Source organism: Nicotiana sylvestris, chromosome 11 (genome assembly GCF_000393655.2).
Source record: "Nicotiana sylvestris chromosome 11, ASM39365v2, whole genome shotgun sequence".
Lineage (NCBI taxonomy): Eukaryota > Viridiplantae > Streptophyta > Magnoliopsida > Solanales > Solanaceae > Nicotiana > Nicotiana sylvestris.
The window spans coordinates 35,992,602-36,064,690 of record NC_091067.1 but is presented as its reverse complement, the minus strand read 5'-3'; the positions used below and the strand labels follow the sequence as shown (position 1 = coordinate 36,064,690).

At 38.0% G+C, this 72,089-nt stretch overlaps 3 protein-coding genes across 13 annotated transcripts; 2 read left to right on the top strand and 1 right to left on the bottom strand.

Annotated features, from left to right (window-relative positions):
- Window positions 1-20,509: 20,509 nt before the first annotated feature.
- Window positions 20,510-21,355, bottom strand: LOC138880927 (uncharacterized). Its single transcript, XM_070161111.1, has one exon. The coding sequence runs from the start codon at window positions 21,353-21,355 to the stop codon at window positions 20,510-20,512; it is 846 nt and encodes a 281-aa protein (XP_070017212.1).
- A 23,258-nt stretch (window positions 21,356-44,613) lies between these two features.
- On the top strand, window positions 44,614-59,532 carry LOC104211602 (uncharacterized). 11 transcript variants are annotated; one of them, XR_011403987.1, is made up of 8 exons: window positions 44,614-44,831; window positions 51,650-54,000; window positions 54,093-54,404; window positions 54,496-54,592; window positions 54,675-55,369; window positions 55,636-56,082; window positions 57,328-57,417; window positions 58,151-58,170. XR_011403987.1 is itself a non-coding variant. In XM_070163141.1 (7 exons), the coding sequence occupies exons 2-7, from the start codon at window positions 56,055-56,057 to the stop codon at window positions 59,196-59,198; spliced, it is 1,035 nt and encodes a 344-aa protein (XP_070019242.1). In that variant the 5' UTR covers window positions 44,626-44,831; window positions 55,636-56,054; the 3' UTR covers window positions 59,199-59,532. The 11 variants fall into 11 exon arrangements, 3 of the variants coding, with proteins under 3 accessions (XP_070019242.1, XP_070019240.1, XP_070019241.1); XR_011403985.1 differs by lacking the exon at window positions 58,151-58,170 and having other exon boundaries at window positions 54,487-54,592; window positions 57,328-57,421; XR_011403986.1 differs by lacking the exon at window positions 58,151-58,170 and having other exon boundaries at window positions 51,904-54,000; window positions 54,487-54,592.
- Window positions 51,704-53,158, top strand: LOC138880926 (uncharacterized). Its single transcript, XM_070161110.1, has 3 exons — window positions 51,704-52,456; window positions 52,567-52,989; window positions 53,075-53,158. The coding sequence occupies exons 1-3, from the start codon at window positions 51,704-51,706 to the stop codon at window positions 53,156-53,158; spliced, it is 1,260 nt and encodes a 419-aa protein (XP_070017211.1).
- Window positions 59,533-72,089: the final 12,557 nt, after the last annotated feature.

The following is a 72,089-nucleotide window of genomic DNA, read 5'->3' as shown; positions in this document are numbered from 1 at the left end:
TTCCCACTGCTGTTGATATCTCCCCACAACCTTTTCACACTCCACCCCTCAAAAGCACATCATATCCCGCCCCTTTGACCACTCATGATCTTGTAGTTCCTCCCTCAGATACTTTTCCTCGATCCTCTAACGAGGTTGTGTTCAAAGTCCCTGATGCCCAACACTATGCACCAGAACCAACTTTCAAAGTCTCAGATTCATACCCTTTCGCTCCTCATTTTGAGCCTCTCGGTGAAACTGAAAAGCTTGCTAAGACAGTGGAACAAGATGAGATATCCAGGAAGGTGAAAATCTTAGAGCAGTCTTTAAGAAAAATGCAAGGGATAGGGAGCCAGATGAGCGTGGCTTACAAAGACTTGTGCTTGTTTCCTGACGTCCAACTACCTGATGGGTTTAAGATACCAAAGTTCGATTTATATGACGGGTATGGAGATCCCATGTCCCATTTGAGAGGCTACTGCAGTAAGATGAGAGGCGTCGGTGGGAAAGACAAATTATTGATGGCGTACTTCAATCAAAGTCTGGGTGGGGCAGCTCTGGAGTGGTACACCCGCCAAGATGCTGGCAGGTGGTACACGTGGGATGATATGGCTCAGGCCTTTGCCAGGCACTTTCAGTACAATATAGAAATTGTCCCAGATCGCATGTCCCTCGCCAAGATACAAAAGAAGCCTAATGAAAGCTTTAGGGAATACGGGCTCAAATGGAGAGAGCAAGCTGCCAGAGTCCATCCTCCTATGGAAGAAAAAAAGATCGTCGAGTACTTTCTTCAAGCTCAAAAACCAACTTACTTTGGGCATCTGATCACGGCTGTGGGTAGGTCTTTTAATGATGTGGTAAAAATGGGAGAAATGATAGAAGATGGGCTGAAGTCTAGCAAGATCATGAGTTATTCTGCTTTAAAAGCCACAACACAAGCAATTCAGAACGACACGGGAAGCTTGCTAGGTCAGAAGGAATACGATGATGTTGCCATGGTCGTTTCAGAGTCACGACATGGACCAAAGTGTACACCTCACCAATATACCCAGCCTCAACTCCAACCCCAAACCTATCCCCGAGCTCCACATAATCCACCTCAATATTATCCTCCGAACAATGTCTGGTCATCTGCCCAACCACCAGGTCACTCCCTATGGCGAGCGCCAGCACCGCATAATGCATTCTTGCCTTCACAACATTTTCGAGCACCCAACAACCCAAGAAAACAGGGGCAGGGAAGGGAACAAAGGCAAATAAATAGTTTCACGCCAATTGGGGAGTCCTACACAAGCTTATTTGAAAAGTTAAAGCATTCGGGCATGATTGAGCCGCTCCTCGGCTATACTCCAGACCCATATGCAAAAGGCTTTGATCCTACTGTACGATGCATGTACCACTCTAATTTCCAAGGGCATAGCATTAAAGATTGTCGTTCCTTGAAAAGGGAAATAGAAAGAATGATTCAAGAAGGGGTAATTGTGATCAATGACAGTGACAGGGAGCACGCGAACCCTCTTGGGAACTTGTTGACTGAAGTTGATGATATTGAAGCTGGTAATGGTCTTGGCAATATTGATGAGGAACTCAGTGGTTAAGATGTCGTGCTTGGTAATTGGAAAGACGCTCCATTTCTTGGTCAGCCGGAGAGGAGTTTTGGTGGTTTATTTTGTTGTCATTTCTGTTGTCCGGGTTATTTTCAGGGTTGTAATCCGGATATTATCTTGTGACTCAAACCCTTTTATCCTTTTATTTTGCCTAGTTTGTTTAGTCGTAGTAGCTCGTTTAGTGTTGTCTAGGTTTGTTCCAAGGTTGTAACCCTAGTTTAGTCTGTTTGTTCTATTGTTCAAACCCTTTCACCATCTGTCTAATGCAATTTTCTGTTTTCTGTTATTTCTAGTCATTTTTTAGTTCTCTTTGCCTTTTATAGTTCTTTTCCTGTTAACTCTAGTGACATGACATGCACGCGTAATTCTCAGCCTGGTCTTAAAAAGTTAATTTAGTCATGAAGCAATAAAACAATTTTGAAGATGATAGGGACATTTGAGGGAAATAAGTAAAGGCATTTTGAGATCATTTCAAGCCCGAATTGCGATACTGGGGCAGATAGAACATAAAGAAATACTGTTGAAACGCATCCTGCCGCATCAGGTTGAAGCTAAGGCAAGTTTTCCCCAAATTGACAGGGGTCGTTCATGGTAATGAGAGTGAGGGTATTGTCCAATGGTGCTTTGTAGTTAACAGATGTAGAAAGAGAATGCGTGGATATGGTTATCAAGTCTGGTACAATCAAAAGATGTAACAAATGTTTTCCTTGGTTTGTTTAATTGTGTAGTTTGCACTTGGCATGTTTTGGAGATTGGAATGAAGAAGGCATTTTGTTCTGCTATTTAAACACTTTATCCTTCGTTACCCTTTTGAGCCTTACTTATTTTTATTTTATACCCCTCTTTTGGAATCAGTAGCAAAGTTCAGAAACAAGCGCGAAAGATAAGTAAGGAAAAAAGAGAAAAGAAAAAGAATAAAAAGAGAGAGAGGAAAGAAGAATGAGAAAAGAAAAAAAGAAGAAAAAGAGAAGAAAAAGAAAAGAAAAAACAACAAAACAACAAAAAGAGAAAAGGAAGAAAGAAAAGAAAAGAAGAGAAAGAAGAAGAAAAGAAAAGAAAATTGCAACAACAAGGCAATTCATATGTCATGAACTCCGTTCGACCTAATTCCTTTTAAGGATACGTAGGCAGCCTCACGGTTCGGTATCATCAAAAGAAAATCCAAAAGTCCTCAAGCAAGAAACTAGGGCAGAAGTTGTGGTAGTTGTAAGAAATCTGATTTCGAAAGTTGTAATTTTGAACCCAATTGAGTTGTTTTGAGCCTTTTGATACCATTTCTTCCTAACTCCATCCAAAAGCCCATATTACGTTCCAAAGAAAGACCTTCCGATCAGTCTTCGAGACACGCCAAGTCGAGCAAGCAGAGGTGATTCATATGAAGGGCAACACTAGCAAAAAAAAAGGAGAGAATCTTATTGATGAAAACCCCCACGGGTACCACAAGGCGATGAAAGCTGAGAGAAATAAAAAGTGAGAGAGTATTATTGGTGAAAACCTTCACGGGCACCTTGAGGGGATTGTAAGATGAGAGAAAAGAACAAAACGAGAGAGGCTTGATGGTGAAAACCCTCCGGGCACTACAAGCCGAATAAGGATTGTAAATCAGATTGGATAATCTGAGCATTGAAGCCCAGTTTCACGGCTTAGAGGGTACAACAAAATTGTTGAACATCAGACTTGCTTGACAGAATAGGCCACATGTGCATGTTATGGCCGTTAGAGTTGGTATCCAATCTAATAGGTTTCTCCTTTATAGTTTTCTTGTTAGGAATCATCTCGTTCCCGTGTCCTTTACTATGTTTCTTTTGTCGTGTTTACTTCCCTTTTCTGAGTCTATTTGGTCAAAACAAGTGAGAAATGACTTCAAAAATTGCCACCAGCTTTCCAAGTGCACAAAATAGATCTGGCTGCATATCAAAGCATCATAAGTCAGGAAAAAACAACAAGCGCACTGAGCTAGTAACGATCAACATGCTTTAGGATCCTTGTGAAATACAAAGCTTTGATACATATCAATCCCTGGACAATGCAACAAATGGAGGGTGTTAGGTGAACGAATCAAAGGTATCTTCTGTGGTAAGATTCACAAAAGTGGTTAACTAGTGGCAAGTGAGGTCTTCCAAGCAGAAATCAAAGTTATCATGGCAAGCAAGGGAGCAATAGACCTCAAGGCCAAGGCCAGTGGTTTAATTCAAGAAAGAACAGCATACGCACTGAGTGGGTGGAAATTTTCGTACTTTGAGATTCATGTGAAAACACAATGGTTTGGTAAATGTCGGTTTATGAGCAATGCAACAGATAGAGGGTATTGGTTCTAAACGGAGAAGAGGTATTTTCTGTGATATGGGTGACAGAGAAATTGGTTAGTCAATAAGCAAGCAACGTCTTTCAAGGTGAAATCAAAGTTATAATGGCAAGTGAAGGAGCAATCGTCGCAAAGTCAAGGCCACAGACCAACCACCATATTTAAACTCACAAGTTTTCTTTGTCTGAAACAGGGACAGAAGCTGTGTTCATATCAAAGCTGGGAAGCTTGAAATTTTCAGGTGTAATGCCCCAATTCTGCTTACGCAAAGGCTATTGAGAAGATCACACATAACCCGTAGGAGATGCACTTCCTAGTCTGGGTTTTCAAGTTATATTTTGTTGTAGGAGACGCACTTCCTAAACTGACATTTTACCCTATAGGAGACGCACTTCCTAGTTTGGATCATATGAGTTGAGTCACTGATGGTTTTACCCCTAGGAGACGCACTTCCTAGTCTAAGTCTTCCAAATTACATTTTGTTTTAGGAGATGCACTTCCTAAATTGATAGTTCATCCGTAGGAGACACACTTTCTAGTTTGAGTCATTGATGTTTCACCCATAGGAGATGCACTTCCTAGTCTGGGTAGTTCAGGTTATATTTTTGTTTTAGGAGACGCACTTCCTAAATTGAGATTTCACCCCTAGGAGACGCACTTCCTAGTTTGGGTAGTTCAGGTTATATTTTTGTTTTAGGAGACGCACTTCCTAAATTGAGATTTCACCCTTAGGAGACGCACTTTCTAGTCTGGGTAGTTCAAGTTATATTTTTATTTTAGGAGACACACTTCCTAAATTGAGATTTCACCCCTAGGAGACGCACTTCCTAGTCTGGGTAGTTCAGGTTGTATTGTTGTTTTAGGAGACACACTTCCTAAATTGTGATTTTCTCCTAGGAGACGCACTTCCTAGTCTGGTTCATTTAAGTTCATTTGTAGGAGACACACTTCCTAGTTTGAGTCATTGAAGTTTCACCCCTAGGAGACGCACTTCCTAGTCTGGGTTTTTCAGGTTATGTTTTTGTTTTAGGAGACGCACTTCCTACATTGAGCTTTCTCCTAGGAGACGCAATTCCTGGTTCCACGCACTAAAGTTATACCCTTATGAGACGCACTTCCTAGTCTGGTTTTTTTTAGGATACACTTTTAGGAGACACACTTCCTAGTTTGGATCGTATGAGTTTTAGTCAGTGAAGTTCTCACCCCTAGGAGACGCACTTCCTAGTCTCGGTCATTTAAATTTATTCCTAGGAGACACACTTCCTAGTTTAAGTCATTAATGTTCCACCCCTAGGAGACGCACTTCCTAGTCTTGGTATTTCAAGTTATATTTTGATTTACAATATTGCTAACAACTCACAAATCTACCTAGTGCAAACTGGGGGAAGAAAATTTTCTTTGTTTTGTCTATTTTGTTGTAATCAGGCACCCACCTGGAGAACAAGGGGAGACAACTCAAGTTTCTAGGGAAAGCAATTTTGAAGGAAGGCAGTTCAAGTTTCAGAGGAAATGGTTCAAGGTATAAGGGAAAATAGTGTCAAGTAATAAGAGAAGACGGTTCGAGTTCAACAGTCAAGCGTCCACCTGAAGAAAAGGAAAAGCATCTCAAGAATACCATTCAAGTCATCCACAAAGGAACTTATGAGAAAGATACAAGTCAACAAGGCAACATCAGTCACAAGATCAAGTTTGGAAATAAACCTTTGTAAAGCATAGATTATAGCTTAGTCTAGCTTCTTCATTTTTGTCATGGTGTGACAAGGAGGTCAGTAGGCAGTATCAGCAGCAGCAACAGCAGTAACAGTAAAACCGCAGCTTCATGGTAATCCCAACTACCAAACTTCCCGAACTACATTGACCTGATTCCTTTATAGCCAAGGATATGTAGGAAACCTTTGAAGCAGAGGTTCGGTCAAATCTTTCAAAAAATGCTTCCCACGGAGTGTTCAAACAAGCAAAAATCGCTCGTATCCGCTCACTTTATCTTTGCACGAAAACTCTTCGTGTTTCCGGACAAAGAGGGGCAGCTGTGAGCACGTGAGCCTCATACGAATTACTCCAAAATAATTCCCAAAATTAGGTTTTGGCCTTGATTATTTGTTATTTTTAGAAATTATTGCGTGATTTTTCTGATTGTTTGCATATATTTGTGGGCGTGTTTAATTTTATTAATGCATTAAAAATACAAATATATGGCATTGACATTTAAGATTTGATTTTACATTTTTTTGGAATTAATTAATAATTAGGATATCAGAAAACTTTGAAATGGTATCTCGTTAATCACTTAGGTAGAATAACTGGGATTAGTTCAATAATTTGGTTGAATGTATATAATAATCCACTGATTAGTATAATTTTATGCAAGTGGTTACTAATTGAGAAGCTCTTAATAGTGGTAGGGTAGTATTTGCATTATCAAATTAACTAAAAGCACTAATTCAGTGGACAATTAAGTGGATGATTAAAGAAATGAAAAGTTAAATTGGTAGTGGAAAATGCACTAATTGAATGCCCATTTAAGGGAGCTGAAAATCAGATTCAAGGGGGCAGAGAGAGCGGTATACACTCGATATACACTCTGGATACACTGGATATACAGGGGCAGAATTCATTTTGGAGAGAGTAAAAAAGATAGAACCAAATTTCTGAAATATTGAGAGCGTAAGAACACCAGAGAGAGTTCAAATCTAGAAAGAGAAAACAAAGAGAGATTTCCGGACTATTTTTCTTCTCCATTTTTACTGGTTTTCTCCGTGTTGCTGGGCTTTCTGCTGCTGTATTTGCTGTTTGCTGCTGCTGATTGCTTACCCCATTTTTCTGTTCTACATACCAGGTACATGTCCTGAAACTCGATGTATGAAAATATCCAGTTGAAAATGAATGAAGTGGAGGCCTATTGTTGTTGAAGTGGAGGCCTATTGTTGATTTACTGCTTTCATTATACTGTAATAACCGTACTGATGGACTGTTAATTATAAGTTTGTGCATTTGAACCGTTAAGTGTGTGTTAGATATTTAGAAATGCATATGAGTTTAGTTGAGTATTCGTTGTAATAATTCCATGCTGGACTAACAGAATAGTTTCTATTAGTTTAGTTAATTTCCGGTTTTCCTAGATCTGTAAAAATGGTATTTTCAAGCTGTGATTAATTAGGCTGTAGACTGTTAAAGTAGTGTGATACTTCTTCTGATCATGGGAGCTTTATATTTAGTAGTGATGATGTGAGTTAATCTATAATTCTGAGTTTGAGTGGTTGTGTGTGGGTTCGAAATCAGAAAGTTAAAAGTAGATATGAGATATGTAATTCGTAAGGTTAATTTAGGCAATCCATTTTCGTCCAGCATCCTTAATTCTCGAGTTTCAATTCTCATATGTGGTCACGTTAGTGTTTAATCAAAGTTCATGAGTCAGCATTTTAATAAAAATGAGTCATAGTAGGGAATTTGAAATTTGAACTAGTATGCACCATGTTTGAAATTGTGATCATAGGCAGTTTACGTGGGTCATGAAATCTGAAATCAGTTGCTTTCCAACTCATGTTTAATGTTGCATTGAATTTATTTTACTGGCTAGTTAATTTTAGTAGTAGATTCATCAGAGTTGTTCTCCTAATTAAATTGAAATTACATTTAGTGTAAAAGATAGGGCTTAACAGGCTAGTCCCTAAACGTTTGGGCCTCAAGATAGTTGATGCACGGCCCAGGCCAGTTTTGGCCCCTTTCTCATTTAGGCCTGGGCCAAGGTCTGTTTTGGCCGATTTTATGGTGTATATCTGGTTTTAAATTCCCTCTACTGGGCTCACATCGGAGCCCAATGGTCGGATGTTGGTGCAAAAATATTACTTAGTTTGCATCAGTCCGGTAACAAATTAATTAGGGTCTTTCTTTTATTTTAGAGACAAATTAAGTAGAAAACTATAGATTGCTCTAGGTTTGCACTTTAAAATAATAAAACGGGATGAGCCTCGCTAAACAAAACACATAAATTGCGGGGCCCTCGATAATTGTATATATTAAAATACTTAGATTTCGGGACGGGCCGTTTAGCGAATTTCACGGCCTTCCCCAAAATAACAACGCGTTAGTCTCTTTAGGCGCGTATTTTAATAACATTACCCCCCTAAACTCGGGTGCGCATTTATGTGACCTAAATCCAAATTCCAACGATGTTAAAGTATGTCCAAAAACCACGGGTGCATTTATGTGACGTGGTTCAAGACTTGTTTTAATGACGTTGCAATTTTCTTTAAAAATGAATAAAAGCGGTTAAGGTTAAAATTTGCACATAGGTTCATAATTGTTAAAATCAGATAATTTAAGCCAAATATAACAGTTGAGCGACCGTGCTAGAACCACGGAACTCGGGAATGCCTAACACCTTCTCCCGGGTTAACAGAATTCCTTACTCAGATTTCTGGTTTGCGGACTGTAATACAGAGTCAATCTTTTCCTCGATTCGGGATTCAACCGGTGACTTGGGACACCATAAATATCCCAAGTTGCGACTCTAAATCTTTAATAATAAATCCCGTTTCGATTGTCCTTTAATTGGAAAAACTCCCTTATATACCTTCGGGTGTAGGGAAAAAGGAGATGTGACAGCAGCTATCCGCCCTTTCATCCTTTGCACGAATTAACGTTATCTATGACGGTGATGTCTTCGATAGCCTTGATTTTGTCAGGGTTGATCTCGATTCCCCGATTCGACACCGTAAAGCCAAGGAACTTACCCGAACCAACTCTGAAAGCACATTTCTTGGGGTTGAGCTTCATGTTGTATTTTCTCAGTATCTCGAATATTTCCTGCAAATGTGTCAAATGGTCCTCTACATGCAGGGATTTAACTATCATGTCATCAATATATACTTTCATTGACCTACCTATCTGTTCTATGAACATTTTATTTACTAGGCGTTGGTAGGAAGCTCCTGCATTTTTTAGCCCGAAGGGCATTACTTTATAACAATGTGTTCCATACTTGGTGATAAATGAAGTCTTTTCTTGGTCTTTCGGGAGCATTTGAATTTGATTGTACCCTGAATAGGCATCGAGAAACTAAGGATCTCGTGGCCGGCCGTGGCGTCGATCATCCGATCGATGTTAGTTAGTGGAAATTAATCTTTGGGACATACCTTGTTTAAATCCTTATAATCTATACACATCCTAAGTTTGTTTCCCTTTTTAGGAACTATGACTAAATTAGCTAACCATTCGGGATACTTCACTTCCCGAATGGACCATATTTTGAGAAGTTTATTTACCTCATCCTTCATGAATGCATGTTTTACCTCGGACTTGGGACTTCTCTTTAGTTTTACCGGTCAGAACTTTGGGTCCAGGCTTAGTCGATGTGTTGTGATCTCCGGTGGGATCCCTATCATGTCTAAGGGGAACCAAGCAAAACAGTCTATGTTATCAATAAGAAATTGAATAAACGTTTTTTTGAGTTCGGGGTTTAACCCCGTTCCTAGGTATACCTTTCGCTCGGGCAGGTACTCGATCTATATAACCTTTTTCAGCTCTTCGACCGTTGATTTGGTGGCATTGGAAGTTTCGGAAACAACAAAAGTTTGAGGGTTCAATATATCTTCCTTTTCCTCTTCCATTTCCTGCTTCTCCAATTTGGTCGAGGCTGGTGGCAATGATTGCTATTTGGCTTCATGTTTACCCTTGATGCTCGATCCTTCCGATATTGATAACGCCGAAATCGGTATTACTTTATCGGCCGCGAACATTTTGCAGCATGCTACTCCCCATACACTATTTTTACCCCGTCCGACATTAGGAATTTCATCATTTGGTGGAGAGTCGAAGGGGCTACCCTCATGTTGTGTATCCAAGGCCTCCCGAGCAAGCGTTGTACCTCATGTCTCCCTCAATTATGTGAAACTTGGTATCTTGGATAGTTCCAGCCACGTTCATCGGTAGTATAATCTCTCCTTTAGTTGTTTCACTAACCATATTGAAACCGTTCAAGACCCAAGTTGCGGGCATGATTTGATCTTGTAGGCCGAGTTGTTCTACGACCCTTGATCGGATGATATTTGCTGAGCTACTTGGATCCACTAAAACACGCTTAACTTGAACTTTATTTAATAAGATAGAGATTACCAGAGCGTCATTGTGGGGCTGAGAGATTCCTTATGCTTCCTCGTCATTAAATGATACGGTGCCTTCTGGCACCTAGGTCCGTTTATCCGCTAGTAATTGATACCTTAGTGCATTTGAATACGGGCCCTTATGGAATATCGACCCCTCCAATGATCATATGAATTACACGTTGCGGCTACTCCTGTTCATTTTTCCTGTTGGCGTCCCTTTCCTTGAAATGATTCTTGGCTCGATCATTTAGGAATTCTCGAAGGTAGCCCTTATTGAATAAACGGGCTACCTCCTCTCTCAATTGCCTGCAATCCTCGGTCTTGTGACCATGTGTGCCATGATATTTACACATCAGATTGGGGTTCCTTTGGGAATTATCGGTCTGTATGGGCCTGGACCATCTAGTATCTTTGATTATTCTAATTGTCGATACAATGCCTGAGGCATCGACACTAAAATTATATTCCGACAATCGAGGTGCCTCTGTGGGATTGGCGTACTTATCAAAATCATTTTTGTGCATGAGTCCCCGAGAATTCTGTACTTGATCGCTTCTTCGACCGTTTCAGGCTGAATTGCATTCTAGACCACTGTTCATGCGATCTAAAGTGTACGGTTGATATCGATATTTGTTCGATCTTGGCTCTCTGTCGATGTCCCTCTGATTTTTAGTTGCTGACATGTTTGAGTGCACTGAACCAAAAAGAGCTCTTAATTGTTCATCATCGACCTTGTCTTCGATTGGTACTGATAGTGTGCATCTGCCCCAGTTACAGCCATATACTCGATCAAATTTTTCTTCAACTGACGTAATGTTATCGAACTTCATTCATTCAATCCCTGAGTGAAAGCTTGAACGGCCCAATCATCTGTACTGATGGCAACTCCATGCATTCCATTTGAAATCAGGATACAAACTCCCTCAACATTTTATTATCCCTTTGTCTTACTTTGAAAAGGTCTGATTTCCTTATCGCAACCTTTATGGCTCTGACATGTTCCTTTACGAAAGAGTCCACTAACATGGCAAGCGAGTCAATGGAATTCGGCGGTAGATTGCGGTACCAAATCATTGCTCCCTTCAATAGGGTTTCCCCGAATTTCTTCAATAAAAGAGATTCGATCTCATCATCATCCAAATTGTTATCCTTGATGGTGCATGTGTAGAAGGTGACATGCTCGTTGGGATCAATGGTCCCATTGTATTTAGGTATGTCCGGCATATGAAACTTCTTTGGAATGGGTTTCGGAGCCGCACACGAAGGGAACGACTTTTGTACAAATTTATTTGTATCCATCCCTTTCAAGATTGGCGGTGCCCCTGGTATATGATCAACATGGGACTTGTATGTTTCCACTTTTTTATCATTAGCTTCGATTTTCGTCTATCCTGACTTGATTCTTTTGGTGAGCTCCTCGAGCATTTTCATTATTGCGGGATCGATCCCCAATTCATTTCCGTTCGACCTCTCTGGCACTGGCTCGGTATGGCGAGTGATTTCTAGCTCAACCCCACTTGGAGTTCTATGTTGATTTTGTAGCTGAGCTATAGTGGCTTGTTGAGCCTGTAGTATCTCGAACATAACTTGGAGACTAACTCCTCCGTCTCCTCTGCCCTCTGTACCTTGGCCACTAGATCGGCATTCTCAACGTACACTTTCTTCAGGGTCTGCGCCTAGGTCTACATTTAAAGTAACGTGCGAACTAACATCGACTGGATTGGAAATCGTTGCCCCCCTCCCCCGAGATTAGCCGGCGACACCTCAGCTCTTGGAGCAATTACATTATCATTTTCCCCGAGAAACCCAAGACCATTGTCACCATGCGTGGGTATGTTTTTGTGAGTTTGACATGTTTTAACCTGAGAGCAAAAATACTTGACAAGAACAAGAGTGAAATAATGTGTGTTATCAGAATCAGCACCGAACAATCACTATTATCCTTAGCCCTACGGTGGGCACCAAACTGTCTACCCTCAAATTCGAATAACAGTTAAACTTATATTGTGGTTTAAGGATATGTGATTTAGTTCAATACCAATTGATAAGCAAGAAAATAAATGAATAAATTAGAGAATAAAACAAATCAATCCAGTACGCTGGCCAGGTCTCGACCTCGACTTAGTGTAGTCTCGAGGTGGGATAGTAAGAGTAGTAAATGATAAAACAACTCTAATGAACAGTAAGTGAAATAGCAGGAAAGTAATGAGTGTATATATTCTTATCAGTAAGTAATGACCATTACAAATGATCTCTCTTTATATAATAAAAGAGTCCTAAATTATTAAGGTACACTTCTAATTATGGTAGGAAACCATATTAACATCTGATTAACCACCGTAGATTGATCCGTTCCGAGATTCACGCCACGATCCTCGACCAATCGCGGATATCTCGCCTTTTTCGTTATCAAGCTATACTGATGTCACTCTAAGTCTTTCTCCTTCTAGCCGCAATTGATGTCGACCTCGTTCCGGACTCAACGTCCTAGCTCTTTGACGCGACATTCCTATATCTCGACCAAAGAATAAAATTGGGTAGCTCCAATTTGTACAGTATATACTACAAAAGCTAAGGGCCCAATCAGTGTAGCCAATTTCTTTGTGGGTTAAAGTTCGTAAATTTACACTTTCTTTTGCAAGGTCTGGTCATACTATGCCCCGCATATATTAATCAAAAACCATTTGTATAACGGCATAATCATAAAAAGTCTATCACAATGTGTAATTCGTAAAGTTTTAGCTTTTGTGCGCAGATAACATAACCTTTTATAGACAATCTGGTTAAGATGACTATAGCAAGGGTTAACTTAAAACTATATACTAGTATCACCTAGTATATATGTTTAACCAAAAAGTGGAATTTCAGTCAAAGCTTTAATTTAGAAGAACACTGGTTACTGATAATCAAAACTAAATAAAGGAGAGTGATTTTGCTAACAATAAGATAGATAGAAGAAAACAAAGTAAACCAGTATATTCAGATGATCTTTCGTATCCTTACAAATGATCCATTCTCTCCTTTTTATAGCTATCTTAAAGATATACGTTTTGCCTTTGTTATAATCAGGCCATTATAGACAATTAAAGACATTAAATGCTACGTTACATAATCATTGTAATTTAATACATATTCTATAACGTTTTTAGTATTTACTGCTTATTAAATATTGTATTTGTACTCTTTTATGCTGTCAGATTCATTCTCCTTGATTTTTGAGTATAAATAGGTACGAGCATTGAGTCTTTTGAATAGATTCTCGTGCCACTACTTGTACCTTCTGCTCGTATCTATTACAACTCGTGCCCTTTTACCAATCATCACTCTTTGACCAGCCTTCGTGTCATGACATGTCATCTTCCAATCACTTCAATATGTAAACTCGATTTTCCCAATACAGATAGTCCCCCCACTTACTATTTATTCATCAATTGAATATTTGGGAAGTGAATTTTATTAAAGCGGGAATGTTGCCGCTATTAATGATACGGTAAAATCGACGCTTCATTTGTCACTTCCATTTAATGCTTATCACACGTGGCACCCTTTTATTAGCTCTGCAACTTTGCAACACTTTTTAGGGCTTTTTTACGGGTTCACTAATCACGAAGCGACAGTTCTCATTATGACCTTTCCATCAATTTACCTTTTCCTTTGACGGTTGCTTCTAAGTATAAACATAGTTTTTGTCTTTATCCTTATCACATAAAGTTCTCTGAATATTCAATTCTTGAATTTTTATTTGCTTCTTCCTCGTACTATCATGTCTTCACAAAACTCTACCCCTAGAAGAATCCTCATAGTTGATAACTTCCCTCTTGCCCCTAGCAGGAGTAGAAAAGGAGGTAGATTTCGTAATTTAGGGTCCTCTTCTGTACGTGGTTCTTATCTTCCTTCATCTAGTTCCAGTCCTTCCTTTAGAACCAGAGGTTCTTTCTCACAAAGATCTTCTTCCAGGGATAAGGAACCCGCTGAACCTATTCGTGAACCTACAGTAGAAGAAATAGTTCCTGCGGAACTATCTTTCTACAATGATAGGGAGTCCCTTAGGAATCAAGTATCCTCTTTAGATCGTGCTGATATTTATCCAACTCAGATCACAGAGGGTCTGATTTCTTTAGTTCGTAAAGACTGTCATTGGAGTCATAACTTCCCTATCATAATTCCCAACGCGAATCAAAGAATAACCTCTTATTTAATTGGATTTTCCTTTGTTTATACATACCCTTTCACATTAGGATTCAAACCTGCTATTGATCTTATTATTCTCGAATTCTATCGTTTTTTTTATGTTTGCTTAAGTCAAATTGGCCCTATAGTGTGGAGGGTTGTTCCCTATTTGAGGCATTTGACAAACATGGTCGGTGTGCCTTTCACTTTTGCTCATTTAATTTACCTTTACTCTCCTAGACTTTTCCACCAAGGCGTTTTTTCTTTAGTAGCTAGGAGCAAAAGGGTTCTGGTTAGTCCAGAGAATGACAGAGACCGTGGCTGGTACGCCAGGTTAGTTGCTGCCCCTACCGTTGGTTTAGTGGGTGATGAAAATGTCCCCTTCCCCGAGAAATGAAATTTTGCACGTGAGTTTTCTTTTTTAATAACTTTCTATTGTTTTTCCCAGAACTTATTTTAATCCTTCTTTTTATCAGGATTTGTTGTTCGAGGGATTAGTGTCGAGGCGGTCGTGGCTTCTCGTATTTCTTTGGAAAGAGCCCAAGAGATAATCTTGGGTTCTTCATCGAAAAGGAAAGCTGTTAGTGACCAAGATTCTGAAGAAGAGGAAGATGGGGGTTCCTTGGTAAAAAGGCCGCGAGCTCGTAGGCGCATTATTTTTGATGATAAAGCATCCCCCTCTCGTTCTGTTCCTCTTACCGAGTTTATTGAAGCCCCGGTGATAATTCCTGATGATGAAGTCCTCGTTGCTGCTCATGATTAAGTTAAGCAACTTTTTAACCGCGGGTTTGATGGTGAAAATTTAGGTCCGATGTCTGATGAAGCACCTCTTGCTTCTTTTTCTACTCCCGTTCCCGTGATTCCTCCTTTGCCAGTCGTGGCTATTCCATTCCTCCCCAGGCTATTATGACTGCTTCCACAGTTCCTCCCTCGACTACTCCTCCTTCAACTACTCCTTACACAAAGGTTGGTTCTTCTAGTAGGAGTGATGTTATGAGGCGAGTTACCATTGAAGTCCCCACTGAGGGTAACCTTTTAAGGAAATCAGGTCAAGCTGACGTGTGGCTAAAGTCTTTGATTGGTCCAGTTGAGAGAGCTAAGCTTGATAGCCATAGTTCTGTGACCTTGATGAATGATTTAGTGCATGCTTCTTTAAAGGTATTCCTTTTTCAAGCTTTACTTTGTCATTTTTCTATCTTCGGGATTCTCATTTTTTTTCCCCTCTCTTTTTCCTAGGTCAATCTAATTGGCACGGAGATGATAAAAAGGGTTACCCTCTCAAAGCAATTAGTGTGTGACTACCAAGTGGAGGCGGATAATTAGAAGGAACGGTGTGAAAGTCTTCAGATCCACATGGAAACTTTAGAAGAAAGTAAAAGTACCTTAGAGAAGCAGGTACGGGCTTTGACTTCAGAGTTGGCAGTTGAAAAAGCTTCTTCAAATCAAGCAAGGAAAAGGTTCGTTTGGAAACATCTTTTTCCGAGCAATTGTCCAAGGCAAGTGAAGAAATTAGAGAGTTGAGGGCTCTCTTGAGTGAAAAAGAAGCATATGCTGGTGAACTCGTGTAGAATTTGACTCAAACTCAAGAAGATCTTCGGGTATCTTCTGATAAGGTTTGCTCTTTAGAAAGTTCCTACACTTCTCTTCAAAGTTCTTATGAATCTGCCTTGGCTGAAAATGAAAAGTTAAGAAATAAAATTGCTGACTGGAAAAGATATTACAAGATCCTTGAAGATAAAACTGTCATTGAAGTGAGTTGGGCGTTTTTAAATTCTCACCATGATACCCTCGTTGAAGTTAGTCAAGAGAATTTTAACTTGGAATCTGAGTTAGCCAAGATCAAAGAGACTATTGAGAAGACTCAGCAGAACCAAGATTTTTCTTCTCCTGTGGCTGAAGTTTCTGAAAATGTTGAAGATAATACGGGTATCCCCACTCCTTCAAGTCAAGTTGTGCCTGATGCTGCTGATGACCCTACTTCAATCCCTTCATATTCTCAGTGAAAAGTTTATGTTATTTGAATTCTTTTGTTTTTTTTTCTTTTTGGTGGTATGTGCCATGATACCCTCGTTGAAGTTAGCTAGGAGAATTTTAACTTGGAATCTGAGTTAGCCAAGATCAAAGAGACTATTGAGAAGACTCAGCAGAACCAAGATTTTTCTTCTCCCGTGGCTGAAGTTTCTAAAACTGTTGAAGATAATACGGGTATCCCCACTCCTTCAAGTCAAGTTGAGCCCGCTACTGCTGATGACCCTGCTTCAGTCCCTTCATCTTCTCAGTGAAAAGTTTATGTTGTTTGAATTCTTTTGTTTTTATTTCTTTTTGGTGGTATGTGATTATGACTCTTGATCTTTTTAAGGCTTTGTTGAAAACGTTAAGTCCCCAGTCCTTTTATGGGTCACTTTGTATAAACAACTTTTGGTTTATGACTAAGTTTATACTTAGTCTAAACTCTTTAATATTAAGAAGTTCCCGCTGTTGTTTGAACTTCTGTTTTGTTTATTCTTGCCTTTATTTTTAAGGACTTACTGAATAACTTGCATTTTTATTCTTCAAAAATGCTTTTGTTAACTTCATGAATACTTGAATTAATCATGAATTTTATAAAAGAGGGTCATTTTATATTCGACACTTAATGAAGAAGACGTCTCAACTTTATAATGGTGTTAATATACGATAAAAGAAATAGGAATACACATGTTTTTTGGAATAACTTCGACAAGTTTTTATTTGAACTTTGTCAAGTTTTAAATAACACTTTACATGTATTTGAATTACTTCTATAACTTTCTCGCAACTGTTTTCCTTATAACAGATTTCAAAAAAGAAAATGAATACAAGATTTTTACTTATAACCCATTTCAGTACATTGCCTTTACCCTAACTATGATAAGGTTCTTCTTTGGCTTTAGCTCATGACTCTGCTCTCACTCAATGAGTAAACTTCTCATGCTTGAACTTTGATTATTTCCCAATCTTCTTTGCTTCTTTATACACATATATTATATAGTCCCCCAAGTGTTTGAGCGTTGAAGTATGAAGTCTCGAGCACTTGATTGTTCCTCTCATTTGGTCCTTTTCCTGAAAAGGAAAAACATACGGGACTCGGAGGTGCGATTATAGATGAAGACTGTTTAACCCATCTGAATTTCTATCAGAATAGTTGTAACACTAGATCGGGAATTTTAATTTATTCCACGTGCCTTGCAGGTCGTGATTCATCATTTAGTATGGGCTAGCTTTTTTGCCTATAATCTAAAATCGTTAGTAAAATTTTAACAATTCAAAAATAAAATTTTAAAATATGGATACCTCACCATGGGTATTCCTTAGAAATAGTATCTCTTCAGGTGAACGGCATTCCAGTGCGAAGGTAGTATCTTGCCATCTATCGTTTCCAGCTCGTATGCTCCTTTTCCTGCAACACCATGAATCCTGTAGGGTCCTTCCTAAGGTGGACTCAATTTTCCCGTATTGGCTGCCTTCGTAGATTGAAAAACCTTTTTGAGCACAAAGTCCCCAATCTTGAAGAATCTTAGGCATGCTTTTCGATTGTAGTAGCATTCTATGACTTGCTTTTGTGTTGTCATTCTTATTAATGCAACTTCTCTTTTTCCTTCAAGTAGATCAAGATATATGCGCATTTCTTCGCCATTAGACTCTTCTGACGCTTGTGTAAACCTTGTGCTTGGCTCTCCTATCTCAACTGGAATTAAAGCTTCAGCTCCATAAACCAATGAAAGTAGTGTTTCTCCCGTACTTATTTTTGTTGTTGTGCAGTATGCCCATAAAACACCAGGTAACAATTCTTGCCAATTACCTTTGGATTCCTCCAAATGCTTATTTAAATTGTTGATAATGACTTTGTTTGTTGACTCAGCTTATCCATTACCCACCGGATGATAAGGGGTGGATGTAATCCTTTTGATCTACCAACTTTGAAAAAACTCTGTAATTTGTGTGCCTATAAATTGAGGGCCATTATCACACATGATTTCCTTTGGCACACCGAATCGACATATGATATTTTGCCAAATGAAATCTCTAACTTCTTTTTCTCGCACTTATTTGAATGCTCCTGCTTCCATCCATTTAGTAAAATAGTCAGTAAGTACAAGCAAGAATTTTACATGTCCTTATGCTTGTGGTAGTGGACCCACGATATCCATCTCCCATTTCATAAATGGCCACGGTGCAATGAACAGATGTAACAACTCTGTAGGTCTATGCATGTTATTACCGTATCTTTGGAACTTATCACATTTAGCCACAAAATTTTCCGCTTCTTCTTCCATTTTAAGCCAGTAATAACATGCCCTAATCATGGTTCTTACTAGTGATCTTCCTCCGGTGAGATTTCCACAATGCCCCTCGTGTATTTCTCTCATTACATATTCCATCTGTGAAGGCCCGAGGAACCTTGCTAAGGACCACCGAACATTTTTTAATAAAGATTTCCTTGCTTTAAACAATATCGAGCAGCCTTTTTCCGAAGCGCGTGAGCTTTTTTCTTGTTTTTAGGGACGATTCCATACTGCAAAAAAGCAACAATATCGTTCCTCCAATCCCATGTTAAGTTATTGAAATTTACCTCATTTTTGTCTGGATCGAGCACTAAATGAAACAGATGAATTACGGAAGCATTTTCATTGCTTGCCAATCTGCTGCAGATGCGAGATTTGCTAGGGCGTCTGCCTTGACATTTTCATCTCTTGATATTTGCATAACTTTCCAGGTTTGGGATTGTCTGATCAGATGTCGTACCTTCTCTAAGTACTATTGCATCCGTGCTTCCCTGGCCGTATAAGTCCCCAACATTTGATTAACTACGAGCTGCGAGTCGTTTTTGATCACAATTTGATTAATGCCAAGTTCTCGTGCTAGTTCTGAACCTGCAATCACAGCTTCATACTCTGCCTCATTGTTAGTTATAGAATGACATTTAATGTTTTGTTGAATGGTTTCACCCGTAGGTGGTACCAAAACAATTCCCAAGCCTGCACCCTTCACATTAGATGAACTATCAGTAAATAAGGTCCAAATTCCCAGATTAGATCCGTTGAACACTTGTAATTATTTTTCTTCTTCCAATTGAATTCCTTGGCTAAAATTAGCCACAAAATCTGCTAACACTTGAGATTTTATCGCGGTTCTAGGCTGGTATGCGATGTCATATTTACTTAATTCTATAGCCCATTTGGCTAACCTACCTGACAACTCATGCTTATATAATATATTGCGTAATGGATAAGCAGTTACTACAGCGATAGGGTGACATTGAAAATAAGGCCTTAATTTTCTGGATGCCATGATTAATGCAAGTGCTAGCTTTTCTAACTGAGGATACAGTGTCTTCGTATCTAATAAAGATTTGCTGACATAATGGATTGGAGATTGTTTACCTTGGTCTTCATGGACTAAAACAGTACTCACCGCTGCTTCTGAGATAGCAAAGTAGATGAACAATCTTTCCCCAGCCTTTGGTTTTGCGAGTAATGGCGGATTTGACAGGTATGTCTTCAAATTTTTGAGTGCCTGCTGACATTCCTTAGTCCATTCGAACTGATCTTGCTTTTTAAGAGCTAAAAAGAACTTAAAGCACTTTTCTGATGATTTAGAAATGAATCTCCCCTAGGCTGCAATTCTTCCTGTCAACCTCTACACTTCTTTTTGTTGAATTCTCGCAAGATCAGAAACGTATCAGACAAATGCGATATATGATTCCCTGAATGTTGAGCTTTAACGAGCATGTCATCTATGTAGACCTCCATTGTTCTTCCCAAATGTTCTTGGAACATTTTGGTCACTAGTCTTTGATATGTTGCTCCAACATTTTTGAGTCCAAAAGGCATTACTTTATAACAGTAAGTCCCCCTGTCTGTGATAAATGAAGTTTTTTCTTCATCTATTGGATCCATTTTGATCTGATTATATCCGGAATACGCATCTAAAAAGCTTAACAATTCATGTCCTGATTTTTGAAAGTTCCTTGCTTCTCTTCTTTTGTTTGACAGGGGGATATGATGGGTCTTCATTTAATTGTGAGTCATTACCTCCAGTGGTATTCCTATCATATCAGAGTGGGACCAAGCAAAATAATCCACGTTAGTTTTTAAAAATTCAATCAACTTACCTTTCATGTCTTGGCTTGGATTGGCCTCTACGTAGACTTTCCTTTTAGGCCATTGTGCAAATAATATTACAGCTTCCAGTTCTTTAATTATTGTTTTGATATTTTCATTTTCCTCTGGTTCTTGAATGGCATCTGGCCTTGAGTCCACGTCTGTCCGTCCTTGTTCAGTTGAGGTTTGTGTTGTGGTACCCTCAACTGGATTCTGTAATTGCTATTTTTCTTCGTTTCCCATACTTGAATCTGCTATAGAGTTGATGCTCCTGGATGTATGTTGATCCCCACGGATTTGACATATTTCCCATGGTGATGGAAATTTAATAACTTGGTGCAAGATTGACAGAACGTCATCCATCTCGTGGATCCATGGTCTCCCAAGGATTATATTGTAAGCCATCTCCATGTCTACCACATGAAACTTTGTATCCTTGACAACTCCTTCCGTGAATGTTGTAAGTATTACCTCCCCTTTCGTCACTACGCTGGAATTGTCAAATACAGACAAAGTATACTCCTTTGGTATTAATTTATCTTCGGCTTGCATCTCACGTAGTACTCTTAGCAAAATAATATTCACGGAACTACCTGGATCAATCAAAACTCGTTTCACATTAGTATCATGTACAAGTAGAGATATTATCAGTGTATCGTTATGTGGGGATAATATGCCATCTGCATCTGCATCATCAAACGTAATGTTTTCTTCCTCTAAGACATGTCGCACCCACTTCCCGTGGGTAATTGTGACTTTGGAAACTTTATTGGTTGTTGTGTACGTCACACCATTGATGTCTTCACCTCCACTTATCACATTAACGGTCCTTTTGGGAGAAGGTGGTTTTGGGGGCTCCCGCCTATTCTTCATATATGCTTGCTTACCTCTCTCACTGAATAATTCAGTAAGGTACCCTTGCTTTAATAGATGATCAACTTCACTTTGCAGCAACCTACAGTCTGCCGTTTTATGCCCGCGATCGTTGTGAAATTCGCACCAGTGATCAGGGTTGCGCCTGTTTGGATTCGATCTCATTTCTTTTGGCCACCGTACCTTATCACCCATGCTTCTTAAAACAACTACGAGATCGGAAGTGCTTACATTAAAATTATAACCGCCAAACCTTGCTTTCAAATTTCTATCATCATCCCGTGACTCTCGCGCGTTTCGATCTTTCCCAAATTTTGATGACGATCCCCGCTCTCTATTCCTCGACCTATGATCGTACCTTGAATTTTCCTCTTTTGATCGTGAATCTTTTCCTACGGGACCCATATATGGTTCGTACCTATTTTTACCGGACCTTTTTTCGGTTTCTGCCCGTCTCGAACTCACCTTTTCTTCTTTTTGAGATCGTGAGATAATATCCTCTTCTATCCTTAGCTTCGTATTGTACCTATTGTAAACATCATTCCACGTTGTTGCTGGGAATTCACGAAGACTTTCCTTGAGTCACCTCGTGGCTTCAGAGATTTTTTCATCCAAATTACTAGTGAAGGCTGTAGCTGTCCAATTGTCAAGTACGCGCGGTAACGTCGTTCTTTCACGCTGGAACCTATCCACAAACTCTCTAAGCAATTCTGAGTCCCCTTGCTTGATTTTGAAAATATCTTCCATTCTTTTTTCGACTTTTTGAGCTTCCGAGTGTGCTTTGATAAATGAATCTGCAAGCTCAGCAAAAGAATTTATGGAATTTTCAGGTAAAGAGAATACCATGTTAATGCTCCCTTAGTGAGTGTTTCACCGAACCTTTTGACCAATACTGATTCAGTTTCTTGTTTGGTCATGTCGTTGCCTTTTATGCCTGTTGTGAATGCAGTCACGTGGTCTCGTGGATCAGTTGTTCCATCGTATTTTGGAATATCGGGCATTTTGAATTTCTTTAGAATTGGGAGGGGAGCAGCACTTGGCTTCTAAGGTTGTTGTAAAAATTTATCCATATTTATCCCTTTGATTACGGGCGGTACTCCAGGTATTTGCTCTATGCGGTCACTTTGCTCCTTGAGTTGTTTCTGCAATGTTAGTACTAAATTTTGTAAATCAGAATTGACTAAGTGACCTTGTCCTCCTTCTCGTGACTCGCTGGGGATTCCACCACTACCTGAATTAGCAAGCCCAGAACGAGGGTTCTCCAAAGTGTTATTATTTGGAGTGGGTGTTGGTGGTGCAACGGGTAATTGGCTGACAAAGATTTCAAGAGCTTTATTGACCTGTTGAGCGATTAGCTTTTGTAAAGCTTCAATGATAGCTTCATCATTTTCGAATTGAGCATTTCCATTTGTATGAGATCCATCAGGAGTGCCTTCGCGAGATCGTCGAGGGGAGCTTTGTGGAGAAGGGATTGGGATGTGATCATCCTGTGGATTCTCCTGGAGTTGTTGGTTTCCTTGGTTTCCTTGGGTGTTGTCATTGATGTTCGACATAGTTGATGCAACAAAAAAGGTTAGGCTAAGAAAGAGTAGATTATCAGATTCCCGGCAGCGGAACCAATTTGTTTAACCAAAAAGTGAAATTTCAGTCAAAGCTTTAATTTAAAAGAATACGGGTTACTGATAATCAAAACTGAATAAAGGAAAGTGATTTTGCTAACAATAAGATAGATAGAAGAAAACAAAGTAAACCAGTATATTCAGATGATCTTTCGTGTCCTTACAAATGATCCATTCTCTCCTTTTTATAGCTATCTTAAATATATACGTTTTGCCTTTGTTATAATCAGGCCATTATAGACAATTAAAGACATTAAATGCTATGTTACATAATCATTGTAATTTATTACAGATTCTATAACATTTTTAGTATTTACTGCTTATTAAATATTGTATCTGTACTCTCTTATGTTGTCAGATTCATTCTCCTTGATTTTTGGGTATAAATAGGTACGAGCGTTGAGTCTTTTGAATAGCTGCTCATGCCTCTACTTGTACCTTTTGCTCGTATCTATTGCAACTCGTGTCTCTTTATCAATCATCACTCTTTGACCAGCCTTCGTGTCATGACACATCATCTTCCAATCACTTCAATATGTAAACTCGATTTTTCCAATACAATATATAAGTTAAATTCATTTGTAAATAATTCAAAAAAATATCTTTATTATTTCTTTCCTTATTATAGTTGTCAATTTGTGTTCTAAAGAGTAAATATTGCTGCCAGTTGACTTGTTCTCCATATATATATATATATATATATATATATATATATATATATATATATATATATATATATTCATATTCGGTTGCATGGAGCTTTTTTGTTTTTATCCATTTTCCAGAAAAAACTTCTATGCGTCGCTTTTGAACTTTTGTCTTCTCTGCGTCGCTTTTGAACTTAATTTTCATTTCCATTTTAGAAAATCTTGCTAGAATTTTCCCTTTATTCTCGCTCTCTCCTTTTTTTTTTTCCTTCTATTCTATGCAAACAAAACTATGTGACATAAACAATTCAGACAGTCAAACTCTACTGCATGTAGCATTTTCCTAGTCTTTCATCAGCTATATTATTAGATTTCACAAGGACTTGGTTTTCCCTGCGGAAATAATAAACAATTGTAGCAGTCAAAAGAAAATTGCCATGCTTTGCTTGCCACGCATAAAGTTAACACACATGACCCAACCAAATTAAAGTAAACACCTTATAATTAACTTATCTTTTTTTTTCCTACCAATCTATTGCTCAGATGTACACAAGATTTTAAACAATCAGGCCCGTTTGGTAGGGTGTATAAGAATAGCGCTAAATATGATGTTTAGTAATGTTGAAATTAGTTATGTTAAGATTGTTTTTTATCGACTGTTTTGGTGTATTAAAAATAATATGCATTGCATAATTTTTTTTAAAAATTATTTCTTTATAAAAATACCTTCACATTCTTTTAAAAAGATTTGGAAAAGATTTTAAAAGGACAGTTTTATCTTTATACATGCTTATCCATGTATTACAAATCATAATGTTGCTAATGCCATGGTTTGCTATGTATAAGAATAATAAGGAGTAATGAATAAGGTGTATTAACCAATACAAGTATTAGTTATACATAAATTAAAAAATACTAGTACCATATAAGGGATTAATAATACCAAAACTAATACATATATTATTTTTCCCGAGATATTCTAGCAAACGAACTCTCAGTCCAACCTATTATCGCAATTCGACTTGTATGAGAATATGAATCTAGGGATTCTAAAGCTTACTACATGTCCTATAATTATCTGTATTTTGCATGGTTTTTGGCAGATATTTTATTTGTTGTCAAGACGGGTTTAAGATTTAACTTCGGTGAAGTTCTTAATATTGAACTCATTATATTTTTAAAGTTATGAGTTCATATTTACTTTTATAAGTAATATATTTAGAGCATTGCTATTTTAAACCAAGAAAGAAAAAATAAATCTTCTTTTGCTTGTGATCTTTCTTTCATTAACTAAACCTTAGGATTAGGGCGGAACCAAAGGAGCCGAAGAGGTTCATCTGAACCCCTTCGTAAAATCACACTATATATTGTACTGGGAAAAAACTGAGTCTAAATATTGAAGATGACGTGTCATGACACGTGGACTGGTCAAAAGGTCAAAACGCAATGAATAGCCAAGAGGCACGGGCGACAACAGATAGGGGGAAAAGAAAGCAACATAGATGTGGACCGTCACTAAAATAGGTACGAGTCTCGTACCTATTCAAGTCGTTTAAAGATTAAAGATCAGAAGAAGTTGAAGATACGAATCTGATGACACAAAAGAATCCAAATACAACATTAAATGTCAAATACGTTAGAGAATCTAAATTAAATAGAAATGATTGTGTAACGTTTCTTTTAAATATCTTTTATTGCTCATAATTGCCTCATTAAGACAAAGGCATTATATCTTCTCCTAGGATCAACTATAAAAGGGGAAAGACTCAACATCTGTAAGGACACGAAATACGATTGAGATCTTACTGAAATACAAAACTATTTACTACTTTACCATCATTCTCAAAAATATTTTATTTTCGTCTCCTGATTATCAGTAACCCGAATTTATTTCTAGCTTTGACCAAAGACTTAGATTTTTGGTTAAACAAATTGGTTCTGTTACCGGGAATCTGATAATCTTTTCTTTTAAGCTACATCTTGTCCATTGTTATCACCATGTCAAACAACAACACCAACAATAATAATGAAAACATTTTGGGAAACCCTGAAAATCAAATCTATCAAAATCAAGGAGATTTACATAACATTGAAGTGGTTCCCTCCCCTCAAAATTCACCACGTCAATCTCGTGAAGGCACTCCTGAATCTCGTGCTGACCAACAATAACAATCTGAACACTTTGGAGGTGGTACAAATGAAGTTTTACAAAAACTAATTGATGCACAGGTCGGCAAAGCTCTTCAGGCTCTAGTTAGTCGACTGCTTGCTACACCACCCACACCAACTCCTAATAATAATAATACATTGGAGAATCCCCGTTCTGGTCTTGTTAATTCTGGAAATGGAGGAACCACCAGTGAACCACAGGAAGTGGAACCAGGTAATTCAAATAATTCCTATTTGCAAAATTTAGTACTAACCTTGCAGAAACAGATTAAGGAACAAAATGAACGTATTGAGCAAATCCCTGGAGTTCCGCCTGTAATAAAAGGAATTGACAAGGACAAATACTCACAACAACCTTGGAAGCCAAGTGTTGCTCCCCTTCCAATTCCGAAAAAGTTCAAAATGCCTGACATCCCGAAATATGATTGTACTACAGACCCACGTGACCACGTGACTACATTTACAACAGGCGTAAAAGGCAATGACTTGACCAAACAAGAAATTAAATTAGTACTGGTCAAGAAATTTGGAGAAACACTCACCAAAGGTGCATTAACCTGGTATTCTCTTTTATCTGAAAATTCTATAAATTCTTTTGCTGAGCTTGCAGATTCTTTTATTAAAGCACACTCGGGAGCACAAAAGGTTGAGAAAAGAATGGAAGATATTTTCAAAATCAAACAAGGAGATTCAGAGTTGCTCAGAGACTTTGTTGATAGATTCTAGCGTGAAAGAATGACTCTACCCCGTGTACCTGACAACTGGGCTGCAATAGCTTTTGCAAGTAATTTAAATGACAAAAGTTCTGAAGCCACGAGAAGACTCAAAGAAAGCCTTCGAGAATTCCCTGCAACCACGTGGAATGATGTTTACAACAGGTATAGTACAAAGCTGCAAATTGAAGAAGATACCGTACCTAAGTTTCATCATGAAGAAAGGGGTGGTTCCAGAAGATCAGAAACCGAAAAAAGATCAAGTAAAAACAGGTACGATCCATATATGGGACCTGTAGGAAAAGACCCACGGTCAAAACAAGATAGCCAGCAATATGCTCAAAAATTGAGGAATAGGGACTCTGGTTCTTCATTGAAATTCAGAAATGATCGGAACAGACAAGAGTCACGAGATGAGGACAGAAGTTTAAAGGCACGGTTCGGCGGATATAACTTTAATGTCACTACCTCCGAGCTCGTGGCTGTTTTGAGAAGTATGGGAGATAAGGTGCGGTGGCCAAGAGAGATGCGGTCAAATCCAAATAGACGCAATCCAGATCATTGGTGCGAATTCCACAATAATCACGGGCACAAAACTTCAGAATGTAGATTCTTGCAGAGTGAAGTGGACCATCTATTGAAGCAAGGGTACCTCACTGAGTTATTTAGTGAAAAAGGTAAACATGCCTATATGAAAAATAGGCAAGAGCCACCAAAGCCTCCTTCACCCAAGAGAACAGTGAATGTGATAAGTGGGGGGGGGAAGATATTCATGGCATAACATACACAGCCTCTAACAAAGTTTCCAAAATAACAATTACACACGGGAAACAGGTACGACAGGTTTTAGAAAATGAAAGTATGTCATTCGATGATGCAGATACCGAAAGAGTGATAACTCCACATAATGACGCACTGGTAATATCTTTACTTGTACATGATACTAATGTAAAACGAGTTTTGATTGATCCAGGGAGTTCAGTAAATATTATACTACTAAGGGTATTACGTGAAATGCAAGCTGAAGACAAAATGATACCCAAGGCGCATACCTTGTCAGGCTTCAATAATTCAAGTGTGGTAACAAAAGGAGAGGTAATTCTAACAACTTTTGTTGCAGGTGTTGTTAAAGAAACTAAATTTCAAGTAGTTGATATGGAAATGGCCTACAATATGATCATGGGGAGGCCTTGGATCCATGATATGGATGTTGTTCCATCAACTCTACATCAAGTTATTAAATTTCCATTACCGTGGGGGATTTGTCAAATTCGAGGGGATCAGCAAACAGCCAGGAGTATCAACGCTGTAACAGATATGAGCACCGTAAACAAAGAAAAATAGCAATTACAGGAAACAGTTGAAGGTGCCAGCAATCAAACCTCAACTGAGCAAGAGAAAACAGATTTAGACTCGAGACCTAATACAATTCAAGAACCTGAGGAGAATGAAAATATCAAAACAACCATCGAAGAACTTGAGGCTGTGATATTATTTGAGCATTGGCCTGAACGGAAAGTTTATGTTGGAGCTAATTTAAACTCAAACATGCGAGGTATGTTAATTGAATTTCTAAAATCTAACGTGGACTGTTTTGCTTGGTCCCATGCTGACATGACAGGGATACCATCGGATGTGTTGACTCACAAATTAAACGAAGACCCATCCTTTACACCAATAAAGCAAAAGAAAAAAAAAGTAAGGGGCTTTCAAAAACCAGGTGATTCAAGATGAGGTCCAAAAGCTATTAAAAATTGGGTCAATCTGCGAGGTAAAGTACCCTAATTGGTTAGCCAACACAGTTGTTATACCTAAGAAAAATGGTAAGTAGCGAGTCTGTGTAGATTATACAGATCTTAATAAAGCTTGTCCAAAATATTCTTTTCCTTTACCACATATAGATCAATTAATTGATGCAACTGCAGGACATGAACTTTTAAGTTTTTTAGATGCATATTCAGGGTACAACCAAATTAAAATGGACCCTAGTGATGAAGAAAAAACTTCTTTCATCACAGACAGGGGGACTTACTGTTATAAAGTAATGCCCTTTGGTCTCAAAAATGTTGGGGCAACCTATCAAAGGTTGGTCACCAAAATGTTCCAAGAACATTTAGGGAAGACAATGGAGGTATATATAGACGATATGCTCGTCAAAACCCAGCAGTCTCATGATCATATTTCTCATCTATCTGTTACATTTGAAATTTTGCGAAAATTTAATATGAAACTCAACCCAGAAAAATGTGCATTTGGAGTTGCATCAGGTAAGTTTTTGGGTTTTCTTGTTTCTAACCGTGGTATTGAGGTAAATCCTTCTCAGATCAAAGCAATAGAAGAAATCCCTGATATCCTTACTAATAAAAAGGAAGTTCAAAGATTAACGGGAAGAATTGCAGCTTTGGGGAGATTTATTTCCAAATCCTCAGAAAAGTGTTTTAAGTTTTTCTCTGCACTCAAAAAGCAAGATCATTTTGAATGGAATGAAGATTGTCAACAAGCCCTTAGAAATTTGAAAGCTTATTTGTCAAAACCACCGTTATTGGCAAAACCAAAGGTGTGAGAAAAGCTTCTCATCTATCTGGTTGTATCTGAAGTTGCGGTAAGTGTTGTTTTAGTCCGTGAGGACCAAGGTAAACAATCTCCTATTTATTATGTAAGTAAGTCCTTATTAGATGTCGAGACACGATACCCACAACTAGAAAAGTTAGCATTAGCTTTGATCATGGCATCTAGAAAATTAAGACCTTATTTTCAATGTCATCCCATTATTGTAGTTACTGCTTTTCCGCTTCGAAATATTTTGCATAAACATGAACTGTCAGGAAGATTAGCAAAATGGGCTATAGAACTAAGTGAATACGAAATCATTTATCAACCCAGGACCGCTATAAAATCTCAAGTACTAGCTGACTTCGTGGCTGATTTTAGTCGGGGGATGCATTTAGAAGCAGAAAAAGAATTACAAGTTTTTAATGGTGCAAACCCGGGGACTTGGGTTTTATTCACTGATGGTTCATCTAATATAAAAGGAGCAGGTCTGGGTATAGTTCTCATACCACCTACGGGTGAAATTATTAGGCAAGCTATAAAATGTCATTTTATAACTAACAATGAAGCAGAGTACGAAGCTGTAATTGCAGGTTTGGAATTGGCAAGAGAACTCGGCATAACACAAATTATAATCAAGAGTGATTTTCAACTCGTGGTCAATCAAATGCTAGGGACTTATACAGCCAGGGAAACTCGAATGCAAGAATATCTCGAAAAGGTACGGGAACTAATTAAGCAATTCCAAACTTGGAAGGTAATGCAGATCCCAAGAGATGAGAATGTGGAGGCAGATGCTTTAGCTAATCTCGCATCTGCAGCTGACGTAGCAAACGACGCAAATGCTTCAGTCATACATTTATTTCATTCCGTTCTCAAACCTGATAAGAATGAGGTAAACTTTAATCATCTAACATGAGATTGGAGAAATGAAATTATTGCTTTTTTACAGCACGGAACCGTGCCTATTGACAAAGGGAAGGCTCACGCGCTTCACAAAAAAGCCGCTCGATATTGTTTTTATCATGGAAATCTTTATCGAAAGATGTTCGGTGGACCACTAGCACGGTGTCTCGGACCCTCTCAAACAGAATATGTGATGAGAGAAGTGCACGAAGGACATTGTGGAAATCACGCAGGGGGAAGGTCGCTGGTAAGAACATTGATTAGAGCAGGATATTATTGGCCTAAGATGGAAGAAGAGGCAAACAGTTTCGTGTCCAAATGTGATAAATGTCAAAGATACGGCAATAATATGCACAGACCAGCCGAGTTACTACACCCTGTTATAGCCCCGTGGCCCTTTATGAAATGGGGAGTGGATATCGTAGGTCCACTTCCACAAGCAAAAGGTCAGGTAAAGTTTCTACTTGTACTCACAGATTATTTCACTAAATTGGTAGAAGCAGGAGCATTTAAACAGGTACGAGAGAAGGAAGTTAAAGACTTCATATGGCGAAATATAATATGCCGTTTTGGAGCACCAAAGGAGATCGTGTATGACAATGGACCAAAATTCATAGGAGCTCAAATCATAGAATTTCTTCAAAGTTGGCAGATTAAAAGGATAACGTCTACGCCATACCATCCAGTGGGTAATGGACAAGCGGAATCCACTAACAAAGTCATTATCAACAACTTGAAGAAGAGGTTACATGATTCAAAAGGTAATTAGCCTGAGGTATTACCTAGAGTGTTATGGGCTTATCGTACAACGACAAAAACAAGCACTGGAGAAACACCATTTTCAATGGTTTATGGTGTGGAAGCCTTAATTCCAGTTGAAATAGGTGAACCAAGCACACGGTACGTTCGGGCAACGGAGGAATCTAATAATGAAGAGATGCGGGTCAACCTAGATTTGCTTGAAGAAAAAAGAGAAACTGCATTGATAAGAATGGTAGCACAAAAGCAAGTAATTGAACGATATTACAATAGGAAAGCATGCCTCAAATTTTTCAAAATTGGGGACTTCGTGCTTAAAAAGGTTTTCCAATCTGCAAAGGCTGCTAATTTAGGAAAGCTAAGTCCAACGTGGGAAGGACCATACAAAGTTCGTGACATTGCGGGAAAAGGAGCATACGAGTTGGAGACAATGGGCGGCAAAGTTTTACCCTCACATTGGAATGCCGTCCATTTAAAGAGGTATTACTTCTGAGAAAGTACCCACGGTCAGGTATCGTCATATTAAAAAAAATTGAATTATTAATGTTTTACTAACGATTTTAGATGCTAGGCAAAAACCCTAACTCGTGCCAAATGATGAGTCACGACCTACAAGGAAAAATGGAGTATTCTAAAATTCCCAGCCCAGGGTTACGATTAATCTGATGGAAATACACACGAGTTAGGCAGTCTTCATCTACAATCGTACCTCCGAGTCCCGTATATTTTTCTGTTTCAGGAAAAGGACCAAATTGAAAGAAATAAACAAGTGCTCGAGGTTTCCTACTTCACCGCTCAAACACTTGGGGGGCTACATATTATACACAGATATGTGTAGAAAAACAGATACGAATATCGAACAAAAGTCGGCCACAAAGAGACAAGTGTTGAGAAAAAGTTATGAAGTCTTCAGCATTCATGAGAACAAGACATTATTCATCATCGTGTTCAACAAACACAAGACATGCATCATAATGTTTTTCCCATGAAAACAACAGAGTCATCTCTCAAACTCATAAACGAAGTCACCTTTCAAACCCTTCCTAATATATAAAGATGGGGTCATGACTATGTACTGAAGCAGGTTATGAAGAAAAACCTTGTTTATTTTATGTTATGAAAAAATCTGTTACAAGAAAAACAGTTACGAGAAAGTTATAGATGTATTTTAATACATGTAATAGTCAAAAAACTTGTTAAAGTTCATGAATAAAAACTTGTCAAAGTTGTTTCATACAAAACATGTGTATTCCTATTTCTTTCATCGTATTATAACACCATTATGAAGTTGAGACGTCTTCTTCATTAAGTGTCGATAAAATAAAAGGGCCCTCTTTTATAAGCCTCATGTTAATAAGTCATGAGAAGAATCATAAAGCATTATCAAAGGATAAAAATGCTAAACTATTCTATAAGTCCTAAATAAGTAAGGAAAAGGCAAGAATAGAACACATTGAAGTACTAACAAAACTTCTTAATATAATTAAAAAGACTAAGCAGAAACTTAGTCAATAAAAGCTTATACAAGTGCTCCATTATGATAACTGGGGACTTTCACCAAAAAATCCCTTAAAAACTAAGGGATAAAACCATCATCCAATTGAAGGGGTTAGCACATCAGAAGTTGCAATATTAATTTCACTTTCAGCCACATGCACGGTGGCAACTTCTGAAGAAGCAACAACAGGAACGGTTTAAATTGGGCCTGGAATGTTAAAATCACCGAGGGAAGCAAGAGTCACGGGAGCTTCAGCTTCCATGGACTGTGTCATAGAATTTTTACCCTCGGGAGCCGGAATTGCAACTCCAATTGCCGCAGTAGCCACTTCTTCATTTAAAAGCTCTTTTGCCCAAGGAGTTCCAAGTGCAGGAGAAGGAGTATCAACTGGTTGTTGGCTTTTTTCAATAGTGTCTAAGACTTTGGCTAATTCAGATTGCAAATCAAAGTTTTCTTGAGTAGCTTCCATCAAAGCATCACGGCGAGATTTTAGAAAAGCCCAACTTACCTCTATGTTGAAGTTCTCCTCAAGAAGTCCATACTCCCTTTCCCACATAGCAAGATCGTTCTTCAATATCTGGTATTCAGCTAAGTGGGAGTCAAGGGAAGCTTCAAGGGAGGCATGAGAACTCTTCAAAGCACATATCTCGTCAGAGGAGATCCTTAAGTCAGCCTGAGCTTGAGTCAAGCTTTGCACTAACTCCCCCGCATATTCTTCTTTCTTCTCCACAAGTGCTTTAAGCTCTCTGATTTCTTCACTGGCCTTTGATAATTTTTTCGAAAATGAGCACTCCAAAAGCTCCTTATCTTTTTCAAATTGGCTTGAAGAAGCCTTGGCAATTGCTAGCTCAGAAGTCAAACCACGCTTTTGCTGCTCCAGGTGATTTCTACTTTCTTGCAACTCCTCTATGGTCCCCTGAGCATTCTCAAACTGCTCCTTCCAGTTTGCTGCCTCAAGCTGGGTTTCATTGGCTATTCTTCTAGCCTCAGAGATAGCCTTCGCAGACTCTCGATCCTTCTTCTCTAGAGTGGAGATTCTTCCCATTAACTCAGTACCAATAAGATTAGCCTACAAGGGAAAGGCATCAAATGTGAGAATATAGAGAGATATAAAAAAACTTGTAAGTTAAAAGAGAAATACCTTCAAGGTAGAATGAACTATGTCATTCATCAGAGTCAAGCAACTGTGGCTCTCCATCTTCTTCTTCTCAATATCTCCGATTAGAGGCTTGAGCCAAACATCAGCTCCACCAGTCTTTCTCAAAAGGCTATGATTGGCAGGAACTTCAAGAGTAACACTTCTCATAGCCATACCTCTGCTGCTAGAACCTGCCTCTGTATGCTGAACAGAGGGAAGGGGAACAATGGAAGGAGGAGTAGTAGAAGAGATAAAAACAATGGGAGCTGTGGGAGTCAAAGTAGGGATAGTAGGAGCAGATATGGGAACTAAAACAGGTAAGGAAACAGGAGTCGATAAAATAGGCAAAGAAATACTCGTGGTTATCAAAGGAATAGAAGAAATGGGAATAGAAGAAGAGAGGGGAGTTTCATCAAGAACTGGTCCAAACTCTTAACTCTCAAAACCACTAACGAAGAGATGTTGAATTGATTCATTAGAGCCTCTTGGGGTGGTATCCTCATCATAAAGGATTTGAACAGGCTCGGAGATAGAGGCTCGAGCAGGAGTATCTTCAACTTCATCTCCATCAATGATGCGTCTCCTGGCTCTTGGCCTAGCTATCAAAGAGGTATTCTCTTCTTCCTCATTCTTAGAACTTTCTTCTACAACTTTTCTTTTTGGTAGCGTGGCCCGAGTCTTTTCCAAATCAAGAGAAGCGGTTGAAGATGCTCGAATGGCAACGACTACCTCAGCTGTCATACCCCTGATACCAAATCCTGATAAAAAAAGGGATAAAAAATTAAAATAAGAAAGAATTCAATATACGGCAAAGCATAAGGAAATACATACCATGGGTCTTCACTTTTCAACCATTCAAAAGAGAAATTGATTTCCAAGTTCTCGCCTCCATAGGCGCAATCTTCAAAATTGAATCTACCCAACCATGGAAGTTAGGAACGTGTTCCACATCTCCCATGGTTGCTACAAAAATCCAAAAGGAGACGAGATTAGAAAAGAAATCAAAATTCTTAAAAAATAGATACGGTAAGAAAAAGAAAAACTTACGTGCAAAATTCCACTTCTCAGGGAAGGGAATGTTTGTTTCACCTAACAAATCCACCGTACATACATCAACGTAATGACAATACCACCCTCGATCCTTGTCATCTTCGGGGTTTACCAAAACCTTCTTGGTTCTTGCAGTCAAGGTAAAAACTCCATGGCGGAATAATTTGGGGTGGTATAGGTGAATAAGATGGGAAAAGGTAAAATTAACATTAGCTTTGGTAGGCAAATACCTTAAGCAAGCCACAGCTCTCCAAACAAGAGGACCTACTTGTGCTAAGCAAATTTTGAAAAAGCGACAAAATTCAAGTATAACTGGGTCAATGGCAGGATTAAATCCTAAAGTAAAGGGATAAGTATAAACGAAAGAGAATCCAATTCTGAAAGAAGAAATTCTCTGGTTTGGGGCAGGAATCATCATACGAAGATTATCTCTCCAATTACAATCTTTCCTAATAGTGGGAATCACAAGTTCAGTTATTAAAGAGGGATAGGTGTCAACTTTTTCTAAATTGTTAATTTGTTCTTGGAGAGATCTTCTATCATTCCCAAAAGATAAATCATTGGGTACGATTTCTTCAACTAAAGGTTCCTGAGTAGGTTCAGAAAGTTCTTTACCTTTAGAAGCAGAACCAGATGAACTAACACGAGTGGATCCTAGGCTCAAGCTCCGAAACCTACCTTCTCTGCCTCTCCTATGTCTTACGGGGGCATTAGGGAAGTGATCTAGAATTGGAACTTTTCTAGAGTTAGGGTTTGGAGATGACATTGTTGAAGAAGGATGAACTGAAGAAAAAGCAAAGGTGAATAATAAATTGCTTGTGGAAGATCTAGGAAGAAGAAGACAAAAGAAAGAGAGTTAAATATGTTTATAATGACAATCGTCGAACTTAGAAGTATAATGATGGAAAGCCAATAATAAAGGCAACGATCACTTCGTGAATAGTGGGAATGAAGAAGTCTTGAAAAAAAGGACGCAAAATTGCAGAACCAATCAGAAAGTGACACGTATGCAAAGCATCAATTAGAAGGGACGATTGAAGCGTCAGTACTGTCATGGTATTAATTACGGCAAAAACTTCCTTTTTATAAAGATCCACTTCCCAGATATTTAATTGATAAATAAATGGAAAGTGGGGGGACTATCTGTATTGGGAAAAAACTGAGTCTGAATATTGAAGATGACGTGTCATGACACATGGACTGGTCAAAAGGTCAAAACGCAATGAATAGCCAAGAGGCACGAGCGACAACAGATAGGGGGAAAAGAAAGCAACATAGGTGTGGACCGTTACTAAAATAGGTACGAGTCTCGTACCTATTCAAGTCGTTTAAAGATTAAAGATCAGAAGAAGTTGAAGATACGAATCTGATGACGCAAAAGAATCCAAATACAACATTAAATGTCAAATACGTTAGAGAATCTGAATTAAATAGAAATGATTGTGTAACGTTTCTTTTAAATATCATTTATTGCTCATAATTGCCTCATTAAGACAAAGGCATTATATCTTCTCCTAGGATCAACTATAAAAAGGGAAAGACTCAACATCTGTAAGGACACGAAATACGATTGAGATCTTACTGAAATACAAAACTATTTACTGTTTTACCATCATTCTCAAAAATATTTTATTTTCGTCTCCTGATTATCAGTAACCCAAATTTCTTTCTAGCTTTGACCAAAGACTTAGATTTTTGGTTAAGGTTAGTTTAGTAGATATTGAATCCTAAAAATTCTGCTATTACCACTATTCAGGATAATATTGTTTATATTATTATAGATTTCCTGTATGAACAAGTTTCTTCGTTTCATCCCTTCGTTGACATTTGTTCATCTCACTACCATCATTGGTCAAAATTTGCAACAAATTGTATGGACAAAACTAGCCCGAAACATAGTCTGAATAGTGAAAATCTTTTAGTATAAATAGCTACTATCTTCTTCGGTATAATTCACAACAAACAAACACATATAGCTGCAAAGAGAAGTACCATAAATTTCTAAATCCATATTCATCATGAGCAACAAAGTCATTCTAGCCATCTTGTTTTGCTTCCTCCTCATTGCATCCAATGGTTAGTTATCTTACATTCCTCTCACTTTTTATCACTTAATTATATTTTGTCTTGACATGCCCCTCAAAATATTTGTGCACTTAATTCTTATTTTTTCATGAGTCAACCGCGTGAAAATAATTTTTTTTTTTGTTTTGCGTGACAATGAAATTTTAATCTATGGATCTTTTGCTCGTTTTAATACTATGTGAGGTTGAGTGATAATAAGATCTAATAGGTTAAGATGTATAGAGAGAACACTTTTTGTCCTTTAACTATATCATGTCTCATTTAAAAGTAGTGGTATCAATGTACTTATGAAGTGTGTGGAACGATTGGGTGCTAATTGTTAACTCACATTTCTAAAATAATATCCTCTTGTTCGTATTATCCCATTATATTGATAATATTGCATGATAAGTAATATAACAAACAAAAACACGCGTTTCAGAAATATTGTTACACTGCCAGCGTATACAATATTGGTACACTTATGTTATGTAGAGATGCAAGGAGGAGAGGCAAAAGTTTGCCAAAGGCGCAGCAAGACATGGTCAGGGCCTTGTATTAACACAGGCAACTGCAGCCGTCAATGCAAGAATCAAGAGGATGGTCGCTTTGGAGCTTGTCACAGAAGTGGGATTGGATTTGCTTGCTTCTGCTATTTCAACTGCTAAACAACAAAAAAAGACACAGTGTTTTGTCTATATTTATATGAGTATACTATCAAATATGTAACAGTGTTGTGTGTCCGTATGAATAAAGGGCGTCCAATTTGCTAGAATTGGAGGTAGCCCTAGTTGTATTGGTGTGTAATTGCTAAACTTTGTATTTTTATCTGGCCAGCTTTTGTTGGTCTATTATTAATTAAACGACGAGTGCGTCTGCTTGTTTTGTGTTTTCGAGGTCTTCATCTCATATTTGATTGCGCTTCCTCTAGAGTAGAATCTACTTTACTTCTTTTGGAGTGTGTGTATATATATTTGAGTGGATGTTCTTCGATTATTTCATAAGTTAATAAGCGAGGGAGTTTTAAAAAAAATGGATGGCCTAGGGTAGCACTGACAAGTAAATTTGAATATGATAAAAACAAGAACCAACAAAGCGAATGCCACAAATAATAGAGAGAAAAAAAGGAGAAAGCAGTGAGAGTTCTTATGTAGTGGCACGTTACCGAGCTTGGAGGAGTACAATTGTGCGTAGGGGTGAGGATCTGCTCAATACAATTAGCTCCGGTACTTTTCAATTGGGTTGTGGATGACTGCCACGTGCTAAAGAAACTTTAAAAGGCCAAGATCTTTCTTTACAATTTTCAGAATTCATTATATATTCGAATAATTATATCAAAAATTAAAAGAATAAGCAAAAACTACCATTATCGTTTTGGGGGCAATAGAATGGGTTTCACTTACCTTGATTCTTTATAGAGTTTTACATATTAATAAATTACTTTCTGATCCGATCATCATTTATACGTGAGCATATGCAAATGAATAAGAAGATTTATCATCGTCGTGTTAAAAAAATGACACTGACGGAATAGTTATTGTCTAGTCTAGTGGTGGCGGAACATGGCTGAGGAAGTGCAATGATAGTTGAAGTCGTCATCTTCTGCCACTAATTGTTCTTTTGCTTCATCAGCGTGCCTAAAAATTTCAACTCCATTTTTTAAAAAAGCTTTTCTATAATGAGATTCTAATTTGCTTCTTATTGTCATTGTGCTCTTGACGGAAGTGGAGGCAGGAGCGACGGTGGTGATCATTTGGATGAGTTTTAGTAGAGCACTTTTTTGACTTATTTATTTAATAAATATTTATTTAATGTTGACTGAATCATGGAATAATATAAAGCAAGATCTTAACCTTTTAAAGTTTTTTCGAGCATGTGGCAATCATCCATAGCCGCATTGAAAAATATTGGAGCTAATTATACTGGAGCAAATCCTCACCCTGTGCGTAGAATCAGCCAATGCAAGATAAGAATTAAATTAGTTAAGAGATATGTTTTAACATTATTAGAGAGAAAACTTAAGAGTGATTTCACATAGTAGCATTTTAGTGTAGCTTGACCTCTGAAACAAACTAGATATTACACCCAAATCAATTGATTATATTAACTCACTAAACAGAATTACAATAACCAAATATCAATAGAACAGTATAAAACAACACTAAAGGAAATAGAGAGTAGATGAGAAGAGAAATTGCAACCTAAAGCTAAGAAGAAAGGGGAAGAAAGACAGATTCAACAGAGGAGATGAGAAGAACAGACTAAGCCAAGGCTTCAACATAATTCATGTAAGCATTTAAATTTTACCGAATCTAAATCGATAAATAATTTGGACTATATTTTAAATTCAAGATATATTGGTCCAAACAAATATATGGGCCAATATAATTGAATTAATTATATAATCCAATATATATAGATTAAATAAATAAGTCTAAATTCATTGGGCTAGCCAATTTAATTGGCTAAAGTGATGAACCCACTTCATTAAGCCCAAAATGTATAAGTGAAGAGCTAATAGGATTATGTCACGTGTCAGAACGACAAGGCATGCCAAGTCAAATTAAAAGGCCAATGGAACCGAGCCACAATGTATAAGTGACATGTTCTAGCCAATCAAATACGGCCTTGACACTCTTCAATCTAATTGGTCGGAAAAAGTTTGTTCCCATCACAATTCTTCCCTTTCACAACTATAAATAGGGGTCTTAATAACTCAAAAAGGAGACCAGAAGTTAAAACAAGAAGCAAGAGAGGGCTCGTGGATCAAACACCGTAAATTTTTCTACAAGTTTCAGGCTTCAAACAACCAAGTTCAAGTTCAAGAAATCAAGTTCAAGTTCAAGAACAAAGAACAAAGCAAGTTCAAGCTCAAGAACAAAGAACAATTCAAGTATTCAAGATCAAGAATGAAGTCAAATCAAATATAAGACATTCAAGACTTGTTCGTAATGAAATTCGTGGCAACAATCAAAGTGTTCGCGACGGATAAATCAAATTAAAATTCAAGATCAAGCTCAAAGGCTCTTGAATTTATATTGGAAAGTAGAATCAGAGGAATCATAGAGATTGTAACACTCAAATATTTGAAATAAAATACTATGATTGTTGCAATATTTTTCGATCTTGATTTTATTTTCTCGACACAATTTATTATCTACAAATTCTAGCACGCCCAGTGGGACGATCTCTACCTCTCATCTCTTCTTTTCCAAGTTCAAGTACAAGATCTAACAATTCGACCATGGAAGAACAACTTGAAAATTTGACCAAAGCACTTGAGAAGTTGACCAAGTATATGGAGGATCGAGATAATCACCTCGAAAAGTTAGCAAGTGAGATCGAGAGCTTAGCAGAAGCAAAATCAATTCAACCACATGTGGAACTTTTTGAAGATAAAGTAAGGGGAGAATCTGATGCGAGGCAAACAATCGTGGTCAAAGAGATCCAAGTTTCTTTAGAAGGTCTAATTCATGTTAATCAATTGAAGGACTTCATCATGGGGACAATTGAAGATAAAATTGATCCTCCGATTAAATCTTCCCTCACATTGCAAAGTCATACACACAATGAATTGATAACTTGAAGATGCTTACTAGATATCAACCTCCATCGCTTCAACAATTTGATGGAAAAAGAAATCCCAAGCAACATGTGGCGCATTTAGTTGAGACATGCAACAACTCTGGGACTTATGGTGATCATCTTGTCAAACAGTTTGTTCGTTCTCTCAAAGGTAATGCATTCGATTGGTACATAGATTTCGAACCTGGTTCTATCGATAGTTGGTAGCAGTTGGAGCAAGAGTTTCTCAATCGTTCTATAGCACAAGACACATCGTAAGCATGATCGAACTTACAAACACTCACCAAGGAAAGGATGAGCCAGTTATTGACTTCATCAACTGTTGGAAGAGCTTAAGCCTCAACTGCAAAGATCACCTTAGCGAAACTTCTGGCATCGAAATGTGCATTCAAGGCATGCATTGGAGTCTTCGCTATATCTTACAAGGCATAGCCAAAACATTTGAAGAACTAACAACTCGTGCACATGATATGGAATTGAGTATGGATACAAGTGGAGATCAAAGGTTTCCTGGCTTGAGCCTCATGATGAAATAGAAGTAGAGGATGCTGAGAATGGGGGCAAGTATTCATCCGAAGATGAAGTTGAAAAGTCCATGCAAGTTATAACGTTCCTTAATGCACGAGCCTAAACTGCAAGTTATAATGCTCATCAATGCACGAGCCTAAACTGCAAGTTGTAATGCTTCTTGGAACATGAGTCTGTATTATATGTCACGAAGCTCCCCAATTTTGAACTAAATCTTTAAGACGTAAAGCTCTTCAAATTCAAGCAAAGTCTTCAAGTTGCAAAGCTCTTCAAATTCGATCAAAGACTCAAGTCGAGCAACGACTTCAAGTTGCAAAGCTTTTCAAATTAAAGCCAAACTTTATGACGTAAAGCTCTTAAAATTCCAGCAAAGTCTTCAAGTTGCAAATCCCTCCAACGAGCAAAGACTCAAGTCGAAATCTCTTCAAAATAGAGCAAAGACTTCAGGTCGCAAAACTTTTCAAATTAGAGCCAAACTTTAAGGCATAAGGCTTTTAAAATTTGAGCAAAGTTTTCAAGTTGTAAAGTTCTTTAAATTCGAGCAAACTATTCAAGCTGCAAAGCTTTTCAACTGTGAGCTAAATTTTCAAGTAATGAAGCTCTTGAAATTCGAGCGGAACTACAACTTGTAAGCTAAATCTTCAAGTTGCAATGCTCTTGGACGTACGAGCCTAAATTGCACGTCATGAAGCTCTTCAAATTTGAGCAAAATCTTCAAGTCGCAAAGCTCCCTAAAATACGAGCTTAAACTGCAAGTTACTACGCTCCTTAACACAAGAGCATAAAGTGCATGTTAATCCCGGCCAGCAAGAGTATACACTGTGTATTGCCCAAAAACAAAAGTATGCCAGGTCGAAAAACCTCGAAAGAGGAAACCTAGGCAAAAGTTAGGACATAAAAAGATAAAAATAAAAATAAAAAAATCCACCCATTGGAACTATGGCATGACTTGATCCTCTTCATCGAGGTACGTAGGCATCTTAGAGTTTCATTCTGAGTTCAGTTGTATAAGTTTAAAATATACATGTTACCCCAATCGTTATTCGAGGGAAGAATGATGGAATATAATCCACTTACTTGGAACTTAAAGATTAGGCTTACACGAACTTTGTACCTTATTAAAGATTGGTGGTCCAATGGGTGCAAGCCTCCATAGAAAATTGGCATCTCTAATTGATGGATGTAGACTTTTAGTAGAAGGCGAAATCTTCAATTTGAAATCCTCAAGTTCACCGGTCTTCAAGTTGAATTATATAAGCCCTCCAAATCTTCAAGTATGTCGTTCTTCAAGTTAAATTTTGCAAAGTCCACCATCCTTCAAGTTGAAGTCTGCAAGTCCGCCAGTCTTCAAGTTGAAGTATTCAGGCCCTCCAAGTCTTCAAGTCTGTCAGTGGTCAATTTGAAGTTCTCAAGTTCGCCAGTATTCAAGTTGAATTATTTAAGCCCTACATGTCTTAAAGCTAAAGTCTTCAAGTCTACTAATTTTTCAAGTTGAAGTTTAAAAGTCCACCGTTCTTCAAGTTGAAGCATCAAAGTCCACCAAATTTTCAAGTCCATCAAATCTTCAAATTTGTGGGTCCTCAAGTTGAAATCTGCAAAGTCCGCCAAGTCTTCAAGTTGAAGTTTTCTAATTTTCCAATCTTAAGGTGGACATTGAAATCCCTTTGCACCTTAAGTTGACCTCTTCGTAGGTTTGTCCTTAAAAGGAACTATAGTTTTCCAATATTAAGGTGGACATTTAAGTCCTTTTGCACCTTAAGTTGGCCTCTTCATGGATTTGATACTTCTATATGTTAATATGGATTTATCCGTCTATATGATGATAGAGATTTGTCCGTCTATATGGTGATGGAGATTTGTCCGTCTATATGATAATGTAGATTTGTCCGTCTATATGTTGGTATGGATTTGTCCATCTATATGTTGGTGTGGATTTGTCCATCTATATGTTGCGACAGATCTATCTTCTTATATGTTGTTGTGGACTAGATCATCTATATGCCGTCATGGATTTGTCCTTCCACATGATGTTGAAGATTTGTCCTTCTATTTGTTGCCATAAATTTTTTCTTCTATGTGTGTCTAACCTTGTTGACGAAGATATTCCCATTACCTACAACAACATAAAGAAGGTAGCAAAAAAAATATAAGAACAAGAAAGATGGTTACCTGCCAAGACGTGTTAGATTCGAAAAAGTTGAAAGTATTACCTAGAACGCTCTAGCATGATTCGGGTCATGATTTTTGGTGCTCTCTCAGTCTAGGTTCTACCAATTAAAACGATTTTCACTTCCGACATTCCAACATCGAGATACAAAAATTTTGATGAAGCCGAGATAATCTGAAACTGTTGCCGCATTAAAATATAGAGCCGACTTCAAAAAATTCATCTAGAACGATCCTGAAAGTGTCTAATTCTCAATTTTGGATATGTTGTAGATCTTGAACTCTAGTTTTTGAAAAATTAAACGGTTTGTAATTCTGAGGTCTCTATATCAAGATATAAAATTTTTGGTGAAGTCGCACAAATCTAAAACTGATGGCACGTTAGAATATAGAGCCGACTTCAAAAAATAATCTGAAACGATCCTAAATGTGTTTAACTCTGAATTTCGGATAAGTAAATCTTGAACTCTAGTTTTTGAGAAATCAAACGGTTTGCAATTCTAAGGTTTCTACAACAAAATATAATTTTTTTGTAAAGTCGCACAAATCTGATACTATCAGCATGACAGAAATTAAGGGTAATTTAGAAAAATTACCTAGGGTGATCCGCAAAGATTCTGATTATGAATTTCAAATATGTTCTAGAAATAAAAGTCTAGCTTCTACAGAATCAAATGGACTGTGATTTGGACTTTTCTACATCAAAATATTAATTTTATACCACAAGATGTGTTGGCTATAAAAGGGTGACGAAAATTGAAAGAGAAAAAAAACTTACCTTCACGCCAAAAAAAAAATTAGACTCACATAGCTTGTGAATACCGCAAATTGATGCTCACCATAACGAGCAAAAGTGTTTATATAGATTCCAAGAAGACGTCCGCGTAGAATATATTTCGATGTGGAATAGCTGTTACAATTTGCATTCTAAAAGGACTTTGTTCTCAAGGCGGCGAACATTTCCTAATTACATGCAAATTGGAAAAGGGACGTTTGCAGTGCTATAATTCTAGAAAAATAAGGAAAGATATCCTAGCTTACTCCTTTGATGGTTACAGCTAATCTACGTGAGCTAGCTTAAGTGACTTCTTATGTCATAGCTATCCAAAAGATCAAATTAAAGCCTCATACAAGTTTAGGTGATCGTAACTTTGGCTTATGTGGAAAAGAGGCATGTTACTTTGCTGGGAGATCAAAGCGAAGACATAATTGTCTTACTCCAATGTGAATGCAAGATTTAAAAAAAAAAAAAAGTAAATGCTGCTTGGGCGTTAACAAAGGGGAATGCACCACGTGAATTTTCACTTGAGCTGGCAAAAATTAAGTTTGGAATTAAAAGTTATTCCTTTCTTGACTTGGAGTATGAAATAATAGTCCCTAATTCATCAAACTAATCTAGCTAACGTCATTGTTAAGGTAGAAGGAAAAAATATCTTCCTCAAATGAAAGAAGCCTGAGCTAATACTTGAAGTCTCGTCTTTAAGGTCTAAAGTCTACGTACGACAAGTCTTGAAGCGGGGTATTTGTAATCATTTAAATTTTATCGAATCTAAATCGATAAAATAATTTGGACTATATTTTAAATTCAAGATATATTGGTCCAAACAAATATTATGGGCTAATATAATTGAATTAATTATATAATTCAATATATATGGATTAAATAAATAAGTCTTAATCCATTAGGCTAACCCATTTAATTGGGCTAAAATGATGAACCCACTTTATTAAGCCCAAAATGTCATCTTTCTAGAAACCCAGTTTGGTGCCACGTGTCAAATGACATGGCACACCAAGTCAAACGAAAGAGCTAATAGGATTATGCCACATGTCAGAACGATAAGGCATGCTAAGTCAAATTAAAAGGCCAGTGGAACCACTACAAAAAAACAGTCAAATTGCGGCAGTTAATTAGCGGCCGTCACCGGTAACTCCCACAAATTGTATCAAATTGCGGGACTTTCTCTAACCGATGCAATTAATTATAATTTGGGGGATCAGCTGGTACATTAAAAGCAAAAGAGCGCCAAACTTCTAATTTTTCCCACAATATTTTTGTTTTCCCTCATTTTTTTCTCCGCCAAAACCTTTTAGACTTATTACCCAAAACCTTTAGACCTTCTAATTTTTTTGCCGTCTCTCTCTCTCTCTCTAGTCTCCAAGCGGCAACCTCTCTCTCACCAAATTGGAGTGTCGTTGCTAGAAAATTCACGGTGTTCTTCTTCAGATTATTTGCAATTTGTCTTTCATCTTCTCCAATTCTGATTTTGTGTAACCAGGTATTTTTGTATTTTGTAAATTACATGTGGGTTTTCACTTTATTTTTGTGTTATTTTGGGTATTCTCTGTTGAATTTGAGGTTTCTCTATTTATTTGGAGTTTTTTGGTTGATTTGGGGTTTCTATGTTGATTATATGCAATTTATTAGCTTGATTTCTCTATAATCCTAGAATTTTCTGGCATGCAATCTGCTTTATTGCCTCAATATTCATATGTATTTTTGTTTTCTGTTTCTTCTTTCATGTTCTGTAATGTAAAAATTCATTAAAAAAATGATTTGTCGCTGTGTTTTTCAGTTGTGGTAAGCTTTTTCTCCATTATTTCTTTAATTACTGCACTGATATCCCTAATTTTTAACCTTCATTTTACTTGATTCTTACATGCATATTTATGGCAGATACCTAGGCACATGTATGTATAATTTTGGTTTTGTGATGATGCTCTGTTCTTTCGATTGGGGAATTATGTGATTTTATTGGTTATTATACATATGAATTGGAGTTAAGGGTTATAACTTGGTGATTTGTCTATTTTTCTATTTTGTGGTTATGATAGGGTTCTTTTACTGATATGATAAAAATCAAAGTAATAGGCCTTCAATTTAGTTTGATTCACCTCTCTGCCAGTAGGAGGTAATATCTTGTTGTTGAAACATGTTGTCCATAGTATTATCTGTTTCATATCTAGCTGGACTTTATGAATCAATGGTATTGAATATATGAAGAAGATTAAATGTCTTGGGTCCTAAACTGTCTTCCAGCAGCTGTTACATTCTGATTCTTGTTTGTCCCTGTTGCGGAAGCCAAATGTATATAGTGTGAATGAGTCACAACTACTATACCAAAAATTATGACAACCACCAAATAATAAATAAGACAATAAAGCAACAATAAAAGGAACACCAAAATTTACGAGGTTCGGCCAATTTTGCCTACTCCTCGGACACAACCAATATTTTATTCCACTCCAAAAATACAAGTGAAATAATACTAAAGAGAGAAGATACAAATGCCTTAAGAAGATAAGAAGTCAAATGAGAGGTGTGTTTAAATCCTAAACATTAGGCCTCCTTTTATAGGAAAAATATCCCTACCAAATGGCTAACCCACCGATGTGGGATTTGCCAAATTCAACAAATCTCCACCGTGGCAAAATTCCACATCTTCAATTTTTCTCTCAATAACAAATTTTGGTTATGTCTTCATCTTCAATCTTCAGTGTTCAACAATGTAGATCAAATCCAAACAATGTTGAAACTTGATCGCAGTTACCACCTTTGTCAGCATATCAGCAGGATTCTCTGTAGTAGGAATTTTCTTCACCGTGACTCCACCTTCTTCTTTGATTTCTCGTACGAAATGACACCGAACATCAATGTGCTTCGTTCTTGTATGATAAACTTGGTTCTTTGTTAATTGAATAGCACTTTGACTATCACAAAAAATTGTGATACCTTTTTGTTCAACACCAAGCTCCTTTAGCAATCCTTGAAGCCAAATTGCCTCCTTTACAGCCTCTGTAATAGCCATGTACTCTGCCTCTATTGTAGACAAAGCAACTGTTTACTGCAAAGTAGACTTCCAACTAACTGGTGCCTTTGCAAAAGTAAACACATAACCAGTAGTTGATCTTCGTTTGTCCAGATCACCCGCAAAATTTGAGTCACAATATCCAATTATAGACTGATTGCATTCCTGCTCAAAAACTAACACAACATCTACAGTATTATGAATATACCGTAGAATCCACTTCACAGCTTGCCAATATTCCTTTCCTGGATTATGCATATATCTGCTAATAACTCCAACAACTTGTGAAATGTCAGGTCTCGTACAGACCATTGCATACATCAAGCTACCAACAACATTTGTGTATGGTACATTTGACATATACTCTCGTTCAGCTTCATCCTTTGGCGACATAGTAGTACTTAGCTTAAAATGGGGAGCAAGTGGAGTACTAACTGGCTTAGTCTTTTCATCTATGCCAAAACGTTGTAGTACTCTTTTCAAATATTCTTTCTGAGATAAACAGAGTTTCTTTGAACGTCTATCTCTTATTATCTCCATGCCAAGAATTTTCTTTGCCTCACCCAAATCCTTCATCTCGAACTCCTTCTTCAGTTGAATCTTCAACTTATCAATTTCTTCCGAATTCTTGGAAGCTATCAACATATCATCAACATATAGGAGAAGATATACAAAGGAACCATCTTTAAGCTTGTGCAAATACACACAATGATCGTATTTGCTTCTCTTGTACCCTTGCCGCAACATAAACTCGTCAAATCGCTTGTACCATTGTCTAGAAGATTGTTTCAATCCGTACAACGATTTTTCAAGTTTGCACACCATATTTTCTTTTCCAGCAACTTTGAATCCTTCTGGCTGAGTCATGTAGATTTCCTCCTCCAAGTTTCCATGTAAAAACGCAGTTTTTACATCCATCTGAACTAGTTCCAAATCCAATTGTGCTACCAAAGCCAACATAATTCTAATGGAGGAATGTTTTACAACTGGAGAAAACACTTCATTGTAATCAATTCCCTCCTTTTGAGCATATCCTTTGGCCACCAATCTTGCTTTGTAGCGAACATCTACTTGGTTAGGAAATCCTTCCTTCTTTGCAAATACCCATTTGCACCCAATTGCTTTCTTTCCCTTCGGGAGATTGGCCAATCTCCATGTATGATTCTGATGAAGGGACTGTATTTCATCATTCATGGCAATCCTCCACTCATCTTCTTCTGAACTTTGGACAGCGTCTTTATAAGTGGTAGGAACATCATCAGCTACAATTGAGGTTGCACAAGCAACCGTCTCTATGAGACGAACATGTTTCGTTATTGTTCTTTTTGGCCTGCTGGTTGCTATTGATTCAAGTTGTTGTTGAGGTTCCTGAGTTGGAATCTCCTCTACTGGCTCTCCTTCCAGAGGGTAATCTTCATTTGTTTCCTCCTCTGCTTCTTGTGTAGGAAAAATAAATTTTCCCTCAAACTCCACCTGCTTAGAAGCACCTTCATTTTGTTTGGTATCTTCTGTTACCTTATTTACCATAGCAGATTCATCAAAGGTAACATCCCTGCTGAATATTACTTTCTTTGTCATAGGACACCATAAGCGATATCCTTTGACTCCAGAAGTAATTCCCATAAAAATAGCCTTCTTTGCCCTTGGATCCAATTTTGACTCTGTCACATGATAATATGCAGTTGAGCCAAACACGTGCAAAGAGTCATAATCTACAGCAGGCTTTCCATACCATTTTTCAAATGGTGTCTTGCCATCAACAACAGCAGATGGTAAGCGATTAATGAGGTGGCATGCATATGTAACTGCCTCAGCCCAAAATTCTTTGCCCAAGCCAGCATTGGACAACATACACCGTACCTTCTCCAGCAAGGTTCGGTTCATACGTTCTGCCACTCCATTCTGTTGTGGTGTATGTCTGACAGTGAAGTGTCGGACGATGCCATCATTTTCACAGACCTTATTGAAATGATCATTTTTGTATTCACCTCCATTGTCTGTACGAATACACTTAATTCTCTTGCCTGTTTGATTCTCCACCATCGTCTTCCATTTGAGAAAAATTCCCAACACTTCATCTTTGCTCTTCATTGTATACACCCACACTCTTCGGGAAAAATCATCAACAAAGGTTACAAAATAGTGCTTCCCACCCAATGAAGGTGTTTTGGAAGGACCCCAAACATCAGAGTGTACATAATCCAAAATGCCTTTAGTATTATGGATCGCTGTACCAAATTTAACCCTTGTCTGTTTCCCTTTGACACAATGCTCACAAAACTCCAAGTTGCAAGCCTTTACTCCTTTTAACAATCCTTGATCTGATAGAGTTTTCAAGGATTTTCCTCCAGCATGTCCCAAGCGCATGTGTCATAGCTTGGTTGCTTCTGCCTCTTTGTCGTCACTGGATGTCACTGTCGCTGTCCCAATAACTGTACTGTCACGATAGCGGTACATATTATTATTCTTCCGATTAGCCTTCATTACCACTAGTGCACCGGAGCATACTTTCATCACTCCATTTTCTGCAATGATTTTGAACCCTTTTGATTCGAGGGCTCCTACAAAGATGAGATTCTTCTTCAAATCCGGTACATATCGAACATCTGTTAATGTTCTGATCATTCCATCATGGTTCCTTAATTGTATTGAACCAATTCCATATGAGGTAAGAGGGCTGTTGTCCGCTGTGTGGATGACTCCATATTTTCCCTTTTGAAAATCCACGAACCAGTCCCTGTTGGGACACATATGATAGCTACAAGCCGAGTCCATCAACCATATGTCTGATGATGTTGATGACTCTGTTGTAACTAATGAGAAGTCTGAATCATCACAATCAGCTACATTTGAATCCATAATGGCCTTTCCATTGTTATGTTTGGCCTTATTCTTCAACTTCGGACAGTCTTTCTTCCAGTGCCCCTTTTCTCGACAAAAGGCACATTCATCTTTGCTGGGTCTGGATCTTGACTTGGATCTTCCCTTCTTTGTCCTCGTTTGATTTTGAGGACGACCCCTCACAAATAGTGCTTCTCCTTCTCCGCCCTTCTGTTTTTCTCGCTTTCTTTGTTCATAGCTGTACAAAGCCGAACAAACTTCTCTGAGAGAAACTTCGTCATTTCCATGGAGTAGAGTAGTTTCAAGGTGCTCGTACTCATCAGGAAGTGACGCCAACAACATCAAGGCCAAGTCACCATCATCATAAGTTGTATCCATATTTTGCAAATCTGTGACCAACTTATTGAAACTGGTGATATGTTCATTCATCGTGGTACCAGGAACATAGGTGAAGTGAAACAGTCTCTTCTTCATGCACAATTTATTTTGACTGTTTTTCTTCAAAAATTTATCCTCCAGTGCTTTCCATAATTTACTTGCAGAAGTTTCCTTTGTGTATGGATATTTCTACCTTGCGGTAGGATCGAATGGTACCGCAAGCAATACGGTTGATAATTTTCAATCTTCTTCTCCAATAACATCTGATCTCTTTTCTTCAATGGCCAGATCTAGCCCTTGTTGAAAAAGGACATCTAGAACCTCGCCTTGCCACATCCCAAAATGCCCGGACCCGTCAAAAATTTCTACCGCAAATTTCGCATTTGACACAATTCTTGTCATAAGCGAAGATGCCAATGATGACGTATTGTTGACACTTGATGTAGATTCTTCTTGTTTATTGTCTCCCATATTTGACACAAATATTATTTAATAGCTGACGACACAAATCAAGATTATTTCCTTTCTGATGTAGAAGATCAGACTAAGCTGCAACTACAGAGCATACTCAGACAGAACCTTGACTCAGTTACCAAGATAAATCTTTTCTGATGTGGAAGATCAGACTATGCTGCAACCACAGAGCATACTTAGACAGTACCTTGGCTCTGATACCAATTGTTGCGGAAGCCAAATGTATATAGTGTGAATAAGTCACAACTACTATACCAAAAATTATGACAGCCACCAAATAATAAATAAGACAATAAAGCAACAATAAAAGGAACACCAGAATTTACGAGGTTCGGCTAATTTTGCCTACTCCTCGGACACAACCAATATTTTATTCCACTCCAAAAATACAAGTGAAATAATACTAAAGAGAGAAGATACAAATGCCTTAAGAAGATAAGAAGGCAAATGAGAGGTGTGTTTAAATCCTAAACATTAGGCCTCCTTTTATAGGAAAAATATCCCTACCAAATGGCTAACCCACCGATGTGGGATTTGCCAAATTCAACAGTCCCTTGGTACAATAGATGTATTATGGTTAATATGCTATAATTTTAAACAGATACTTACTTATTGTATGATTGTTACTATGATTATTTCATTACAACAGATTCACAATGTGAAATTATAACTTGTACACAATCACTGAATAAGTTTGATTGGTTCTAAATCAAAGTAGTAGGCCTTCAATTTAGTTTGATTCACCTCTCTTCATTGAGAGAGACCTTAAACCCAAGGCAACATTAACCTCTCTATTGTTAAAGAAGAAGGCGCAGATGGAAGAAACAGTGCAATACAGTGAACTTCACCCGATAATGAAACCTTTAGTTAATAAGGAACTAGAGAATCATATTAAGAAAGTGTTTACTAAGCGTATCTCTACATAATCAATTAATGTAAGCAGTAAGCAATAAACCTTTTGTCACTCTCCCTGCCTTTCTCTATTGTTTGCATTGTTCGACCATATCTTCTTGGAGTTAGACTTCTTCTGTTAATTGCTATAGACAAGTAATGAATGGTGTAACGTATCCTAGAAAATGGTAGTGACTATGATAAGATTGGAATTTTAATTTTCTCCGGAGGGCAGTACAATGAAGTAGATTTTTTAATAGTAAGACTTGACAATACAATGAAGTAGATTTTTTAATTTTGTCTTAGTGTTGCTGCTGATCACCTGATCTTTCATAAACATACTAAGTGTTCCATCATATCATAATAATGGTGGGGATCTGCATGTGCAATGTGTTTTAATTCCACTGAAGTTGTCCTCTGAATATGTACTTAAACTGATGTGCTATCATGTTGAGCTGCTTTTCAACCAGATGTTATAAGGAGAGTATTAAGTTGGTAAATATGGTTATCTTTTATGGCTGCTTAACATTACTTTAATGCAAAAGGCTTAATGTAATGTAGTCAATTGAGAAATTAAGTAGCTTGTTGTAGCATTCTCAGTTGGTCTTATCATGCTAGATAATTAGTAGAACATTACCTCTACTTTTTTTGTCTTATAAAGTGTTAAATATGTCTCTAATCTTAAAGCTTTGAAAATCTTGTAGGTGAATATTGTTTCACACTAATCTATTTTTTCAATGGATAAGTCTTGGATTAGAATGTCGAGGAACACACCAGAATATTTGCTTGGTTTGAATCAATTTATAGAATTTGCATTTAAGAATGGAGCTATAAGAGATAGAATAAAATGTGCATGTCCTAAATGTGGCTTTAGAAAGTGGCAGACTAAAGATATAGTATTTTACCATTTGGGCTGCAAACCATTCCCTGAAAATTATGTCACTTGGTTTATGCATAGGGAAATGGATGTGGTGCATAGTTCTAACAACATAGAGGTTACCCATGATACAATACCTCCCGAAAATCCTATAGAATTATTGATTAATGAAGCATTTGGGGGCTTAAGACATGAGAGCGTTGATGTAGGTCCATCACAAGTAGTGGGAGAAGAAGAAATGTTAAACGAAATGCCAGCTTCATACAACAAAGACTTTTTTGACTTGCTTATAAATGGAAATCAAGAACTGTACGAAGGGTCCAAGTACTCAAAGTTAGAGTTTTTGTTAAAGTTATATCACATAAAGTGTTTGTCTGGGTTGAGTAACAAGGAAATGACTATGATACTAGATCTACTTAGGGATGCATTTAAATTTGCAAAAATCCCTATATCTTTTTATGAGGCCAAGAATACCATCAATAAGTTGTGTCTTGATTATGTTAAGATCGATGCTTGTCCGAATGACTGCATGTTGTACTGGGAAGATGATATTGATGAAGAAACATGCAAGTATTGCCACGCTTCTAGGTGGAAGCCTGATAAGAAAAGCAACAAAATGTTGTGTCTGCTTCAGGTAAGAAGAAGCAGTTTGCTACAACTAAGAAGCAAAAGAAGAAGCCTGCAAAAGTTTTGCGTTACTTTCCATTAAAATCAAGGTTACAAAGATTGTTCATGTGTTCTAAGACGGCAGAGCATATGAGATGGCATACGGTGGGTGGTAACAAAGATGGAATCATAAGGCATCCTAGAGACGGTGAGGCATGGAAGAGGTTTGATTCAACGTTTCCTGAATTTTCTTCTGATCCTCGAAATGTTCGATTAGGCCTAGCTAGTGATGGTCTTAACCCTTTTGGGATGATGAGTACTAATTATAGCATTTGGTCAGTGATTTTGGTTCCATATAATCTTCCACCTTGGTTGTGTATGAAGCAACCAAATTTTATCCTCTCAATGATGATTCTAGGTCCACGTACGGCGGGGAATAATATAGATGTATACCTGCAACCCCTTATTAAGGAGTTGAATGAGTTGTGGAGTAAAGGTGTGGAAATTTTTGATTCATCAAAGGATGAAATATTTAGAATGCGAGCAGCTCTTATGTGGACAGTCAGTAATTTTCCTGGACTTAATATCTTATCTGGTTGGAACACACATACTTGTTTTGCATGTCCCTCTTGTAATTTTGATACAGAACCTTGTCGACTTCGGCATAGTAGAAAGTGGTGCTTTATTGGCCATCGTCGATTTTTGGCAAGAAATCACAAATTTAGATTGATGAAGCTTCGCTTTGATGGAAATGTGGAAGAGAGGCCCCCCGGCCCCCAAATAAATTATCTGGGTCCGACATTTTACAACAAGTGAAAGATATTGATATTACATTTGGAAAACCAGCAGAGTTGAATGATAAAAGAAAAAGAAATAGGCAAAAGAGTGTTGGGGAAGATGTAACTCAGCAATGGAGAAAAAAAAGCATATTCTTCGGTCTTCCGTATTGGGAATTCAACTCATTACGCCATAATTTAGACCCTATGCATATTGAAAAGAATGTGTTTGATAATATTATATACTCTTTGCTAAATGATAAAGAAAAATCAAAGGATCATGTTAAGGCTAAAAAAGATCTACGAGATATGGGTGTAAGACGTGATCTTGGGCCAGACGAGAAAGATGATTACCAGCTTGTTGCTTTTACAATTCCAAAAGAGAAGAAAGTATCTTTCCTAAAAACTTTAAAGAATTCTCAATGCCAGATAGTTACGCAAGTAATATATCTCGTTGTATTGATTTGGATCAAAAACGAATCTTTGGATTAAAAAGCCATGATTGTCACATCATTATGGAACAATTGTTGCCGATTGCAATTCATAATGTGCTTCCAAACCACGTTGTTGCAGTTTTGGTAGAGTTTTCTTCCTTTTTTAGACATCTTTGTCTGAAAAACTTGAGCCTCTCGGACCTAGAAAAGCTACAAGATCGGATTGTAATCACTCTTTCCCACCTGGAGATGTTGTTCCCTCCATCATTTTTTACTGTAATGGTACACTTAACCGTCCATCTAGTGGATGAAATAATACAAGGTGGCCCAGTACATTACCGGTGGATATATTTTGTAGAAAGGTACAACTTCTTTTTTGACATTATTTGAATTTATCTTGTAATATTGTTTCAATGTAAATACTTGTATTAATATGATGCCTTTTATGTTCCAGATTCTTAGGTCATTTGAAGTCCCTGGTAGGAAATAAACCACAAGCAGAAGGTTCTATAGCTGAAAGTTACATATTTGAAGAAGCTCTAATTCTTTGTTCTCGGTATTTTGAGGATATTGAGTCAAGAGTAAATAGGCCTAAGCGTTTCAGTGATGAACCAAATCATAGCAATGCTTCTGAAAGGTCATCTATGTTCCCTCAACAAGGTAAACCGGTTGGAGGCTCCACAACATTCTCCTTGACTCCTTTGGAGAAAACTCAAGCTCATCGCTATGTGTTACTCAATTGTGCTGCAGTGAAGCCATTTATTGAGTAAGAAATTTAATTTTATTTGATCTATGAAAGAAGTTTTAGAGTAACGTGAATTGAATTAATACGTATAACGCTTCATTAGTGAATTTAGGCAACACATCAAAAGGAGTTCAAGAGGGCGAAGACCTTCAGCAATAGAGGTAGAGAGAAGAGTTACTAAAGAGTTCTCTGATTGGTTTCCAAAGCGAGTGAGTGAATGGTATTAGAATGTGTTTTCGTAGCTTTCTTATTTTAATTTTTAAGTTTGACGAAATTATTTTTTGTATTTAGATTATGAATCCGGATATAGCAAACACAATATCTGATGATATTAAGTTCTTAGCACAAGGTCCAGCGCCAAATGCAAGAAGAAGATTCACGGCTTATAACGTTAATGGATTCAAATTTCGGATTTTGTCTAGAGAACAAGGATTGCAAACTCAAAATAGTGGAGTTTTTCTTATTTCTGACACTTTTTGCATTTCATCGAATGCTGATAGAAATGCGAGGCAAGCAGACTTGCCATATTACGGGAAGCTGGAAGATATTATTAAACTTAATTATTATGGCTGGTTCAAGGTTGTGCTCTTCAAATGTCAGTGGGCTGACACTACTCTGGATAGAGGGTTCAAAAGAGATGTTTGGAATTTTAATTGTATCAATTTTTCTAAATTGATTCACACCAGTGATTGTGAGGATCATGATCCTTATATTGAAACATCTCAAGCAAATATGGTTTACTATGTTGATGATGAAAATGATGAAGGATGGAGTGTGGCTGTACATCTAAAGCCAAGAGATTTATTTGACATGGGAGAGGTTGATGTGGGAGAGGTTGATGAAGAAGAAGTATATGAGAACGAGCCATACCAACAACAAGAATTTGAACAATTTTTTGATGTTGGTTATGAAAATATCCAAATTGCAATAGAGGAGCATATGTCTGGATAGATATAGAGAAGCAATGTTCAATGTTTATATCATATGTATAACAGAATTTTGTTTATGTTTGTAGTTTCTTTTTTGTTATGCAATCTTAAAACATACTTTGCTGTTATAACTTGTATGAATATCTTTAAAATATGCAACTAAGTGAGTGTTGATATATCATTAGGCATTTCTGTTATTGTAAGCTGGTTTGACATGAATCTATATCATATTAAGAGTTTTGTTTTATCACTTAATCTGAATGGAAGTTTTGATTAGTTTATATCAGCATTTATTTAATTTGCTTATCTTTTGTTAATTACAGATATGCCGAAGACCAAGCGTTGGCACAACTTGCAAAAGTCAATTCAGGGGAATGTACAACCAGCCCTGTCAGTTCAAGCAACAACAAAGCCGGCTTCGTCGGTTCCATCACAGTTCGGTTCGTCAGTTCAGGCAACAAAAAAGCCAGCTTCATTGGTTCAGGCCACATCACAGCTTGGTTCGTCAGTTCAGGCCACATAACAATTGGCTCCATTGGTTCAAGTCGCATCACAACCGACTTCGTCCTTTCATTCTGCATCACAGCCGACTTCGTCCTTTCAGTCTACATCACAGCCGACTTTGTCCTTTCAGACCGCATCACAATCGGCTTCATCCTTTCAGACCATATCATAGCCAACTTCATCAGTTCAGGTCGCATCACACCCTGCACCATCCAGAAAGCGTATTGAACGTGAGTCAATGCAACATTGGATTGTAGATGCTATAGGTACACTTTCTTCTTCTTCTTCTTCTTCTTCTTCTCCTTCTTCTTCTTCTTCTTCTGCTTCTCCTCCTCCTCCTCCTCCTCCTCCTCTGCTAAAAGTTCCCAAATTGCTGCTGGTTTATTTTTTTTATTTTTTTTTTATTTTTTCCTCTTCTTCTTCTTCTCCTTCTCTGCTAAAAGTCCCCAAAATGCTGCTGGTTTATTTTTTAAGCATCAAATTTGAGCTACTTAGTGATAATGAAGAATGCTTTGGCATTAGAAAGACTGTGTATGGCAGAAAATAGAGCAATCAGTAGAAATAGAGTTCGGTTTAGAATGCTTGAGCTATTTTTGGGTTAAAGACATAATGATAACTGCTGAAGTTAGTAACTGTTGAAGTTTAGTAACCTTTTTTCTCTTGGCTTTTTTTTTTTTTTATTAAAGATTCAGAAGAAAATAGGAAGAGGCTCAAAGTGAAAGTTAGGGATGTTCTAAATTTATCTGGTGAAGAATGCATCGTGCTTGAATTCGATTACCTGGACGAACCATTTGGAGAAGCACAAGGCCTTATTGCTGGCTTTTGTGGAATTTTAGCAACTGATTGCGCCTTATTTCCAATTCACTTTGAGAAATGGCCATATTTACCTATATCATACTTTGACCATGTATTTGATCGAATTGTAAAGGTATAAGCTTTAATTCTTTCTGCTACATGTCTATTTTATTGTTGGACTTCATATTTGCATGTAGCAGATAAGCTAACCAATGTTTTATTCTTGAAGAAACGGTTTTGTTTTAAGACAGTCGAGTCAGTTGCACGGCGTTATGTTTATAATTCTATTTGGAAAAAGTGGAGCGCGAATAGGCTAAACTTGTGGAGAGCATTCTATGATCCACTCAAAAGTAAAGCTCAGATTATGGAAAATATTCCGGCTGGGATTCCACGGGATCAGTGGACTTCATTTGTTGATTACCGTTTTAAAGAAACAACTTTGGTATTTATTTAATTACTTCAACTTGTATGTTTGACTATATTTAGTTATTTGTGTGATTGACTTTCAAGTATTTTTTTTTTGTAATGAAATGTGCAAAAGGAATACTGAAATTCGAAAGAAACAAAAATTTACACATACAGGTGGCTCCAAACCTAACTCCAGAAGAAGGGCTGAAATGGTGAAAGATGTTAATTCATGTCGTTTTACTTTAATTATTAAACTAACTTATGTAACTATTCCAGTTAAGTTATTCTGTTGGTTATTTTATTTATAGATGGCTGAGACTGGACGCGCACAGCTTTATCTTGATACTCATAAGAAACAAGATGGAACATATGTGAATGAGGCGGCAAAGGAGATATGTGTAAGTTTCTTCTTTATCTTTGTGATTGTTGAAGGTTATTCCTTTTTGGGGTATGAAATCTAATATATGTATCTGTCTGATTCACTATTAGTTTCAGCTTGTTCCAGACTAGTTATGTATCTTTTTTGATATTTATCAATGGGTTGTAATGTCAAATAAGTCTACAATTTGTTTCTTCCTTTCTTGTTTGAAACATTATCTGCTTTTTCTTGGAAATAACAGTATCTCTTTGTCCTGATGATGAAGTGGTTTTAATTGCAACTATTAATCCAGCTAGTAACACAGGCAATACAATCCCCCCGGAGCTACATCTTGTCTCGTAATAACTGCTCTCTTTGTTTCGTCGTTCTACGTACAATGGCGATAACACAACAGCTGAAACAAGTGCTAAAATCATTGCAACTCTTATGTGTGAAGAGTACTGGTTTGAACATGTAGCATAACTCTCCATTGTGCAGGAGTTTTGATAAAAAAAAATTAAAGGTCAGTTTTCTTGTTATTAGGCCAAGAGAACTAACCCTCAATGGGATAAATGATTGCTCAAAGTTTGTAACATTAAGATTTATAGAGGAGCAAGACAAGGTATGAAAGGAATGTAGGTGTAAAGGTGAAACTTCTAGATGTATTTATACTTTTAAAGTGTCTGGCTTGATGCATTTCAGCAGCTATCTCTTTTTTGCTTGTCTTGGTGTGCATTTAGTTACTTATTAATATTGTGACAAACAATATATAGGAAAAAATTGAGCTTGTTTTGAGCCAAAGCACGGTGGATGAGTCTGAAGTTTCGCCGAATGATGTTGTTGGTGAAGTGCTAGGAAAAGAGCACTCTGGAAGGGTAAGGTGCTTAGGATTAGGAGCTGTCCCTAGCAAAGTTTTTAAACATGCAAGACCTCGTTTTGGTGGTATGAATGCTTCAAGTAGTGATGCTTCATGTTTGAACCATTGCCAAGAGAACTACAATAAATTGTTGAATGCTCACAACCAAAGCCAAGAGAACTACAAACAAATGATGAATGCTTTCAAGGCATATATGATAATGAAAGAAGGGACAATACCGGAGCAATTTGCGGAGTTCTTTGCTTCTCCTCCTACAACGGTAAATAAACTTGTGATTTTTTTTTCAACTGATAATATCTGCATCAGGAGCTGCATCAATTGATATTAGCTGACCTGGTGTCACAAGACACGTGCTTTCCTTGTCCGTTCTAGTGGTTTTGGCACTCTGTAAAATCCATGTTTGCTTGTTTACATGATGAACTTGAGCATGATTTTTCTGCTGAATGCAGCACTCCAGAATATGCTCAAAGTACTTCTGTTGTCATTCTTGTTTGGCTGGACAATCATATGTTTATGTCCTATCCTGCATCAACGATGTGCTATGAGGTCAAAATAGTATAGTGAAAACAAATAAAATTGTTGATCTCTTACACACTTGTAGCTTTTGACAATGTCTCAAGAACGAAGACCCGAGGGCACCTTTTAAACAGGAAAGAGCTGCTATTTGAGCTTCCCTGATAAACTAATTTTCCAACTGTTTAAATGTACTGCTGAATTCCTAGTTTCATGTGTGTTAAAATTTTGACTACAGAATAAAGGATGGAATTGGTTCAAATTTTTATTTAAGAAATAGCTTAAGTTATAATTAGCATTTAAAGGATCTTATTGTTTTATTTTGTTTGCAGCCTAGAGATGCAGCTAGTGGATCCCTATCACCCACGGCTCAAGAAGATCATCTGATGGCAATAATCCAAGTGAAAACAATTGAAGTTTTTTATAATTGAATTAGATAATTGATTATGACACTGTAATTATGTGATTGGAGCGGATGTTAGAATGGCTAGGGTGAATGTTTTATGTTAAAATTTAGTTTGAAAACTAAGTTCGTTTCGAGCAACTAAATATAGAGGCTGATTGCTATATCGGAGATAGCTCTTCCGTCGCTACTGTATGTAGCTAGAAACATTGCTGAATTTGCTTTGAGTTGTTTAGGAATTTTTGCCATGGGAGCATTTTTGTGGCCCCACACCATTTATATATGAAAGTAATACTTTTGTGATGCTAACTATGTTGTTGATATTTCTAAGTGTTATATAATATTCAAAGTTTAGTTTCTAAGTGTTATATTATATCTTTTTTGGTTAGATTATGGTGAGGAAAGGTTCATTAGTAGATAATATTCGAAGTTCAATAATTGTAAAAAATACAGTAAAAGAAATTAATACGTTCAATGAATTGCATGGGTTTTGACTGCCGTAATTTTTGTATTGCTAAATAATGATTTCCTATGTTGCATAGGTTCAGACTGCCAGAACTTGTAAAAAATATAAATTTTTTAATAATTTAATAATCAATTTACGGGGGTTGAATTGCCACAAATTAACTGCCACTAATTAATTACGGCGGTCGCGGAAAAACTACTGTAAATTGATTGCGGTGAACCTTCTAGCAGAAGTTTTGTGAACCGCTGCAACAACAAATTGCGGGAGTTACCGACTGCTGCAATTTGTAAAAATAGCTGCCGCAATTTGACTTTTTTTTGTAGTGAACCGATCCACATGTGTAAGTGACATGTTCTAGCCAATCAAATACGGAATTGACACTCTTCAATCTGATTGGTCGGAAGGAGTTTGTTCCCATTACAACTCTTCCCTTCCACAAGTGTAAGTGACATGTTCTACCCAATCAAATACGGAATTGACACTCTTCAATCTGATTGGTCGGAAGGAATTTGTTCCCATTACAACTCTTCCCTTCCACAACTATAAATAGGGGTCTTCATAACTCAAAAATGAGACTAGAAGTTGTAACAAGAAGCAAGAGAAGGCTCGTGGATCAAACGCCATAAATTTCTCTACAAGTTTCAGGCTACAAACAACTAAGTTCAAGTTCAAGAAATCAAGTTCAAGTTCAAGAATGAAGAACAAATCAAGTTCAAGCTCAAGAACGAAGAACAATTCAAGTATTCAAGATCAAAAACAAAGTCAAATCAAATACAAGGCGTTCAAAACTTATTCGTGATAAAATTCGTGGCAACAATCAAAGTGTTCACGACGGATAAATCAAATTAAAATTCAAGATCAAGCTCAAATGCCCTTGAATTTATATTGGAAACAGAATCAGAGGAATCATAGAGATTGTAACACTCAAATATTTGGAATAAAATACTACGATTGTTGCAATATTTTTCGGTCTTGATTTTATTTTCTCGACACAATTTATTGTCTACCATTCGGATGCCATGTATTCCCCCCGGATCACAAATATAATGTCCTAGCATTCTATTCGGTTATTTAGTCATTGGGCCTCTTCTCAATTTAGTTCCAGGCCTAATATTCCCAACTGGATCAGCTTTGTTGCACGCTTCTAGCCCATAAGCCCATATTGAGTCATGCGGGTTCACAACAATACCTCTGGCCTAAAAAAGAACCTTGTCCTCAAGGTTCGAGTAAAGCAGAAAATGCAGCAATATCCGCTTGACCTTGTCAATAGAAAACAGTAAATACAAAACAACAGTAGGATAGTTGATTTTCTCTTCCCATAGTTCTGCCTGACATCTAGGTACTAGAAACATAACAGTACAATTAGGATCACCATCTGACCACAATGAGATCAATCTAGCTAAGTGTGAAGTTGCATCATGTATTTTGTCTTGAAGTAAAAACAGTGTTATCCAATCAAAGGAGCCCTCAAACTTCAAAACACTAGCGTGCATGAGTTGTTGGACTTTAGCTTCTGAAAGTTTTGAAGCAAGCCGAGCCAATCCAGCTTTTATTCTTTCATAAGTTATTGTTCCACTGCTGTTTGTATCCATGCTGGCGAACACATATTTTAGATACTTGATTTCTTCTTCTGAAAAATCTGCTGCAGTGACCGTTATTGTTGGTTTCATGAGATTGCATATTATCCTGAACTGCTTCAGTTTGGACAACACTACATGGTCTATTGGCTTGTCTGATGCTTCCTCCCATTGAAGCCATAGTTGTTTGATAACTTTTGCGGAAGTACTTCTCTGTTTCATATCTTCATCCTCTGGTAGCATTGTTGGAACTAGGTCCTTTGCATTATTTGTTATGGATGGCCACGGACCAAGGAGAAAGTCATTCACTCCATCGATGAAGATATGAAGTCCAAAAATAGTCACTTGCGTTGCATATTCATCCTTGCTAACCAGCAGGGAAATCTCTAGATTAAGCTCCTTATGCATAACAACCATAAAATGGCCATTGTGGACAACATTTGGGAGCTGTCTAAAACTATCGGCATGATCTTTCTCTATCGAACATCTTAGGGTGATGGTTCCATCAAATAACTTCCCTACAGCACATAGTACCATTGGAAGGTACATATAACACTTGTCCTTATAAAATGATGTAGGTAAAGTAGTCGAGCGATTCAGTACTATGCAACTCAGAAATAAACACTGAAAATTCTATCGCAAAGACTGCTTTAACACGAACTCTTCCAATCAAACTGGGTTTGCAGACTCAACCAACAAGATATCATCAGGAACATATGTCTCAATATCAAGGACCTCATTAGCCAATATAAACTTCCTATCACGTGGTAGAACAGACACACAGCTAAGAAAAAGAATCACCCATGACTTTTATGTGAAATTGGACTTAGCAGAAGACTATTTGGAACCCTTTGAAGAATGTTGTCAAATGCTACGACTACATTGGTTTGTGATTTTCCTCCTCCGCAATAGTAGTTCCACTTCGGGTTTCCACATTCCAATTGAAACAAAAGGAAACCACTAAGGAATTAAAATTATTGATTGAACTTGCTAACAACTCCGTAGCTATCTCGAAATTGTCCACAAAGCTGAATACACCATAATGTAGTGTAATGGGCAAGTACTGTGATTTATCCAAATGTACATTCAAGTGCTCAAATAAAATGTGTGGAGGAACAGACTCACCGGGATCAAATGGAAGGTATATAGATATATGCTCATGAATCAATCTGATTCCATCCAAAATCAAGAGGTCATTCCTGTCCCCGAGTGATTTGACTATTTCATTGTCAACAAAAGGTTAACCGGCATGATACGAAGAATTATCAAACAACTGACACATATCATTTCTAGAGTGTTTGTCATCTTCGTATGTAACTATGCTACCTTCTCCATTGCCAATGATAAAAGGAAGTCTATAGGCAGGGATAATGATATGGGTATTTCCACAATCTTCATTCTCCGACTCCAGCTCTTTGCCGAGAACAGGACAAATAATTTTAGTCATCTGCCATAGGTGAGAATTCTTGAAAAGTTTGCCCAACTCCTTGAGAAAAATTATCAAAAACCTCGCATTCGCATGTTGCTGAGGATTCCTTAATTGGATCGATACTTGCCGAAACAAAATCTTCAGAAACAAGCGTAGATTGCATAAGAGAAGCACTAACCTCATCTCTGTGAGAGCTTTCATCAAATACCTGGACATCCTCTCAGTTTCCATTGTTCTCACAACCCAAATTTTCCACCTTCAGGAATCCTGATGGCGCCTACTCGTGAAAGCTAGGCAAGCCAACAGTTATAGTTTTACCACTATTATTATTAATTCAAAAGGGAACAGATATTAGTTAAAACAAGATAATTAAGAAATGTGAAAATGATATAACAATACCACAACTCAAGTACATAGCTACCCCATATATCTGGTGTCACAATCCATGAATGACTAAGATTTACTACAAATATAAGTCTGAAAGAAGTACAATTGTTCTCGAGATAGAAGAGACAACAAAAAATTGAAACGGGGGAAGGGGACTTTAGGCTCTGCGGACGCCAGCAGATCTACCTTGGTCTCCCTGGACTGAAGGCATCAACCTCGAATCTACTCAAAGGATCCGGCACCGAGATCTGCACAAAAGTGTAAAGTGCAATATCAGTACAACCGACCCCATGTACTGGTAAGTGTCGAGCCTAACCTCGGCGAAGTAGTGACGAGGCTAGGACACAACAACCATATAAACCTGTATAGTTAAATCATATATGAACAGAACAATAGTAACAGGAAATAACAGATATAGATGGGAAGGGAAACATGTTGTAGGGAATATCAAATTCTAACAGTAATTCAATAGATAAGCATAATGAACACCATATTTGTATCAACAAGAATAAGGAAACAATAACACGTGCACAACATTACCCTTCGTGTTTTTACTCTCGTCCTCACCATAAGAAATAAAAGAAACGGCACGGCATCACCCTTCGCGCTTTAACTCTCATAAATCATGGCACTACATCACCCTTCGTGCATTAACGCTCACAATATCGGCATGACATCACCCTTCGTGCATTAACACTCACTCACAATATCATGCATTGCATCACCCTTCATGCTTTACACTCTTCCTCACCCAAACAATAGAAATAATACATCCTGACAAGAGAATCAACAATAGAAACAAATACATCCCGGCAAGGGAATCAGTTATAACCAATCTCGTTCCAACAGTTACTTTACAAAATAAATCTCAACTTGAGCCAATACTCATCAATGATCAATTACCAAGAAGTTATCATAAGTCTTGTTCAATGGTGATAGTCCTCAATTTAAGCATGGACAATACATAATAAGAGTCACAACAATCATAGTATAAGATTCACGAGCATGCTTGACACCAACGTATAGATACTCGTCACCCCACCTATACGTCGTACTCAACACTGACACATAGCAAATAAGACCACAATACATATTCCCTCAAGCTAATGTTAGACCAAACACTTACCTCAATTCCACGGTCAAAATTCAAGCCTCAATTACCGCTTTACCTCTTGGTTCCACTTCCAATCCGCTTGTATCGGGTCATAGTTTACTTAATAACATCAATAAATGCTAAATAAACCAATTCTAATGCATGAATATAGATTTTTCAATGTTTTCCCCAAAATGTCAAAAATCGATCCCGGACCCGCTTGGTCCAAACCTAAAATTCGGACCAAAACCCGATTACCTATTCACCCCCGAGCCCGGATATACAATTGGTTTTAGAATCCGACCTCAATTTGAGGTCTAAATCCCCAAATTTCAATATTCCTAAGTGATCAGGTCCAACCCTACACCACTACAGAGTGGCAAGAGCGGTTGATGCAGTTTTTACCCAAGAAGGTCGGGATCGAACCACAGGGAGCTAGATGAATTTGGAGTTGGATTCCTATCTAATCGAGTAGTGCGTAGTGGTTTTAATTGCACTTCCAGTCATGTTTGTTTGTTTGTTACTTCTAATTTTATATTAATGATGTGCGAAATTAAGCTAAGTAGATATGTATGTAGGGTTTTCTAAATGGGTAAAGAGGCACTAGGGAAGTGATTTCCTCCTAGGTGAATACTTGACGGGTTCTAAAGCCTAAGGCAAACTTGTTATGTTTGGGATCGCGATATAGCCAATGCACGAAACTACTCACTCTATACCTCTCGGTAACTTGAGTGACTTTGCCCTAATTGGCTTTCTCAAGACCAATTGGGTGTCAAAATTGTGCAAGCAATATAGGCTCAAGTCGGGTATTACTATCTCTAGGTTTAACCCTTTAATTGGGGCTATCAATCTCTTGAAACGCCCCAATTCCTTGTTGGCCTGATTTTCCTAGACTCAAACTCTCTTTCTCAAAAAGAGTCCAAGTCAAAAAGGCACAAATTAGTGTTTGCAACCACTAATTCAACATGGAAAATACAAATCAGGCCAAATATCAACCATCCATAAACATCTAAGCCCTAAAACAAGAGACACATCAAATACCCACACTAGGGTTGAGCCACAACCCTAGCTAATGGGTCTAGCTACTCATAATAATGGAAGAAATTAGATATTGAGATGAAAAATAACCCATAAAATATAATTACAAGCTAAGATTTGAAGATTCAATGTTAAACTAGCTACAAAATTACTCAAAATAGCTAAAAGGTGGCGTTCACGTGCTCAACTACCTATAAGATGACCTAAAAATCTGAAAAAGAAGTATTTATACAAGGTTAAATTTTCTGGACAAAAATGCCTCTGAAGGAGGTATCGCGGACGGCGGAAAATGGATTGTAGCCGCGGTGAGGCATTTTGGCTTCAAATCTTGTTCTCTGAATCTGCCCACCACGGATCGCAATAAATTGACCGCGGCGGCGATGGCTACACCGTTGCCGCATAAAATCAACCGCGGTCAGTGGTGTCTTGAAAACTTCCAAACATTAGGTTCTCTGAATCTCTTCTCTGCGGACCGCAACAAATGGACCGTGGCCGCGATGAGGCTACCACGGCCGCGTTGCTTGAAATTCCAGAATTTCATCTTCTCTGATCTTTGCCACCGTGGATCGCGATAAAAGACCGTGGTCGTGGTGGATCGATTGCAGCTGCTGTGGATTTACTGCTGTAACGGTGCTTTGACTTGTTCTCGGCGCTTGGGTAGGTTTCACTCCTTTTGAGCTGATTTTTGACTTCCTTGTCACTTTTTGACCAAACACTGCAAACAAGCACAACATGTAAGCTTTTGGGATTACTTGTATACACTTTTAATCCAAAAATCAAGAAAAAGGGAGTATAAAATATACTAGAATCCCTAGTTATCAACTCCCCCAAACTTAAGCTTTTGCTTGTCCTCAAGCAAACAAAGTAAGTCACACCTTCTTAAGAATAAAACCAAGAAAATTCAGCTGACCTAAAGTAACCTCATCAAGAATCCATTGGGACTAACAATTACCCTCAACTCAAATACATTATCAACAATACATACCTTTTAGTAACATGGCTATAGTGCGACACAAAAACATCAAAAGTTGACTCAACTCATCAAGGAAACTCTTTATGTTATATTGGTCGTTGTGGAACCCAAACTCATACTCCTCAACTCTCCATAAGCAAACCTCACTTTTAGATTGTAGCACTCAGAACGAGGATTGTGAGAAACACACTCATCTCTTTCAAAGGAAGGTCAGAAGTCCGGCTCTAAGTACCATAAGCTTGCCCCTTATGTGAGTCACCACTAATGTAAGCTCACTCAACTCAAGATCATATAGGGCTTTTGTGGGAATGTAATGAAGGCTTTTGTTTCAGGGTAAGATATATTGGTCTAAGAAGGTTTCATCTTCCCTTAAACACTTCATTTGCTTCATTTTGGCACACATTTTCTCGACTCTTTGAGTCATTCACTTCTTCTTTAGGGGCTAGAGAGACACACTGGCACTCTTTCTTGTTCATTTCAATTGTTTTTCTTCTTTCTAATCTTTTCATGCCTTTCATCTTTTGCTTTCTTTGAATCCCTTTATTTTTTTTACTTTGTTCATTTTCTTTTTGAACCTTTGGTTTTTTTTTCTTTTCTTCATTTTGCATCTTTTATCACTTTTGCATTACTTGTCTCTCCCCCCAAACTTATGCTTTTGCTTTGTGCTAAGGAAAGATAGGGTACAAAGAGAGGATCATTTTAGAACGGATAAAGGTTTATATCATGGTTATTGAAATAATAAGGGCTAAGGCTCAACGGGGTTGACTAGGGATAACATTATTGGTAGGCTATGAATGTTTTCAAGTTTCAAGTGGGATCAAGGGGAGCCTATAATCACTTCTTAATCCGAGTTACACTTAGGATTTCGCCTATTCAAATACTCAGGGCAAGTTCTAGACTCATTGGCACGGGACTTGGACTTGCAAATCAATACCTCACCACACAAGCTATAGGATTGCTAAAGAAATAGAGTCGGGGGCCCACAATAACTTTAGCTAAGATTTGAGCAACACAAATGGTTCCGAGAAACCACTCGATGATTGTTTAGCCAACACAAGAGTCTCAGGTCACAACTATCTCCATCATATACACAACAATTTATTTTTAACCATAAGGTCAAAGGTAAATGTGTTAGGTCCAAGTGAAGCTTTGCCTGAGGCACCATTGCTTACTAACTACTATTTACGCCAAAACAAAAAGAAAAATAGACTCAAACCCTTAAGAAGGTTGTCATTCCATCCATCATTGGGAAGAGCCATCCGGTTCACACAAACTCCACCTTTGGAAAGAACCGTGACATTAAGAAAACCAAAGGCTTATTGATCACACAAAATTATAAAATAAGAAGCTACGAACCGAAAAAAAAGCTATTAAATGAAATAAGAAGCTATACTATTAAGGAAAGTGCAAAAGAAGCTATGAAGTAAAATACAGAAAGTAAACTGAATATGTACAAAAATGGGGGTTTAGATGAATATACATAAGAATGGATGAATATATACATGAGATTAACTTTATATACAGACGAAACTAGAACAATAACGGAAAGTAAATAAAAGGTAAGTTATATACATACCAAAAGTGAAAAATAAGCATAAAGAAAGAAAATATTATCATAATTACAGTCCAACTATCAAATTAAACTACCAAATCAAAAATAAAAGTAGGGCCACCCCCTCAAATGAAAGCTAGCATTGTCCTCAATGCTAACTAACCAAAAATAAGCTCAAAAAGAAAGATAGAGAGTGAAGAAAACTCCCTATGGATCCTCCGTCTGCATGGGGTCCTGTGGTAGCATGGGCTCCTATGACTAAGTGGGGTCCTGTGACTGCTCGGGAACCTGTGACTGGATCCCTATAACCTGTGCCTGCTCTGGGACCTGAGGTTGGCTAGAGGAACCTCCCTGCGGGTCCTCCAAATCAATCACTGCATCATCTGCCTGGGGGATCACTCTCCTCCTCTTTGGTGCCCTCTCCAACTCCGGCTCCTGCTCCGGCTCAATCTGAGTTGCTAGATGCTGGTCATGCAACAATAGCTCCAATGGTAGATGATCAGTAGCCTTCATCTTCTCCACTTCTCCCCTCAACTCCTTCAAAGACTCCTTTGAGGCCCGAGTATGCTTCAACTTCTTTGTCTGCTTGGTTAGCTCCTTCAGTGACTTTCCATGAGCATATATAGCATCCATAATCAACTTTTGGTTCTCCAGGAGCTTCTTCTGGTTTTCCAGAAGCTATTTGAGAGTCTCCTCCACTGAAGTTGGAACTTGTGGCTATGGGGGTACGGACTGGGCTGCCACCGAGCTAGAAAGTACAGTTAGCTTAGAAGTTGTTGTCTACATCCAGTTGTTGATACTGCAGAGTGTTTGGTTCAATCTGTGGGCAGTCAATGGGTAGGCTGAGGATGACGGAATATCTGGAGTGGAAGTAGATAGTCTAGAGGCAATATCTGGTGTGGCTGTGGGAGGCTGAGAAGAAGCGACTACTACTATTGGCTCTTCAGACTGGCCAGTAGAAGTAGCAGTTTTGCCTTTAGGATCTTTGCCTTTGGGGCTGTCATCGGCCTTGAGGTTGTACCACGAAAAGGGCATCTTGGGCTTTACCTTCACGTCAAAGTTTTTTTTATCCACCTACTGGTCTTCCAAATACATTGTAAGGAAGTGAGGAAAAGGGTATGATCTGTCACCCTCATTGACCACCCTAGACATAACATTCCCGACATTGATCGGGAACCCCACCATAATAGATGCCACCAATATCACACGGGAGACCGGCATAGAGTTTTCATGGATAGTAGGGTCCAACCTGCTGCATACAAAGGTCTCCCACCCATTCGCCACAAAATTCAGAGTTTTCCTCAAGATTGCAACTCTTGATGTCAACCATGTTGAGGTGGTGCCCGGAAGAGCCAAATATGATGTTAGCCATGGACGGGCTGCATCATCAAGTGCTAATTTCTCCAAGTACAATGATTCATCTTCCTCAGGAAAGCCCAGGTACTCATTGATTGTCTTTCCATCGAATTTCACCTTTAAGTTCCGCACTTTAGTCACTTTGGTATTCTTCTTGATGTGGGAAGCATTGGCGTAAAACTCTTTGACTAAGTGATTGTTTGCCTCTGATACCCCGCTAGTAAAGTAATCCCACCCCACTCGTTCATTGAATTGTTATTTCACATTGGGGTTGTGCGGCAAGAGATCCTGTACTATGAACTGGCGCGCAGGAATAAGCGAACTTAGAGGCCACCACTCCCGGAACTTATGATAAGCCAGATCACTAACGAACCACTTTTGCCACACCTTAGGGTTTCTAGTTCTCTCCACACCCCCGGTTTGAGTCACACCCCCTCCCTCTTTATCTGGTACCCCAGTATCTACATCTTTCCCAGGTGACGAAGGTGTAGGTAAGGATGAAGTTGCACTATCACTGCTCTCAGCTGAGCCCTCTGACGACTTAGAAGAAATCTGAACTGAAGCATGAGCAGTAGGAGAGACTGGAGGTATGGGTAAATCTCTCAAGCGAAACCTCTCTGGGAAATCAGGTACATACTCCGGCACTGAATCAGACTCAAATGCCTCCCCGGAGGGCAAATACTTACTTCCCGCAGAATGGGAAGCAGCTCTATGTACAACTTTGATGCTTTTTCTAGTTTCCCCAATTGCTTTCCAAACTGCTGGGGTAAATTTGATCAGGCCTCGTCCCCTACCCTGGGAGGACTCTACTCTACCCTTTTGTTTTTCACCAGCTCCTCTTGATTTAACCATTGTCTGTAAGGAGAATTCAGTTAATGTTTGTTAGTATCAATACCAAAAGAAGCAGCGCAGAAAAAAATAGTTGACATTGCAAAATAAAGCTGCAAATCGCGGATCACGAAAAATGCACTGCAACCGCGAAGGCTGCACCGCGGATCGCAAAAAATCACTGCGGACCGCAAAGAGGTGGGACTCAGACTACCCACTCTCTGATTAACTAGCACCGCAGACCGCGAAAAATGGAGCGCGGCCGCGGTAGGCAAAACGAAGCAACACTGACCTAGGGTTTTTGGGTTTTATGCATTTTAGCACAAGTAAAAACATAAACAACTCCCCTAGGTAGTAACAATTTAGAACTAAATTAGCCCTAATCTAATTAACATTATGGGCTCATACGACTAATTTAAGAGAAAACAGATGAAGAAGAAAAAAGAAAGAACTAAACCTATCAATTAAGAACAAAATTAAAGATTCATGAGTGATTGAAGTTACCAGATATGCAATGCAAATGATTGAAAATCAGTACTTGAATTTATGCAATTTAGGATTTTGATGAACAGTGTTTTATGCCTCTTTAGAGTGAAAATGAGCGAAAAATGTAAAATGAGGCTTGTGGGGTCAATTTATAGAAAAAGACCTGGTACCCACACTGCTTACCCACCGTGGGTCGCAGTTATGAAACTCAGAAGGGCACTGGCATGGACTTCACCACGGACCACAGTGAATGCACCACGGCAACGGTAAGGCACAGCAGACCGCGAAAAATGCATTACGGTCGCAGTTGAAACTTCAGAGAACTATCACTTTTGCACATTTAGCACCGCTGACAATTCCTGCCTCCGCGATAAGGCCACCGCGGACCGCAAAAAATGGAGCGCGGCCATGGTCCAAAGTTCAGAGAGTGATACATTTTTGCCAGCTTAGTCTTGCACTGCATCAAACATCCCTATACACATCTCACAACTAGTTATTCCAAAAACAAATCCTATACTAAGAGAAAAATCAAAGAAAAATAAAAAGAAAAACACATGGGTTGCCTCCCAAGAAACGCCTGATTTAATATCGCGGCACGACGCAGGTTACCATCAATCACTTGAGATGGATTATTGCCACCACGTGGCTATCATCAAACTTGCCAAGATAGTGCTTGACTCTGTGCCCATTAACTCTGAAGATCTCACCATTTTTGTTTTTCAAATCAAGAGCACCAAATAGAGTTACAAGCACTACCTCAAAAGTCCACTCCATTTTGATTTAAGCTTTCCTGGAAACAGTCGTAACTTAGAATGGAACAAGAGAACTAAATCACCCACTTTGAACTCCTTGCCACGAGCATACTTGTTATGAAGGTACTTCATCTTGTCCTTATACAAGGACGATATGGAATAGGCATGGAACCGAAACTCATCAAGCTCATTAAATTGCTCCACCTAAAGATTTGCTGTAACATCCCATTCAAGATTTAACTTCCTCAAAGCCCACATGGCCTTGTGTTCCAACTCAACCGGTAGATGGAAAGCTTTTCCAAATGTCAATCGGTACAGAGACATACCAATCGGAGTCTTGCAAGTAGTCCTATAAGCCCAAGCATCATCCAATTTTTTTGACCGATCGGTCCTATTTGCATTGACCATCTTTGACAATATACTCTTGATCTCCCGGTTGGAGACTTCAACTTGCCCACTAGTTTGAGGATGGTAAGGGGTAGAAACCTTATGATTGACATCATACTTTGCAAGCAAAGTGTCAAATGCCTTATTGCAAAAATGAGACCCTCCATCACTAATGATTGCTTTAGGAGTGCCACACCGAGTAAAGATACTCTTCTTCAGAAAGGCCACAATACTCGGGGCCTCGTTGTTGGGTAAAGCCACTTCCTCAACCCACTTCGAAACATAATCAACAGCCACAAGAATCATGTGTTGCCACATGAACTAACAAAAGGTCCCATGAAGTCGATGCCCTACACATCAAATATGTCAACCTCAAGAATAGTGGTGAGAGGCATTTCATCCTTCTTTGAAATTCCGCCAGCTCTCTGGCACTCATCACATCTCTTCACAAGATCACTCGCATCCTTGTACAATGTAGGCCAATGGAATCCACAGCTAAGCACCTTTGAAGTTGTCCTTGCCCCACCATGGTGACCATCGTATGGAGAGGAATGACAAGCATCAAGAATACTCAGTTGATCCTCTTCCAGAACAC

Bases quoted from the DNA above. Each gene is read 5' to 3' on its own strand.
- LOC104211602 (XM_070163141.1), top strand. From the start codon at position 56,055: ATGCAACATTGGATTGTAGATGCTATAG. The intron at 56,083-56,502 runs GTACACTTTCTT...TTTTTATTAAAG, and splicing joins TTGGATTGTAGATGCTATAG to ATTCAGAAGAAAATAGGAAG. The intron at 57,418-58,150 runs GTAAGTTTCTTC...AACAATATATAG, and splicing joins AGGCGGCAAAGGAGATATGT to GAAAAAATTGAGCTTGTTTT.
- LOC138880926 (XM_070161110.1), top strand. From the start codon at position 51,704: ATGTCGAGGAACACACCAGAATATTTGCTTGGTTTGAATCAATTTATA. The intron at 52,457-52,566 runs GTAAGAAGAAGC...ATGTGTTCTAAG, and splicing joins AAATGTTGTGTCTGCTTCAG to ACGGCAGAGCATATGAGATG. The intron at 52,990-53,074 runs GTCAGTAATTTT...ATTTTGATACAG, and splicing joins GAGCAGCTCTTATGTGGACA to AACCTTGTCGACTTCGGCAT.
- LOC138880927 (XM_070161111.1), bottom strand. From the start codon at position 21,355: ATGGGTGATAAGGTACGGTGGCCAAAAGAAATGAGATCGAATCCAAAC.